The sequence below is a fragment of the Nothobranchius furzeri genome, chromosome 8, assembly GCF_043380555.1.
Source record: "Nothobranchius furzeri strain GRZ-AD chromosome 8, NfurGRZ-RIMD1, whole genome shotgun sequence".
Lineage (NCBI taxonomy): Eukaryota > Metazoa > Chordata > Actinopteri > Cyprinodontiformes > Nothobranchiidae > Nothobranchius > Nothobranchius furzeri.
In genome coordinates, this window is record NC_091748.1 from 75,553,543 (window position 1) to 75,624,211 (window position 70,669).

The 70,669-nt window shown below is 53.2% G+C and overlaps 1 protein-coding gene and 4 long non-coding RNA genes across 5 annotated transcripts; all 5 read right to left on the reverse strand.

The window, feature by feature from the left end:
• Positions 1–2,324: 2,324 nt before the first annotated feature.
• Positions 2,325–5,811, reverse strand: LOC139071476 (uncharacterized). Its single transcript, XR_011521360.1, has 4 exons — positions 5,696–5,811; positions 5,268–5,318; positions 5,128–5,185; positions 2,325–2,527 (listed from the first exon to the last, which is right to left on the reverse strand). It is a non-coding gene; the product is annotated as an uncharacterized lncRNA (long non-coding RNA).
• Positions 5,812–14,885: 9,074 nt separating this feature from the next.
• On the reverse strand, positions 14,886–18,444 carry LOC139071477 (uncharacterized). Its single transcript, XR_011521361.1, has 4 exons — positions 18,234–18,444; positions 17,806–17,856; positions 17,666–17,723; positions 14,886–15,052 (listed from the first exon to the last, which is right to left on the reverse strand). It is a non-coding gene; the product is annotated as an uncharacterized lncRNA (long non-coding RNA).
• Positions 18,445–30,090: 11,646 nt separating this feature from the next.
• On the reverse strand, positions 30,091–33,633 carry LOC139071478 (uncharacterized). The gene is made up of 4 exons (XR_011521362.1): positions 33,423–33,633; positions 32,995–33,045; positions 32,855–32,912; positions 30,091–30,257 (listed from the first exon to the last, which is right to left on the reverse strand). It is a non-coding gene; the product is annotated as an uncharacterized lncRNA (long non-coding RNA).
• Positions 33,634–33,940: 307 nt separating this feature from the next.
• LOC139071422 (proline-rich protein 36-like) lies at positions 33,941–48,063 on the reverse strand. The gene is made up of 15 exons (XM_070553877.1): positions 47,961–48,063; positions 47,655–47,810; positions 47,023–47,128; positions 46,488–46,610; positions 45,967–46,114; positions 43,446–43,622; positions 40,729–40,913; positions 39,695–39,829; positions 38,158–38,282; positions 37,972–38,114; positions 35,839–35,892; positions 35,640–35,762; positions 35,314–35,444; positions 34,276–34,603; positions 33,941–33,973 (listed from the first exon to the last, which is right to left on the reverse strand). The coding sequence occupies exons 1-15, from the start codon at positions 48,061–48,063 to the stop codon at positions 33,941–33,943; spliced, it is 2,070 nt and encodes a 689-aa protein (XP_070409978.1).
• Positions 48,064–57,739: 9,676 nt separating this feature from the next.
• On the reverse strand, positions 57,740–61,312 carry LOC139071479 (uncharacterized). The gene is made up of 4 exons (XR_011521363.1): positions 61,102–61,312; positions 60,671–60,721; positions 60,531–60,588; positions 57,740–57,942 (listed from the first exon to the last, which is right to left on the reverse strand). It is a non-coding gene; the product is annotated as an uncharacterized lncRNA (long non-coding RNA).
• Between the last annotated feature and the right edge of the window lie 9,357 nt (positions 61,313–70,669).

Consider the following 70,669-nt stretch of genomic DNA (forward strand, 5'->3'; position numbering starts at 1 on the left):
TGATTACCGGAGAAGTTCAACCGAACTCCGACCCCGCTAGCTGGATATCACTAACGGAGGTGCAGACATGTGTTGGACCGTTTGACGCCGACTTCTGGACTGGAGGCGCCGCCGACTTCTGGAGTGGAGGTGCCGCAGGAGGGGCCGCCAACTTCTGGAGTGGAGGCGGAGCAGACTGGACTGGTGGCGCGGGACCTGGCGCTGACTGGACTGGTGGCGCGGGACCTGGCGCTGACTGGACTGGTGGCGCAGGACCTGGCTACATCACCTTTAGCTCCATCCATTCACAGTAAATGCTTAGTTCACTTGTCATGTTTTAATTGTTTCTAAAATAAATTCTTACAATTATAAACCTGACTCTTTTCTGAATCAAGACGAGGTGTGTATAATTACTTAATAAAGCAAAAATCCTATAATCTTCTGATATTTACAATAAAGATCAAGTAAGGTAATATTGTATATTTATACAGAATATCAAATAAATAATACACATTTGCCTCCGCTACACAAAGATTTTTTTTTTTGTAAAACAATTTTAAAAATATACACTTAACAGATGCATTTTAGGGCAGAAATTTAAAACTAACTTATAACAAATAAATGTATTTTATTGACACTACAGCTGAGTCAATATTTACGTCCTGAAAAAAAGTTTATTTACCTGATCTCGGCACGTTCACTCATGCCCTCAGTCGGATGCTTTCTTAAGAGGTGCAGCAGCATGGAAGAAGTGCTGTTGTGGTAGCTCCACCTTGCAATGCTTGCATACAATGGCGTTTTCCTTGCTTTTTAATGTAAAGTGATCCCATGCCTTGGAAAACTTCTGTCGCTTACTATATCCTTCGTTTTGGTCTTGCTCGTTTTCATTTATTTCCATGGCGTCTGCCATTGTCGGCTACCCAGCTGAAAAGACGAAAAGACCGCTGCGCGCTGTGCAGTAGAGTACATGGCACGTATAATCTGTGACGTAACCGCGTTGCGCAACACATAAAGAATCCATGCGCAATGCCGGATATTCAGCTATGGTCTATTTAACGAGTCCTCGAGGCAGCGGAAAATTCTCGAATATTTTTTGTCAGCGAATCATTCGAGTTACTCGAGGAATCATTGCAGCCCTAATCAGCATAATCATTTTTAAAGCTAATCAATATAATCTTTTTGAGAATAATCATTTTTACACTTAACCAATATAACCTTTTCTGTTTAAACTAATATAGTCAACTTCAGTCTAATTGCTGTCAGGTTATGAATGTGTTGGTCAATCATTTAATCTTCATATATAAGGAAATAAAACTTTGTCGAAGTGCTGCAGACTAACAGAGATAACGTTCCAGAAAACATTGGTGTTGAAAGTTTCTATAACAATGGCCTGACTCTTACTGCTTGTGGTCAAAAGAAGATCACGAGTTATGTCATGGGGAAGTGTCTGATTGATAAACTTTTGACCTCGTTGCTGAGCCAGAGATCACAAGTTCAATCTTAGAAAAAGTCTTGGATGTTGAGGGTCAGGGAAAGTCAGAAGGTGCTTTAGACTGTGAACTCATGAAGACCGCTCACATGAGGAGGAGTAGTGTATGACTGTGAAGTGGGAACGCCCCAGTCTATTGTGGAACTGTTGTAAAATAAAAAAAAAATTTTCATGCAATTCAATAAAAGGGCTGACGAGAAGAGTCGAAAGTTAGAAGATACATCGGCAGGGAACTGCTTGTGTTCTTCTCACCAGAAGCCAACCAAAGATCTTTGTGTGTGTACATATTATAATGGGCTTAAAGTAGGGCTGGGCAATAAATCGAAAATGTATCGTTATCGAAATTTCTGACTCTTATCAAGATCATTTTTCCCATGTCAATAAATTTGATAATAAAAAAATGAAAAGATGTGTGTAGCTGGGCAACATTCATGTCCCTTTAAGAAGCTGTACCACCTTGAGATGCGTAAAAATGTGACTAAATATAATACATGTGACAGCCCCATCTAGTGGACAACTTACCTGCAGTTATGGTCCATTTAACATTATTGAGGTTAAATCCTCAATATATTGTGATATTAGTTTTAGGCCATATCGCCCAGCCCTAGCTTAAAGTGTGGATCTCTCTTCAGGGTCACCTCCAAAGAACCAGGGAGTGGTTAGATGGAATAATTTCCACCACGACAGCCCCCATAATTCTGGTATGAAAGTGAAGCCAACAAGGAAGAGGCAAAAAAAATTGCATTTCCACCCTCATCCACCAGAAGAGAGCTAATCCTCATCGAATCACATGTCAAAAATGCCAATTTGACAGCAGAGATAAACTGATCAGAAAGCCCTTTAAGGTTTAATAGATCTAGTTAACATTCATGAAAACTCTGAGGGGGCAAATTTTTTTTATAAATTTATAATCATTGCAACCCAAAGTCAGTCCTACCACACTGCTGAATCCTGCCGGTGCTGTTTCCTCAGTGAGGTTCAGTACATCTCGTTCATCACCCTTGGAAAAGGAGATGATGTGTTCTGGTCCGGCTCTCCACTCCCTCGTCGAGGAGACTTCTAACCACAGAATAGAGGCTTTACTATCTAGTACTCAAAATCTATCTTAATGATATTGGCCACAGGCTAAATTCCTTTGAATGGCATGTTTAAAGTATAAAACCTCAATGAAAAATGTTTTTGGATTTTCACGGCTGGAATTTGAAGAAAATCTGATGTTTCTGACTGGCGCGGGAAAAACAGAAACTAGCTTCAGGTCTAAGCCCTGGACAGCTGGTGACGTTTCACAGGAGGTCTGAAGAAAAAGCACCTGACTACGATGTTTCTGTGTTAGAGTTATAGCTGAGAACAATGTGTCATCAGTCAAGATGTAGCTTCTGAAGCCTCTGCTAGTCGGTCAGATTGTTTTTTTCTCTGGGATGATTACCGGAGAAGTTCAACCGAACTCCGACCCCGCTAGCTGGATATCACTACCGGAGGTGCAGACATGTTTTGGACCGTTTGACGCAGAAGACACGCGACCCGATTTGGACACCGGGAAGGATTCTGTTAGTCTTAAGAACCAAAATCGGTACAGTTTGTTTACTTTTGTTAAATATTTAATTTTTGTGCTCGTACCACCGGGAGCTCTCAGCTGACTACAGGTCTTAACTCCATCATACTGTCCTGATGTGTAATTCAGTAATCTACAGAAAAAAAACAAAATTATGTGCTGCCAATTTTACAGCTGCATGTATATATTAGGGGTTTAACGGTTCGGGCCACTTGCGTACCATTTTGGTTCATTTTCCATTAAATAATGAAATTTTGTTTGCATGATTTAAGTGCAGCAGATCAAAGTTCATAGGCGAGTTTCCGCACCGACGCTGTATTGAGTGACGCATGATGGTTGCACGCACCTGATCTCCGATTAAAAAAGGTGATCTGCAAATTCTGATCAACGTCTTTCTGAGCAGATCAAACCAGCTGGCTGTCGCTGCTACTGTGGAGACAGTAGAGACGCTGAACGTAAACAACATGTCTACTGAACTTTTCCCCCACGGCAGTTGATGTAATGTTTTCATTCTACAACAAAAAATACAATGCGGAGAAAGCTCGTTATTTAACAGGGTATCTGCAGGTTTAAGGGAGCCAAATTTAAGGCTTTTTAAGACCTTTTTTAAGGCCACTTTGACCAAATTTAAGCTATTTTTTAATTATATTTAAGCTATAATTTTCAGCTATTGCCTGGCACTGGTGCTAACCACGTCGCAAACGTGGGATTACCCACCCAGTTACCATTAAACTTGCACTTCCCCATGGTGCAAGCTCCCACTAGCTTAACCAGCTAATGTGCTCATCTAAAAATAGCCCCCTTTCACAACCAACTGAATGTGTACAGTTCCACTTATGCCAATATCATAAACAAAAAATGCTGAACACTAACTACAAATTCTTGTTCATTGGGTCTTTGGTAATTTAAGACATTTGGAAACTGTAATTAAGGATTATTTGTCATTTCTAATGATTTTTAAGACCTTAAATTTAAAAAAGCAAATTTAAAACTTTAAGACTTTTTAAGGACCTGCGGATACCCTCTAATATGAGTTTTAAAGAAGAAAGTGGGCAGTCTGAGGTGAGTTTTTAAGGCTCACTGCAGAAATAAAAACAAGGCGCATCAACAGTCAAACACGTATGAGAGTGACACTCATAGCTGCGCAAATAAACTGTGAAATATTTAAAGACATCATACTACATCAGCAGCTTGTGAGGACACCTGGTTCTGCTCACTACAGAAGCCGCTTCAGACAAAAAATAAATAAATATAATAATATACAGAAAACGATTTGAACTGAGCTCTTCAAAACACTGAACCGAATCGAATACGATTTTAGCGTACTGTTATACCCCTAACGATTAGAGACTCATTTATATAGTTTAATAGCAAAAAAGTTGATTTGAGGGTGACTTGCTCTTTAACAAAATGAAAAACTGAACCAAGTTCATATTTATATAATTGGTAGAGTATAGTTACACTGAATTTTTACAATTTTAATGCTGAGTCTGGCCAATACCTTTGATAGTCATATATAGCACATTTACCCTGTATATAGCATGTCAAAGATTACTATTGAGCACAATAAATCTTTACAAAAATCTATTTTTATTACAATGTTTTTCTTTGTAATAATTTCTTCCCAAAAGATAAAAATATAACCTTAAATCATGGCTGTAAATCTGTTTTTAACAAAAGTGTTTTCACAGATGTGAAGTTTTCTTTAAATAATTAAGTACAGAATCATTTAATTTACCCATTCATAAACAAATCAGGTCTCTGGTTTCATCACCATCTTTTAGCAGTATCGCTGTACAAAGTGGAGGTTATTTGGCAAAGAAAAAATGTTACAGCAAATGGAAAACTCCTATTATGGTGCCTGTCTGGTGACATTTGAGGGGGAAAAATAACTTGCGGCCACGACTGCGTGGCAAGGTCCCCCCCCCCCCCCAATGTCACCAGACTAGCTTCATACTAGTGATTAAAACCAATACATTTTCAACATACTGTCAGTGAACTGGTACTTAAACGTTTTAGCACATAAATAAGTTTTTTCCAACTCAGTTTCACTTTAAGATAAGCTTTTGCTGCTAGTCCGTTAGCGGTCTTAAAACTGCCTACTCACCAAAACGTTCAAAAGTCATCCGGTTTTCTCGACACTCCAATTATCCAGAATGCATCATCTGTTACACAAAAACATTTTTAGGTAAGTAATAGGTAGAAAGGTTAACTTCTGAACTGTTTTTCCTCATAACTTTACCGCACCGTTCCCATTTTTCTGTCTCCTCAGATGTTTTGACGACAAGGTCCTCACACCTGCACATCCACAATAACAAGTACGGTTAAGTTAGACTACAACACATAACTTGTTTTCTTTACCAGTCAGGACTTCCATATTAAAGAAGGCGTGTTTCTGAGTTGTCTTGGTAACATCTTTCCTGTCAGCCTCTGATTGACTGTGAAAATCATAACATAAATTCTTTAAAACTAAATCACTTTGAGTGATTTGCCAGTTCTAGAGAAAGCTTCAGACCGGCCATCTTTAGCATATCTCTTTAATAATCAAAGATTTTGACACATCATCAAAACCTTTTTGCACCTACAAAGCTGAGACAGCAAACAGTTCATGCAGAACAAAGCTGATATTGTTCAACTCCTTAAGAGTTATTCCTGAGACGCAAGCTGATTCCAACCTGTGCTGCGTGGTGATATCTTTTGGACCGGAGAAGTCGGTGCTCGCAGTCAATCTACCGGACCTGGGTGCCCAGAGGTCATCCTGCCTCTCTGACCTCCGAATCCGTGACGAAGGTCGTCAAAAGGGTGAGGTAGAACACAGAGATTGCGTCTGAATGTGCTTCTGAAGATAACATCATAGTTTAGAACAAACCAAATTCTTTTTCATCCAGAGACGCCGCTTTCCGAGATTCTGAAGTTCTGACCAACACCGCATTTACACATACACTCAACAAAAATATAAACGCAACACCTTTGTTTCTGCTCCGATTTTCCATGAGATGGACATAAAGATCTAAAATACATTCCAGATACACAATATTACCATTTTTCTCAAACATTGTTCACAAATCAATCTAAATGTGTGATAGTGAGCACTTCTGCATTGCTGAGATAATCTGTCACGGCATGCTGGTGAGTGAAGCGGAGGTGAGGATCCACATGCGGGTGAGGAAGGCAGGCATATAGACACAAACGTTTAGTAAAGTTTAATATAAAAACGCGCTGGACACTGAAACAATAAACCGTCAAAAGACACAGAACTGAGAGGGTTTAAATACATGAGGGCTGGGAGCTTGGGTGATTGGAAAAAGAGAGGTAGGTGGGAGCAATTAACAGAGACACATGACTGAACAGAATGGGGAGACAGGACAGGGTGTGACATAATCCATCGCACCTCACAGGTATGCCACATCAAGATGCTGATCCGACATCATGAGTAGTGCACAGGTGTACCTTATACTGCCCACAATAAAAGCACCCCCTCCCCCACCCCCCCACCCCAACCCACCCCCCAGAGAGCGGATTCCAGACGCCCACAGGAACACAGAGCAGGGCGGGAGGAGGGGGACCAGGAAGGAGGGCCGAGAGGAACCGAGGGACTGGTGGAGAAGAGGCAGGGACCAGTAGAGTCCAGGGGCCTGCGTCTGGGGCAGAGGAGGAGACGGCGACGGGCTCTGAGGGGCCTACGTCTGGGACAGAGGAGGAGACGACAACGGGCTCTGGGGGGCCTGCGTCTGGGGCAGAGGAGGAAACGGTGACAGGCTCTGGGGGGGCCTGCGTCTGGGGCAGAGGAGGAGACGGCGGCGGGCTCTGGGAGGCTCGCGCCTGGCGAGGGCAGGACCGGCGGTGACCGGAGGCAGAGCCGCTGCAGGGGTAGACTCGGCAGGTAGAGACGCTGGAGGAGACGTAGTCGACTTCTGGACTGGAGGAGACGTCGTCGACTTCTGGACTGGAGGAGACGTCGTCGACTTCTGGACTGGAGGAGACGTCGTCGACTTCTGGACTGGAGGAGACTTCGTCAACTTCTGGGCTGGTGGGGACGTCGTCGACGTCTGGGCTGGTGGAGACGTCGTCGACTTCTGGGCTGGAGGAGACGTCGTCGACTTCTGGGCTGGAGGAGACGTCGTCGACCTCTGGGCTGGAGAAGACGTCGTTGACTTCTGGGCTGGAGGAGACGTCGCCGACCTCTGGGCTGGAGGAGGAGGAGTTGAACTCTGAGCTGGAGGAGGAGACGTTGACCCTTGGGCTGGAGGCGACGTCGACGTCTGGGCTGGAGGCATCAACGTCTGGTCTGGAAGCGTCGACCTCTGGGCTGGAGGCGTCGACCTCCAGGCTGGAGGCGTCGACTTCCGGGCTGGAGCCGTCGACTTCTGGACTGGAGGCGTCGACTTCTGGACTGGAGGCGTCGACTTCTGGACTGGAGGCATCGACTTCTGGACTGGAGGCGCCGCCGACTTGTGGAGTGGAGGCGCTGCCGACTTTTGGAGTGGAGGCGCCGCAGGAGGGGCCACCAACTTCTGGAGTGGAGGTGGAGCCGCTGCAGACGGGACCGCTACCCTGGCTGGTTCCGCCGGACTGTGCGCTGACAACTGGACAGGCTGGCCCGGGGGCGGAGACTCTTGGACAGGCTGGCCCTGGGGCGGAGACTCTTGGACCACCGCGGGACCTGGCGCTGACTGGACGGGTGGCGCGGAACCTGGCGCTGACTGGACGGGTGGCGCGGGACCTGGCGCTGACTGGATGGGTGGCGCGGGACCTGGCGCTGACTGGACTGGTGGCGCGGGACCTGGCGCAGACTGGACTGGTGGCGCGGGACCTGGCGCTGACTGGACTGGTGGCGCGGGACCTGGCGCTGACTGGACTGGTGGCGCAGGACCTGGCGGAGCCGGTAACTGGAAAAGCAGGGAGGTTAGATTGTCCACTAGGAGCTCCTGGAGACTGAAAATCTGACGGAGTCGGACCAGCTCAGCTCGGAGACCGGCGAGCTCTGCTGGATGGGCTGTGGGCTCGGTCCTTTGGCCTGGAGACGAGGGAGCTGCTGACTGGACCGGAGGCGGGGCCGCTGGCTGGACAGAAACCTTCTCCTGGACATACGAGGAGGATAGGGTGTCCAGCTGGAACTCCTGGAGGCTGATGAGTTGACGGAGCCGGTCAAGCTACACTTGGAGGCCGGCGAGCTTCGTCTGATGGGCTGTAGGCGTGGTCCCTCCGCACCTGGCGAGGGCAGGACCGGCGGTGACCGGAGGCAGAGCCGCTGCAGGGGTAGACTCGGCAGGTAGAGACGCTGGAGGAGACGTAGTCGACTTCTGGACTGGAAGAGAGTCGACTTCTGGGCTGGAGGAGACGTCGTCGACTTCTGGGCTGGTGGAGACGTCGTCGACTTCAGGGCTGGTGTAGACGTCGTCGACTTCTGGGCTGGAGGAGACGTCGTCGACTTCTGGGCTGGAGGAGACGTAGTCGACTTCTTGGCTGGTGTAGAGGTCGTCGAATTCTGGGCTGGAGGAGACGTCGTCGACTTCTGGGCTGTAGGAGACGTCGTCGACTTCTGGGCTGTAGGAGACGTCGTCGACTTCTGGGCTGGAGGAGACGTCGTCGACTTCTGGGCTGGAGGAGACGTCGTCGACTTCTGGGCTGGAGGAGACGTCGCCGACCTCTGGGCTGGAGGAGGAGGCGCCGACCTCTGGGCTGGAGGAGGAGACGTCGACCCCTGGGCTGGAGGCGACGTCGACGTCTGGGCTGGGGGCGTCGACGTCTGGGCTGGGGGCGTCGACGTCTGGGCTGGAGGCGTTGACCTCTGGGCTGGAGGCGTCGACCTCTGGGCTGGAGGCGTCGACCTCCAGGCTGGAGGCTTCTACTTCTGGACTGAAGGTGTCAACTTCTGGACTGGAAGCGTCGACTTCTGACTGGAGGCGCCGACTTCTGGACTGGAGGCGCCGACTTCTGGACTGGAGGCGCCGACTTCTGGACTGGAGGCGCCGCCGACTTCTGGAGTGGAGGTGCCGCAGGAGGGGCCGCCAACTTCTGGAGTGGAGGCGGAGTTGCTGCAGACGGGACCGCTTCCCTGGCTGGTGCCGCCGGACTATGCGCTGACAACTGGACAGGCTAGCCCGGGGGCAGAGCCTCTTGGACAGGCTGGCCCGGGGACGGAGCCTCTTGGACCAGCGCGGGACCTGGCGCTGACTGGACGGCTGGCGCGGGACCTGGCGCTCACTGGACGGGTGGCGCGGGACCTAGCGCTGACTGGACTGGTGGCGCGGGACCTGGCGCAGACTGGACTGGTGGCGCGGGACCTGGCGCAGACTGGACTGGTGGCACGGGACCTGGCGCAGACTGGACTGGTGGCGCAGGACCTGGTGGAGCCGGTAACTGGAAAAGCAGGGAGGTTAGATTGTCCACCAGGAGCTACGGGAGACTGAAAATCTGACGGAGTCGGACCAGCTCAGCTCGGAGACCGGCGAGCTCTGTTGGATGGGCTGTGGGTTCGGTCCTTTGGCCTGGAGACGAGGGAGCTGCTGACTGGACCGGAGGCGGAGCCGCTGGCTGGACAGAAACCTTCTCCTGGAGATACGAGGAGGATAGGGTGTCCAGGTGGAACTCCTGGAGGCTGATGAGTTGACGGAGCCGGTCAAGCTCCACTTGGAGGCCGGCGAGCTCCGTCTGATGGGCTGTAGGCGTGGCCCCTCCGCACCTGGCGAGGGCAGGACTGGCGGTGACCGGAGGCAGAGCCGCTGCAGGGGTAGACTCGGCAGGTAGAGACGCTGGAGGAGACGTCGTCGACTTCTGGACTGGAGGAGACGTCGTCGACTTCTGGGCTGGTGGAGACGTCGTCGACTTCTGGGCTGGAGAAGACGTCGTCGACGTCTGGGCTGGAGGAGACGTCGTCGACGTCTGGGCTGGAGGAGACGTCGTCGACTTCTGGGCTGGAGGAGACGTCGTCGACTTCTGGGCTGGAGGAGACGTCGTCGACTTCTGGGCTGGAGGAGACGTCGTCGACTTCTGGGCTGGAGGAGACGTCGTCGACTTCTGGGCTGGAGGAGACGTCGTCGACTTCTGGGCTGGAGGAGGAGGCGTCGACTTCTGGGCTGGAGGAGGAGGCGTCGACCTCTGGGCTGGAGGAGGAGACGTCGGCCCCTGGGCTGGAGGCGACGTCGACGTCTGGGCTGGGGGCGTTGACGTCTGGGCTGGAGGCGTCGACCTCCGGGCTGGAGGCGTCGACTTCCGGACTGGAGGCGTCGACTTTTGGACTGGAGGCGTCGACTTTTGGACTGGAGGCGTCGACTTCTGGACTGGAGGCGCCGACTTCCTGACTGGAGGCATCGACTTCTGGACTGGAGGCATCGTTATTTGGACTGGAGGCGCCGCCGATTTCTGGAGTGGAGGCGCCGCAGGAGGGGCCGCCAACTTCTGGAGTCGAGGCGGAACCGCTGCAGACGGGACCGCTTCCTTGGCTGGTGCCGCCGGACTGTGCGCTGACAACTGGACCGGCTGGCCCGGGGGCAGAGCCTCTTGGACAGGCTGGCCCGGGGACGGAGCCTCTTGGACAGGCTGGCTCCGGGGCGGAGACTCTTGGACAGGCTGGCCCGGGGGCGGAGCCTATTGGACCACCGCGGGACCTGGCACTGACTGGAAGGGTGGCGCGGGACCTGGCGCTGACTGGACGGGTGACGCGGGACCTATCGCTGACTGGACTGGTGGCGCGGGACCTGGCGCAGACTGGACTGGTGGCGCGGGACCTGGCGCAGACTGGACTGGTGGCGCGGGACCTGGCGCAGACTGGACTGGTGGCGCGGGACCTGGCGCAGACTGGACTGGTGGCGCAGGACCTGGTGGAGCCGGTAACTGGAAAAGCAGGGAGGTTAGATTGTCCACCAGGAGCTCCTGGAGCCTGAAAATCTGACGGAGTCGGACCAGCTCAGCTCGGAAACCGGCGAGCTCTGTTGGATGGGCTGTGGGTTCGGTCCTTTGGCCTGGAGATGAGGGAGCTGCTGACTGGACCGGAGGTGGGGCCGCTGGCTGGACAGAAACCTTCTCCTGGAGATACGAGGAGGATAGGATGTCCAGCTGGAACTCCTGGAGGCTGATGAGTTGACGGAGCCAGTCAAGCTCCACTTGGAGGCTGGTGAGCTCCGTCTGATGGGCTGTAGGCGTGGGCCCTCCGCCTGTAGATGAAGGAGGTGCTGACTGGACCGGAGATGGGGCCGCTGATCTGACTGGGGTGGGTCCAAGCTGGTGTCCCAAGCCGGGGTAGCGGTGAGCCCGTGGTTCCGTCCTGGGACAGGGGTTGACGCTGGAGCCCGGCATCCTTCCCAACACCGTGGGCTAACTCTGGGGGAGCACACTGCCAGTCTGGTGCCCACATAGCAGGAGCGGTCTAGCTGCGTCTCCCAGTCCAAACCCCAACTGGCTCCGGGAGGGTGGAGAGGATCGCCGAGGCCGGGGTTCGGCAGCGGCGTCTGCGGCGAGGCGACGCCGGAGGAGGAGAAGCCGGCCGGTGGTTTGAGGTGAGGAACTGAAGCAGGTACTCCCAGGGGAGAACCTCCCCGCTGGATCCTTTAGGAGTTTGGTTCATTCTGTCACGGCGTGCAGGTGAGTGAAGCGGAGGTGAGGATCCACATGTGGGTGAGGAAGGCAGGCAGATAGACACGAACGTTTAGTATAGTTTAATATAAAAACACGCTGGACACTGAAACAATGAACCAACAAAAGACAAAGAACTGAGAGGGTTTAAATCAGAAACCGTCTCAGGCAAGCTCAACTGCATGCTCGTCGTCCCCATCGGGGTCTTGACCTGACTCCAGCTCGTCACCGTAACAGACTTGAGTGGGCAAATGCTCACATTGAATGGCGTCTGGCATGTTGGAGAGGTGTTGTCTTCACGGTTGAATCTCGGTTTACATTGTTCAGGGCAGATGGCAGACAGCGTGTGTGGCGTCATGCGGATGAGCAATTTGCTGATGTCAATGTTGTGGATCGAGTGGCCCATGGTGGTGGTGGGGTTATGGTATGGACAGGCATCTGTTATGGATGAAGAACACAGGTGCATTTTATTGATGGCATTTTGAATGCACAGAGATACCGTGATGAGATCCTGAGGCCCATTGTTGTGCCGTACATCCATGAACATTACCTCATGTTTCAGCAAGATAATGCACGGCCCCATGTTGCAAGGATCTGTACACAATTCTTGGAAGCTGAAAATGTCCCAGTTCTTGCATGGCCACGCATACTCACCGAACATGTCACCCATTGAGCATGTTTGGGATGTGCTTGACCGGCGTATACGACAGCGTGTACCAGTTCCCACTAATATCCAACAACTTCGCACAACCATTGAAGAGGAGTGGACCAACATTCCACAGGCCACAATTGACAATCTGATCAACTCTATGCGAAGAAGATGTGTTGCACTGCATAAGGCAAATGGTGGTCACACCAGATACTGACCGGTTCTGAGTCCCCAGACCCCTAATAAAGCAATTAACTGCACATTCCTGGGTGGCCTTTAATTGTGGGCAGTATAAGGTACACCTGTGCACTACTCATGATGTCAGATCAGCATCTTGATGTGGCACACCTGTGAGGTGGGATGGATTATCTTAGCAAAGCACAGGTGCTCACTATCATAAATTTAGACTGATTTGTGATCAATGTTTGAGAGAAATGTAATATTGTGTATCTGGACTGAATTTCAGATCTTTAAGTCCATCTCATGAAAAATCGGAGCAGAAACAAAGGTGTTGCGTTTATATTTTTGTTGAGTGTAGGTTCCTACATCACCTTTAGCTCCATCCATTCACAGTAAATGCTTAGTTCACTTGTCATGTTTTAATTGTTTCTAAAATAAATTCTTACAATTATAAACCTGACTCTTTTCTGAATCAAGACGAGGTGTGTATAATTACTTAATAAAGCAAAAATCCTATAATCTTCTGATATTTACAATAAAGATCAAGTAAGGTAATATTGTATATTTATACAGAATATCAAATAAATAATACACATTTGCCTCCGCTACACAAAGATTTTTTTTTTTGTAAACCAATTTTAAAAATATACACTTAACAGATGTATTTTAGGGCAGAATTTTAAAACTAACTTATAACAAATAAATGTATTTTATTGACACTACAGCTGAGTCAATATTTACAACCTGAAAAAAGTTTATTTACCTGATCTCGGCACGTTCACTCATGCCCTCAGTCGGATGCTTTCTTAAGAGATGCAGCAGCATGGAAGAAGTGCTGTTGTGGTAGCTCCACCTTGCAATGCTTGCATACAATGGCGTTTTCCTTGCTTTTTAATGTAAAGTGATCCCATGCCTTGGAAAACTTCTGTCACTTACTATATCCTTCGTTTTGGTCTTGCTCGTTTTCATTTATTTCCATGGCGTCTGCCATTGTCGGCTGCCCAGCTGAAAAGACGAAAAGACCGCTGCGCGCTGTGCAGTAGAGTACATGGCACGTATAATCAATGACGTAACCGCGTTGCGCAACACATAAAGAATCCATGCGCAATGCCGGATATTCAGCTATGGTCTATTTAACGAGTCCTCGAGGCAGCGGAAAATTCTCGAATATTTTTTGTCAGCGAATCATTCGAGTTACTCGAGGAATCATTGCAGCCCTAATCAGCATAATCATTTTTAAAGCTAATCAATATAATCTTTTTGAGAATAATCATTTTTACACTTAACCAATATAACCTTTTCTGTTTAAACTAATATAGTCAACTTCAGTCTAATTGCTGTCAGGTTATGAATGTGTTGGTCAATCATTTAATCTTCATATATAAGGAAATAAAACTTTGTCGAAGTGCTGCAGACTAACAGAGATAACGTTCCAGAAAACATTGGTGTTGAAAGTTTCTATAACAATGGCCTGACTCTTACTGCTTGTGGTCAAAAGAAGATCACGAGTTATGTCATGGGGAAGTGTCTGATTGATAAACTTTTGACCTCGTTGCTGAGCCAGAGATCACAAGTTCAGTCTTAGAAAAAGTCTTGGATGTTGAGGGTCAGGGAAAGTCAGAAGGTGCTTTAGACTGTGAACTCATGAAGACCGCTCACATGAGGAGGAGTAGTGTATGACTGTGAAGTGGGAACGCCCCAGTCTATTGTGGAACTGTTGTAAAATTTAAAAAAATTTTCATGCAATTCAATAAAAGGGCTGACGAGAAGAGTCGAAAGTTAGAAGATACATCGGCAGGGAACTGCTTGTGTTCTTCTCACCAGAAGCCAACCAAAGATCTTTGTGTGTGTACATATTATAATGGGCTTAAAGTAGGGCTGGGCAATAAATCGAAAATGTATCGTTATCGAAATTTCTGACTCTTATTGAGATCATTTTTCCCATGTCAATAAATTTGATAATAAAAAAATGAAAAGATGTGTGTAGCTGGGCAACATTCATGTCCCTTTAAGAAGCTGTACCACCTTGAGATGCGTAAAAATGTGACTAAATATAATACATGTGACAGCCCCATCTAGTGGACAACTTACCTGCAGTTATGGTCCATTTATCATTATTGAGGTTAAATCCTCAATATATTGTGATATTAGTTTTAGGCCATATTGCCCAGCCCTAGCTTAAAGTGTGGATCTCTCTTCAGGGTCACCTCCAAAGAACCAGGGAGTGGTTAGATGGAATAATTTCCACCACGACAGCCCCCATAATTCTGGTATGAAAGTGAAGCCAACAAGGAAGAGGCACACAAAAAATGCATTTCCACCCTCATCCACCAGAAGAGAGCTAATCCTCATCGAATCACATGTCAAAAATGCCAATTTGACAGCAGAGATAAACTGATCAGAAAGCCCTTTAAGCTTTAATAGATCTAGTTAACATTCATGAAAACTCTGAGGGGGCAAATTTTTTTTATAAATTCATAATCATTGCAACCCAAAGTCAGTCCTACCACACTGCTGAATCCTGCCGGTGCTGTTTCCTCAGTGAGGTTCAGTACATCTCGTTCATCACCCTTGGAAAAGGAGATGATGTGTTCTGGTCCGGCTCTCCACTCCCTCGTCGAGGAGACTTCTAACCACAGAATAGAGGCTTTACTATCTAGTACTCAAAATCTATCTTAATGATATTGGCCACAGGCTAAATTCCTTTGAATGGCATGTTTAAAGTATAAAACCTCAATGAAAAATGTTTTTGGATTTTCACGGCTGGAATTTGAAGAAAATCTGATGTTTCTGACTGGCACGGGAAAAACAGAAACTAGCTTCAGGTCTAAGCCCTGGACAGCTGGTGACGTTTCACAGGAGGTCTGAAGAAAAAGCACCTGACTACGATGTTTCTGTGTTAAGAGTTATAGCTGAGAACAATGTGTCATCAGTCAAGATGTAGCTTCTGAAGCCTCTGCTAGTCGGTCAGATTGTTTTTTTCTCTGGGATGATTACCGGAGAAGTTCAACCGAACTCCGACCCCGCTAGCTGGATATCACTAACGGAGGTGCAGACATGTGTTGGACCATTTGACGCAGAAGACCCGCGACCCGATTTGGACACCGGGAAGGATTCTGTTAGTCTTAAGAACCAAAATCGGTACAGTTTGTTTACTTTTGTTAAATATTTAATTTTTGTGCTTGTACCACCGGGAGCTCTCAGCTGACTACAGGTCTTAACTCCATCATGCTGTCCTGATGTGTAATTCAGTAATCTACAGAAAAAAAACAAAATTATGTGCTGCCAATTTTACAGCTGCATGTATATATTAGGGGTTTAACGGTTCGGGCCACTTGCGTACCATTTTGGTTCATTTTCCATTAAATAATGAAATTTTGTTTGCATGATTTAAGTGCAGCAGATCAAAGTTCATAGGCGAGTTTCCGCACCGACGCTGTATTGAGTGACGCATGATGGTTGCACGCACCTGATCTCCGATTAAAAAAGGTGATCTGCAAATTCTGATCAACGTCTTTCTGAGCAGATCAAACCAGCTGGCTGTCGCTGCTACTGTGGAGACAGTAGAGACGCTGAACGTAAACAACATGTCTACTGAACTTTTCCCCCACGGCAGTTGATGTAATGTTTTCATTCTACAACAAAAAATACGATGCGGAGAAAGCTCGTTATTTAACAGGGTATCTGCAGGTTTAAGGGAGCCAAATTTAAGGCTTTTTAAGACCTTTTTTAAGGCCACTTTGACCAAATTTAAGCTATTTTTTAATTATATTTAAGCTATAATTTTCAGCTATTGCCTGGCACTGGTGCTAACCACGTCGCAAACGTGGGATTACCCACCCAGTTACCATTAAACTTGCACTTCCCCATGGTGCAAGCTCCCACTAGCTTAACCAGCTAATGTGCTCATCTAAAAATAGTCCCCTTTCACAACCAACTGAATGTGTACAGTTCCACTTATGCCAATATCATAAACAAAAAATGCTGAACACTAACTACAAATTCTTGTTCATTGGGTCTTTGGTAATTTAAGACATTTGGAAACTGTAATTAAGGATTATTTGTCATTTCTAATGATTTTTAAGACCTTAAATTTAAAAAAGCAAATTTAAAACTTTAAGACTTTTTAAGGACCTGCGGATACCCTCTAATATGAGTTTTAAAGAAGAAAGTGGGCAGTCTGAGTTGAGTTTTCAAGGCTCACTGCAGAAATAAAAACAAGGCGCATCAACAGTCAAACACGTATGAGAGTGACACTCATAGCTGCGCAAATAAACTGTGAAATATTTAAAGACATCATACTAGATCAGCAGCTTGTGAGGACACCTGGTTCTGCTCACTACAGAAGCCGCTTCAGACAAAAAATAAATAAATATAATAATATACAGAAAACGATTTGAACTGAGCTCTTCAAAACACTGAACCGAATCGGATACGATTTTAGCGTACTGTTATACCTCTAACGATTAGAGACTCATTTATATAGTTTAATAGCAAAAAAGTTGATTTGAGGGTGACTTGCTCTTTAACAAAATGAAAAACTGAACCAAGTTCATATTTATATAATTGGTAAAGTATAGTTACACTGAATTTTTACAATTTTAATGCTGAGTCTGGCCAATACCTTTGATAGTCATATATAGCACATGTACCCTGTATATAGCATGTCAAAGATTACTATTGAGCACAATAAATCTTTACAAAAATCCATTTTTATTACAATGATTTTCTTTGTAATAATTTCTTCCCAAAAGATAAAAATATAACCTTAAATCATGGCTGTAAATCTGTTTTTAACAAAAGTGTTTTCACAGATGTGAAGTTTTCTTTAAATAATTAAGTACAGAATCATTTAATTTACCCATTCATAAAAAAATCAGGTCTCTGGTTTCATCACCATCTTTTAGCAGTATCGCTGTACAAAGTGGAGGTTATTTGGCAAAGAAAAAATGTTACAGCAAATGGAAAACTCCTATAATGGTGCCTGTCTGGTGACATTTGAGGGGGAAAAATAACTTGCGGCCACGACTGCGTGGCAAGGTTCCCCCCCCCCCCCCCCCCCCCCCCCAATGTCACCAGACTAGCTTCATACTAGTGATTAAAACCAATACATTTTCAACATACTGTCAGTGAACTGGTACTTAAACGTTTTAGCACATAAATAAGTTTTTTCCAACTCAGTTTCACTTTAAGATAAGCTTTTGCTGCTAGTCCGTTAGCGGTCTTAAAACTGCCTACTCACCAAAACGTTCAAAAGTCATCCGGTTTTCTCGACACTCCAATTATCCAGAATGCATCATCTGTTACACAAAAACATTTTTAGGTAAGTAATAGGTAGAAAGGTTAACTTCTGAACTGTTTTTCCTCATAACTTTACCGCACCGTTCCCATTTTTCTGTCTCCTCAGATGTTTTGACGACAAGGTCCTCACACCTGCACATCCACAATAACAAGTACGGTTAAGTTAGACTACAACACATAACTTGTTTTCTTTACCAGTCAGGACTTCCATATTAAAGAAGGCGTGTTTCTGAGTTGTCTTGGTAACATCTTTCCTGTCAGCCTCTGATTGACTGTGAAAATCATAACATAAATTCTTTAAAACTAAGTCACTTTGAGTGATTTGCCAGTTCTAGAGAAAGCTTCAGACCGGCCATCTTTAGCATATCTCTTTAATAATCAAAGATTTTGACACATCATCAAAACCTTTTTGCACCTACAAAGCTGAGACAGCAAACAGTTCATGCAGAACAAAGCTGATATTGTTCAACTCCTTAAGAGTTATTCCTGAGACGCAAGCTGATTCCAACCTGTGCTGCGTGGTGATATCTTTTGGACCGGAGAAGTCGGTGCTCGCAGTCAATCTACCGGACCTGGGTGCCCAGAGGTCATCCTGCCTCTCTGACCTCCGAATCCGTGACGAAGGTCATCAAAAGGGTGAGGTAGAACACAGAGATTGCGTCTGAATGTGCTTCTGAAGATAACATCATAGTTTAGAACAAACCAAATTCTTTTTCATCCAGAGACGCCGCTTTCCGAGATTCTGAAGTTCTGACCAACACCGCATTTACACATACACTCAACAAAAATATAAACGCAACACCTTTGTTTCTGCTCCGATTTTCCATGAGATGGACATAAAGATCTAAAATACATTCCAGATACACAATATTACCATTTTTCTCAAACATTGTTCACAAATCAATCTAAATGTGTGATAGTGAGCACTTCTGCATTGCTGAGATAATCTGTCACGGCATGCTGGTGAGTGAAGCGGAGGTGAGGATCCACATGCGGGTGAGGAAGGCAGGCAGATAGACACGAACGTTTAGTAAAGTTTAATATAAAAACGCGCTGGACACTGAAACAATAAACCGTCAAAAGACACAGAACTGAGAGGGTTTAAATACATGAGGGCTGGGAGCTTGGGTGATTGGAAAAAGAGAGGTAGGTGGGAGCAATTAACAGAGACACATGACTGAACAGAATGGGGAAACAGGACAGGGTGTGACATAATCCATCCCACCTCACAGGTATGCCACATCAAGATGCTGATCCGACATCATGAGTAGTGCACAGGTGTACCTTATACTGCCCACAATAAAAGCACCCCCCCCCACCCCACCCCACCCCCCAGAGAGCGGATTCCAGACGCCCACAGGAACACAGAGCAGGGCGGGAGGAGGGGGACCAGGAAGGAGGGCCGAGAAGAACCGAGAGATTGTTGGAGAAGAGGCAGGGACCAGTAGAGTCCAGGGGCCTGCGTCTGGGGCAGAGGAGGAGACGGCGACGGGCTCTGAGGGGCCTACGTCTGGGACAGAGGAGGAGACGACAACGGGCTCTGGGGGGCCTGCGTCTGGGGCAGAGGAGGAGACGGTGACAGGCTCTGGGGGGGCCTGCGTCTGGGGCAGAGGAAGAGACGGCGGCGGGCTCTGGGAGGCTCGCGCCTGGCGAGGGCAGGACCGGCGGTGACCAGAGGCAGAGCCGCTGCAGGGGTAGACTCGGCAGGTAGAGACGCTGGAGGAGACGTAGTCGACTTCTGGACTGGAGGAGACGTTGTCGACTTCTGGACTGGAGGAGACGTCGTCGACTTCTGGACTGGAGGAGACTTCGTCGACTTCTGGGCTGGTGGGGACGTCGTCGACTTCTGGGCTGGTGGAGACGTCAACGACTTCTGGGCTGGTGGAGACGTCGTCGACTTCTGGGCTGGAGGAGACGTCGTCGACTTCTGGGCTGGAGGAGACAACGTCGACTTCTGGGCTGGAGGAGACGTCGTCGACTTCTGGGCTGGAGGAGACGTCGTCGACTTCTGGGCTGGAGGAGACGTCGTCGACCTCTGGGCTGGAGGAGACGTCGTTGACTTCTGGGCTGGAGGAGACGTCGCCGACCTCTGGGCTGGAGGAGGAGGAGTTGAACTCTGAGCTGGAGGAGGAGACGTTGACCCTTGGGCTGGAGGCGACGTCGACGTCTGGGCTGGAGGCGTCGACGTCTGGTCTGGAAGCGTCGACCTCTGGGCTGGAGGCGTCGACCTCCGGGCTGGAGGCGTCGACTTCCGGGCTGGAGGCGTCGACTTCCGGGCTGGAGGCGTCGACTTCTGGACTGGAGGCGTCGACTTCTGGACTGGAGGCGCCGCCGACTTGTGGAGTGGAGGCGCCGCCGACTTCTGGAGTGGAGGCGCCGCAGGAGGGGCCACCAACTTCTGGAGTGGAGGTGGAGCCGCTGCAGACGGGACCGCTCCCCTGGCTGGTTCCGCCGGACTGTGCGCTGACAACTGGACAGGCTGGCCCGGGGGCGGAGACTCTTGGACCACCGCGGGACCTGGCGCTGACTGGACGGGTGGCGCGGAACCTGGCGCTGACTGGACGGGTGGCGCGGAACCTGGCGCTGACTGGACGGGTGGTGCGGGACCTGGCGCAGACTGGACTGGTGGCGCAGGACCTGGTGGAGCCGGTAACTGGAAAAGCAGGGAGGTTAGATTGTCCACCAGGAGCTCCTGGAGACTGAAAATCTGACGGAGTCGGACCAGCTCAGCTCGGAGACCGGCGAGCTCTGTTGGATGGGCTGTGGGCTCGGTCCTTTGGCCTGGAGACGCGGGAGCTACTGACTGGACCGGAGGCGGGGCCGCTGGCTGGACAGAAACCTTCTCCTGGAGATACGAGGAGGATAGGGTGTCCAGCTGGAACTCCTGGAGGCTGATGAGTTGACGGAGCCAGTCAAGCTACACTTGGAGGCCGGCGAGCTTCGTCTGATGGGCTGTAGGCGTGGTCCCTCCGCACCTGGCGAGGGCAGGACCGGCGGTGACCGGAGGCAGAGCCACTGCAGGGGTAGACTCGGCAGGTAGAGACGCTGGAGGAGACGTAGTCGACTTCTGGGCTGGTAGAGACGTCGTCGACTTCTGGGCTGGTGTAGACGTCGTCGACTTCTGGGCTGGAGGAGACGTCGTCGACTTCTGGGCTGGAGGAGACGTCGTCGACTTCTGGGCTGGAGGAGACGTCGTCGACTTCTGGGCTGGAGGAGACGTCGTCGACTTCTGGGCTGGAGGAGACGTCGCCGACCTCTGGGCTGGAGGAGACGTCGTCGACTTCTGGGCTGGAGGAGACGTCGTCGACTTCTGGGCTGGAGGAGACGTCGTCGACTTCTGGGCTGGAGGAGACGTCGTCGACTTCTGGGCTGGAGGAGACGTCGCCGACCTCTGGGCTGGAGGAGGAGACGTCGACCCCTGGGCTGGAGGAGGAGACGTCGACCCCTGGGCTGGAGGCGACGTCGACGTCTGGGCTGGGGGCGTCGACGTCTGGGCTGGAGGCGTCGACGTCTGGGCTGGGGGCGTCGACGTCTGGGCTGGGGGCGTCGACGTCTGGGCTGGAGGCGTCGACCTCTGGGCTGGAGGCGTCGACCTCCGGGCTGGAGGCGTCGACTTCCGGACTGAAGGCGTCAACTTCTCGACTGGAGTTGTCGACTTCTCGACTGGAGGTGTCGACTTCTGGACTGGAGGCATCGACTTCTGGACTGGAGGCGCCGACTTCTGGAGTGGAGGCGCCGACTTCTGGACTGGAGGCGCCGCCGACTTCTGGAGTGGAGGTGCCGCAGGAGGGGCCGCCAACTTCTGGAGTGGAGGCGGAGCCGCTGCAGACGGGACCGCTTCCCTGGCTGGTGCCGGCGGACTGTGCACTGACAACTGGACAGGCTGGCCCGGGGGCAGAGCCTCTTGGACAGGCTGGCCCGGGGACGGAGCCTCTTGGACCACCGCGGGACCTGGCGCTGACTGGACGGCTAGCGCGGGACCTGGCGCTCACTGGTCGGGTGGCGCGGGACCTAGCGCTGACTGGACTGGTGGCGCGGGACCTGGCGCAGACTGGACTGGTGGCGCGGGACCTGGCGCTGACTGGACTGGTGGCGCGGGACCTGGCGCAGACTGGACTGGTGGCGCAGGACCTGGTGGAGCCGGTAACTGGAAAAGCAGGGAGGTTAGATTGTCCACCAGGAGCTCCTGGAGACTGAAAATCTGACGGAGTCGGACCAGCTCAGCTCGGAGACCGGCGAGCTCTGTTGGATGGGCTGTGGGTTCGGTCCTTTGGCCTGGAGATGAGGGAGCTGCTGACTGGACCGGAGGCGGAGCCGCTGGCTGGACAGAAACCTTCTCCTGGAGATACGAGGAGGATAGGGTGTCCAGCTGGAACTCCTGGAGGCTGATGAGTTGACGGAGCCGGTCAAGCTCCACTTGGAGGCCGGCGAGCTCCGTCTGATGGGCTGTAGGCGTGGCCCCTCCGCACCTGGCGAGGGCAGGACCGGCGGTGACCGGAGGCAGAGCCGCTGCAGGGGTAGACTCGGCAGGTAGAGACGCTGGAGGAGACGTCGTCGACTTCTGGAGTGGAGGAGACGTCGTCGACTTCTGGGCTGGTGGAGACGTCGTCGACTTCTGGGCTGGAGGAGACGTCGTCGACTTCTGGGCTGGAGGAGACGTCGTCGACTTCTGGGTTGGAGGAGACGTCGTCGACTTCTGGGCTGGAGGAGACGTCGTCGACTTCTGGGCTGGAGGAAACGTCGCCGACCTCTGGGCTGGAGGAGGAGACGTCGCCGACCTCTGGGCTGGAGGAGGAGACGTCGCCGACCTCTGGGCTGGAGGAGGAGACGTCGACCCCTGGGCTGGAGGCGACGTCGACCCCTGGGCTGGGGGCGTTGACATCTGGGCTGGAGGCGTCGACCTCCGGGCTGGAGGCGTCGACTTTTGGACTGGAGGCGTCGACTTCTGGACTGGAGGCGCCGACTTCCTGACTGGAGGCGCCGACTTCCTGACTGGAGGCATCGACTTCTGGACTGTAGGCATCGACTTCTGGACTGGAGGCGCCGCCGATTTCTGGAGTGGAGGCGCCGCAGGAGGGGCCGCCAACTTCTGGAGTCGAGGCGGAACCGCTGCAGACGGGACCGCTTCCTTGGCTGGTGCCGCCGGACTGTGCGCTGACAACTGGACCGGCTGGCCCGGGGGCAGAGCCTCTTGGACAGGCTGGCCCGGGGACGGAGCCTCTTGGACAGGCTGGCTCCGGGGCGGAGACTCTTGGACAGGCTGGCCTGGGGGCGGGGCCTATTGTACCACCGCGGGACCTGGCACTGACTGGAAAGGTGGCGCGGGACCTGCCGCTGACTGGACGGGTGGCGCGGAACCTGGCGCTGACTGGATGGGTGGCGCGGGACCTGGCGCTGACTGGACGGGTGGCGCGGGACCTGGCGCTGACTGGACGGGTGGCACGGGACCTGGCGCTGACTGGACTGGTGGCGCGGGACCTGGCGCTGACTGGACTGGTGGCGCGGGACCTGGCGCTGACTGGACTGGTGGCGCGGGACCTGGCGCAGACTGGACTGGTGGCGCAGGACCTGGTGGAGCCGGTAACTGGAAAAGCAGGGAGGTCAGATTGTCCACCAGGAGCTCCTGGAGACTGAAAATCTGACGGAGTCGGACCAGCTCAGCTCGGAGACCGGCGAGCTCTGTTGGATGGGCTGTGGGCTCGGTCCTTTGGCCTGGAGACGCGGGAGCTGCTGACTGGACCGGAGGCGGGGCCGCTGGCTGGACAGAAACCTTCTCCTGGAGATACGAGGAGGATAGGGTGTCCAGCTGGAACTCCTGGAGGCTGATGAGTTGACGGAGCCGGTCAAGCTACACTTGGAGGCCGGCGAGCTTCGTCTGATGGGCTGTAGGCGTGGTCCCTCCGCACCTGGCGAGGGCAGGACCGGCGGTGACCGGAGGCAGAGCCACTGCAGGGGTAGACTCGGCAGGTAGAGACGCTGGAGGAGACGTAGTCGACCTCTGGGCTGGAGGAGACGTCGTCGACTTCTGGGCTGGTGGAGACGTCGTCGACTTCTGGGCTGGTGTAGACGTCGTCGACTTCTGGGCTGGAGGAGACAACATCGACTTCTGGGCTGGAGGAAACATCGTCGACTTCTGGGCTGGAGGAGACGTCGCCGACCTCTGGGCTGGAGGAGGAGACGTCGACCCCTGGGCTGGAGGAGGAGACGTCGACCCCTGGGCTGGAGGCGACGTCGACGTCTGGGCTGGAGGCGACGACGTCTGGGCTGGAGGCGTCGACGTCTGGGCTGGGGGCGTCGACGTCTGGGTTGGGGGCGTCGACGTCTGGGCTGGAGGCGTCGACCTCTGGGCTGGAGGCGTCGACCTCCGGGCTGGAGGCGTCGACTTCCGGACTGAAGGCGTCAACTTCTCGACTGGAGGTGTCGACTTCTCGACTGGAGGTGTCGACTTCTGGACTGGAGGCATCGACTTCTGGACTGGAGGCGCCGACTTCTGGAGTGGAGGCGCCGACTTCTGGACTGGAGGCGCCGCCGACTTCTGGAGTGGAGGTGCCGCAGGAGGGGCCGCCAACTTCTGGAGTGGAGGCGGAGCCGCTGCAGACGGGACCGCTTCCCTGGCTGGTGCCGCCGGACTGTGCACTGACAACTGGACAGGCTGGCCCGGGGGCAGAGCCTCTTGGACAGGCTGGCCCGGGGACGGAGCCTCTTGGACCACCGCGGGACCTGGCGCTGACTGGACGGCTAGCGCGGGACCTGGCGCTCACTGGTCGGGTGGCGCGGGACCTAGCGCTGAATGGACTGGTGGCGCGGGACCTGGCGCAGACTGGACTGGTGGCGCGGGACCTGGCGCAGACTGGACTGGTGGCGCGGGACCTGGCGCTGACTGGACTGGTGGCGCGGGACCTGGCGCAGACTGGACTGGTTGCGCAGGACCTGGTGGAGCCGGTAACTGGAAAAGCAGGGAGGTTAGATTGTCCACCAGGAGCTCCTGGAGACTGAAAATCTGACGGAGTCGGACCAGCTCAGCTCGGAGACCGGCGAGCTCTGTTGGATGGGCTGTGGGTTCGGTCCTTTGGCCTGGAGATGAGGGAGCTGCTGACTGGACCGGAGGCGGAGCCGCTGGCTGGACAGAAACCTTCTCCTGGAGATACGAGGAGGATAGGGTGTCCAGCTGGAACTCCTGGAGGCTGATGAGTTGACGGAGCCGGTCAAGCTCCACTTGGAGGCCGGCGAGCTCCGTCTGATGGGCTGTAGGCGTGGCCCCTCCGCACCTGGCGAGGGCAGGACCGGCGGTGACCGGAGGCAGAGCCGCTGCAGGGGTAGACTCGGCAGGTAGAGACGCTGGAGGAGACGTCGTCGACTTCTGGAGTGGAGGAGACGTCGTCGACTTCTGGGCTGGTGGAGACGTCGTCGACTTCTGGGCTGGAGGAGACGTCGTCGACTTCTGGGCTGGAGGAGACGTCGTCGACTTCTGGGTTGGAGGAGACGTCGTCGACTTCTGGGCTGGAGGAGACGTCGTCGACTTCTGGGCTGGAGGAGACGTCGTCGACTTCTGGGCTGGAGGAGACGTCGCCGACCTCTGGGCTGGAGGAGGAGACGTCGCCGACCTCTGGGCTGGAGGAGGAGACGTCGACCCCTGGGCTGGAGGCGACGTCGACCCCTGGGCTGGGGGCATTGACATCTGGGCTGGAGGCGTCGACCTCCGGGCTGGAGGCGTCGACCTTTGGACTGGAGGCGTCGACTTCTGGACTGGAGGCGCCGACTTCTGGACTGGAGGCGCCGACTTCCTGACTGGAGGCGCCGACTTCCTGACTGGAGGCATCGACTTCTGGACTGGAGGCATCGACTTCTGGACTGGAGGCGCCGCCGATTTCTTGAGTGGAGGCGCCGCAGGAGGGGCCGCCAACTTCTGGAGTCGAGGCGGAACCGCTGCAGACGGGACCGCTTCCTTGGCTGGTGCCGCCGGACTGTGCGCTGACAACTGGACCGGCTGGCCCGGGGGCAGAGCCTCTTGGACAGGCTGGCCCGGGGACGGAGCCTCTTGGACAGGCTGGCTCCGGGGCGGAGACTCTTGGACAGGCTGGCCCGGGGGCGGAGCCTATTGGACCACCGCGGGACCTGGCACTGACTGGAAGGGTGGCGCGGGACCTGGCGCTGACTGGACGGGTGACGCGGGACCTATCGCTGACTGGACTGGTGGCGCGGGACCTGGCGCAGACTGGACTGGTGGCGCGGGACCTGGCGCAGACTGGACTGGTGGCGCGGGACCTGGCGCAGACTGGACTGGTGGCGCGGGACCTGGCGCAGACTGGACTGGTGGCGCAGGACCTGGTGGAGCCGGTAACTGGAAAAGCAGGGAGGTTAGATTGTCCACCAGGAGCTCCTGGAGCCTGAAAATCTGACGGAGTCGGACCAGCTCAGCTCGGAAACCGGCGAGCTCTGTTGGATGGGCTGTGGGTTCGGTCCTTTGGCCTGGAGATGAGGGAGCTGCTGACTGGACCGGAGGTGGGGCCGCTGGCTGGACAGAAACCTTCTCCTGGAGATACGAGGAGGATAGGATGTCCAGCTGGAACTCCTGGAGGCTGATGAGTTGACGGAGCCAGTCAAGCTCCACTTGGAGGCTGGTGAGCTCCGTCTGATGGGCTGTAGGCGTGGGCCCTCCGCCTGTAGATGAAGGAGGTGCTGACTGGACCGGAGATGGGGCCGCTGATCTGACTGGGGTGGGTCCAAGCTGGTGTCCCAAGCCGGGGTAGCGGTGAGCCCGTGGTTCCGTCCTGGGACAGGGGTTGACGCTGGAGCCCGGCATCCTTCCCAACACCGTGGGCTAACTCTGGGGGAGCACACTGCCAGTCTGGTGCCCACATAGCAGGAGCGGTCTAGCTGCGTCTCCCAGTCCAAACCCCAACTGGCTCCGGGAGGGTGGAGAGGATCGCCGAGGCCGGGGTTCGGCAGCGGCGTCTGCGGCGAGGCGACGCCGGAGGAGGAGAAGCCGGCCGGTGGTTTGAGGTGAGGAACTGAAGCAGGTACTCCCAGGGGAGAACCTCCCCGCTGGATCCTTTAGGAGTTTGGTTCATTCTGTCACGGCGTGCTGGTGAGTGAAGCGGAGGTGAGGATCCACATGTGGGTGAGGAAGGCAGGCAGATAGACACGAACGTTTAGTATAGTTTAATATAAAAACACGCTGGACACTGAAACAATGAACCAACAAAAGACAAAGAACTGAGAGGGTTTAAATCAGAAACCGTCTCAGGCAAGCTCAACTGCATGCTCGTCGTCCCCATCGGGGTCTTGACCTGACTCCAGCTCGTCACCGTAACAGACTTGAGTGGGCAAATGCTCACATTGAATGGCGTCTGGCATGTTGGAGAGGTGTTGTCTTCACAGTTGAATCTCGGTTTACATTGTTCAGGGCAGATGGCAGACAGCGTGTGTGGCGTCATGCGGATGAGCAATTTGCTGATGTCAATGTTGTGGATCGAGTGGCCCATGGTGGTGGTGGGGTTATGGTATGGACAGGCATCTGTTATGGATGAAGAACACAGGTGCATTTTATTGATGGCATTTTGAATGCACAGAGATACCGTGATGAGATCCTGAGGCCCATTGTTGTGCCGTACATCCATGAACATTACCTCATGTTTCAGCAAGATAATGCACGGCCCCATGTTGCAAGGATCTGTACACAATTCTTGGAAGCTGAAAATGTCCCAGTTCTTGCATGGCCACGCATACTCACCGAACATGTCACCCATTGAGCATGTTTGGGATGTGCTTGACCGGCGTATACGACAGCGTGTACCAGTTCCCACTAATATCCAACAACTTCGCACAACCATTGAAGAGGAGTGGACCAACATTCCACAGGCCACAATTGACAATCTGATCAACTCTATGCGAAGAAGATGTGTTGCACTGCATAAGGCAAATGGTGGTCACACCAGATACTGACCGGTTCTGAGTCCCCAGACCCCTAATAAAGCAATTAACTGCACATTCCTGGGTGGCCTTTAATTGTGGGCAGTATAAGGTACACCTGTGCACTACTCATGATGTCAGATCAGCATCTTGATGTGGCACACCTGTGAGGTGGGATGGATTATCTTAGCAAAGCACAGGTGCTCACTATCATAAATTTAGACTGATTTGTGATCAATGTTTGAGAGAAATGTAATATTGTGTATCTGGACTGAATTTCAGATCTTTAAGTCCATCTCATGAAAAATCGGAGCAGAAACAAAGGTGTTGCGTTTATATTTTTGTTGAGTGTAGGTTCCTACATCACCTTTAGCTCCATCCATTCACAGTAAATGCTTAGTTCACTTGTCATGTTTTAATTGTTTCTAAAATAAATTCTTACAATTATAAACCTGACTCTTTTCTGAATCAAGACGAGGTGTGTATAATTACTTAATAAAGCAAAAATCCTATAATCTTCTGATATTTACAATAAAGATCAAGTAAGGTAATATTGTATATTTATACAGAATATCAAATAATACACATTTGCCTCCGCTACACAAAGATTTTTTTTTTTGTAAACCAATTTTAAAAATATACACTTAACAGATGTATTTTAGGGCAGAATTTTAAAACTAACTTATAACAAATAAATGTATTTTATTGACACTACAGCTGAGTCAATATTTACAACCTGAAAAAAGTTTATTTACCTGATCTCGGCACGTTCACTCATGCCCTCAGTCGGATGCTTTCTTAAGAGATGCAGCAGCATGGAAGAAGTGCTGTTGTGGTAGCTCCACCTTGCAATGCTTGCATACAATGGCGTTTTCCTTGCTTTTTAATGTAAAGTGATCCCATGCCTTGGAAAACTTCTGTCACTTACTATATCCTTCGTTTTGGTCTTGCTCGTTTTCATTTATTTCCATGGCGTCTGCCATTGTCGGCTGCCCAGCTGAAAAGACGAAAAGACCGCTGCGCGCTGTGCAGTAGAGTACATGGCACGTATAATCAATGACGTAACCGCGTTGCGCAACACATAAAGAATCCATGCGCAATGCCGGATATTCAGCTATGGTCTATTTAACGAGTCCTCGAGGCAGCGGAAAATTCTCGAATATTTTTTGTCAGCGAATCATTCGAGTTACTCGAGGAATCATTGCAGCCCTAATCAGCATAATCATTTTTAAAGCTAATCAATATAATCTTTTTGAGAATAATCATTTTTACACTTAACCAATATAACCTTTTCTGTTTAAACTAATATAGTCAACTTCAGTCTAATTGCTGTCAGGTTATGAATGTGTTGGTCAATCATTTAATCTTCATATATAAGGAAATAAAACTTTGTCGAAGTGCTGCAGACTAACAGAGATAACGTTCCAGAAAACATTGGTGTTGAAAGTTTCTATAACAATGGCCTGACTCTTACTGCTTGTGGTCAAAAGAAGATCACGAGTTATGTCATGGGGAAGTGTCTGATTGATAAACTTTTGACCTCGTTGATGAGCCAGAGATCACAAGTTCAGTCTTAGAAAAAGTCTTGGATGTTGAGGGTCAGGGAAAGTCAGAAGGTGCTTTAGACTGTGAACTCATGAAGACCGCTCACATGAGGAGGAGTAGTGTATGACTGTGAAGTGGGAACGCCCCAGTCTATTGTGGAACTGTTGTAAAATTTAAAAAAATTTTCATGCAATTCAATAAAAGGGCTGACGAGAAGAGTCGAAAGTTAGAAGATACATCGGCAGGGAACTGCTTGTGTTCTTCTCACCAGAAGCCAACCAAAGATCTTTGTGTGTGTACATATTATAATGGGCTTAAAGTAGGGCTGGGCAATAAATCGAAAATGTATCGTTATCGAAATTTCTGACTCTTATTGAGATCATTTTTCCCATGTCAATAAATTTGATAATAAAAAAATGAAAAGATGTGTGTAGCTGGGCAACATTCATGTCCCTTTAAGAAGCTGTACCACCTTGAGATGCGTAAAAATGTGACTAAATATAATACATGTGACAGCCCCATCTAGTGGACAACTTACCTGCAGTTATGGTCCATTTATCATTATTGAGGTTAAATCCTCAATATATTGTGATATTAGTTTTAGGCCATATTGCCCAGCCCTAGCTTAAAGTGTGGATCTCTCTTCAGGGTCACCTCCAAAGAACCAGGGAGTGGTTAGATGGAATAATTTCCACCACGACAGCCCCCATAATTCTGGTATGAAAGTGAAGCCAACAAGGAAGAGGCACACAAAAAATGCATTTCCACCCTCATCCACCAGAAGAGAGCTAATCCTCATCGAATCACATGTCAAAAATGCCAATTTGACAGCAGAGATAAACTGATCAGAAAGCCCTTTAAGCTTTAATAGATCTAGTTAACATTCATGAAAACTCTGAGGGGGCAAATTTTTTTTATAAATTCATAATCATTGCAACCCAAAGTCAGTCCTACCACACTGCTGAATCCTGCCGGTGCTGTTTCCTCAGTGAGGTTCAGTACATCTCGTTCATCACCCTTGGAAAAGGAGATGATGTGTTCTGGTCCGGCTCTCCACTCCCTCGTCGAGGAGACTTCTAACCACAGAATAGAGGCTTTACTATCTAGTACTCAAAATCTATCTTAATGATATTGGCCACAGGCTAAATTCCTTTGAATGGCATGTTTAAAGTATAAAACCTCAATGAAAAATGTTTTTGGATTTTCACGGCTGGAATTTGAAGAAAATCTGATGTTTCTGACTGGCACGGGAAAAACAGAAACTAGCTTCAGGTCTAAGCCCTGGACAGCTGGTGACGTTTCACAGGAGGTCTGAAGAAAAAGCACCTGACTACGATGTTTCTGTGTTAAGAGTTATAGCTGAGAACAATGTGTCATCAGTCAAGATGTAGCTTCTGAAGCCTCTGCTAGTCGGTCAGATTGTTTTTTTCTCTGGGATGATTACCGGAGAAGTTCAACCGAACTCCGACCCCGCTAGCTGGATATCACTAACGGAGGTGCAGACATGTGTTGGACCGTTTGACGCAGAAGACCCGCGACCCGATTTGGACACCGGGAAGGATTCTGTTAGTCTTAAGAACCAAAATCGGTACAGTTTGTTTACTTTTGTTAAATATTTAATTTTTGTGCTTGTACCACCGGGAGCTCTCAGCTGACTACAGGTCTTAACTCCATCATGCTGTCCTGATGTGTAATTCAGTAATCTACAGAAAAAAAACAAAATTATGTGCTGCCAATTTTACAGCTGCATGTATATATTAGGGGTTTAACGGTTCGGGCCACTTGCGTACCATTTTGGTTCATTTTCCATTAAATAATGAAATTTTGTTTGCATGATTTAAGTGCAGCAGATCAAAGTTCATAGGCGAGTTTCCGCACCGACGCTGTATTGAGTGACGCATGATGGTTGCACGCACCTGATCTCCGATTAAAAAAGGTGATCTGCAAATTCTGATCAACGTCTTTCTGAGCAGATCAAACCAGCTGGCTGTCGCTGCTACTGTGGAGACAGTAGAGACGCTGAACGTAAACAACATGTCTACTGAACTTTTCCCCCACGGCAGTTGATGTAATGTTTTCATTCTACAACAAAAAATACGATGCGGAGAAAGCTCGTTATTTAACAGGGTATCTGCAGGTTTAAGGGAGCCAAATTTAAGGCTTTTTAAGACCTTTTTTAAGGCCACTTTGACCAAATTTAAGCTATTTTTTAATTATATTTAAGCTATAATTTTCAGCTATTGCCTGGCACTGGTGCTAACCACGTCGCAAACGTGGGATTACCCACCCAGTTACCATTAAACTTGCACTTCCCCATGGTGCAAGCTCCCACTAGCTTAACCAGCTAATGTGCTCATCTAAAAATAGTCCCCTTTCACAACCAACTGAATGTGTACAGTTCCACTTATGCCAATATCATAAACAAAAAATGCTGAACACTAACTACAAATTCTTGTTCATTGGGTCTTTGGTAATTTAAGACATTTGGAAACTGTAATTAAGGATTATTTGTCATTTCTAATGATTTTTAAGACCTTAAATTTAAAAAAGCAAATTTAAAACTTTAAGACTTTTTAAGGACCTGCGGATACCCTCTAATATGAGTTTTAAAGAAGAAAGTGGGCAGTCTGAGTTGAGTTTTCAAGGCTCACTGCAGAAATAAAAACAAGGCGCATCAACAGTCAAACACGTATGAGAGTGACACTCATAGCTGCGCAAATAAACTGTGAAATATTTAAAGACATCATACTAGATCAGCAGCTTGTGAGGACACCTGGTTCTGCTCACTACAGAAGCCGCTTCAGACAAAAAATAAATAAATATAATAATATACAGAAAACGATTTGAACTGAGCTCTTCAAAACACTGAACCGAATCGGATACGATTTTAGCGTACTGTTATACCTCTAACGATTAGAGACTCATTTATATAGTTTAATAGCAAAAAAGTTGATTTGAGGGTGACTTGCTCTTTAACAAAATGAAAAACTGAACCAAGTTCATATTTATATAATTGGTAAAGTATAGTTACACTGAATTTTTACAATTTTAATGCTGAGTCTGGCCAATACCTTTGATAGTCATATATAGCACATGTACCCTGTATATAGCATGTCAAAGATTACTATTGAGCACAATAAATCTTTACAAAAATCCATTTTTATTACAATGATTTTCTTTGTAATAATTTCTTCCCAAAAGATAAAAATATAACCTTAAATCATGGCTGTAAATCTGTTTTTAACAAAAGTGTTTTCACAGATGTGAAGTTTTCTTTAAATAATTAAGTACAGAATCATTTAATTTACCCATTCATAAAAAAATCAGGTCTCTGGTTTCATCACCATCTTTTAGCAGTATCGCTGTACAAAGTGGAGGTTATTTGGCAAAGAAAAAATGTTACAGCAAATGGAAAACTCCTATAATGGTGCCTGTCTGGTGACATTTGAGGGGGAAAAATAACTTGCGGCCACGACTGCGTGGCAAGGTTCCCCCCCCCAATGTCACCAGACTAGCTTCATACTAGTGATTAAAACCAATACATTTTCAACATACTGTCAGTGAACTGGTACTTAAACGTTTTAGCACATAAATAAGTTTTTTCCAACTCAGTTTCACTTTAAGATAAGCTTTTGCTGCTAGTCCGTTAGCGGTCTTAAAACTGCCTACTCACCAAAACGTTCAAAAGTCATCCGGTTTTCTCGACACTCCAATTATCCAGAATGCATCATCTGTTACACAAAAACATTTTTAGGTAAGTAATAGGTAGAAAGGTTAACTTCTGAACTGTTTTTCCTCATAACTTTACCGCACCGTTCCCATTTTTCTGTCTCCTCAGATGTTTTGACGACAAGGTCCTCACACCTGCACATCCACAATAACAAGTACAGTTAAGTTAGACTACAACACATAACTTGTTTTCTTTACCAGTCAGGACTTCCATATTAAAGAAGGCGTGTTTCTGAGTTGTCTTGGTAACATCTTTCCTGTCAGCCTCTGATTGACTGTGAAAATCATAACATAAATTCTTTAAAACTAAGTCACTTTGAGTGATTTGCCAGTTCTAGAGAAAGCTTCAGACCGGCCATCTTTAGCATATCTCTTTAATAATCAAAGATTTTGACACATCATCAAAACCTTTTTGCACCTACAAAGCTGAGACAGCAAACAGTTCATGCAGAACAAAGCTGATATTGTTCAACTCCTTAAGAGTTATTCCTGAGACGCAAGCTGATTCCAACCTGTGCTGCGTGGTGATATCTTTTGGACCGGAGAAGTCGGTGCTCGCAGTCAATCTACCGGACCTGGGTGCCCAGAGGTCATCCTGCCTCTCTGACCTCCGAATCCGTGACGAAGGTCATCAAAAGGGTGAGGTAGAACACAGAGATTGCGTCTGAATGTGCTTCTGAAGATAACATCATAGTTTAGAACAAACCAAATTCTTTTTCATCCAGAGACGCCGCTTTCCGAGATTCTGAAGTTCTGACCAACACCGCATTTACACATACACTCAACAAAAATATAAACGCAACACCTTTGTTTCTGCTCCGATTTTCCATGAGATGGACATAAAGATCTAAAATACATTCCAGATACACAATATTACCATTTTTCTCAAACATTGTTCACAAATCAATCTAAATGTGTGATAGTGAGCACTTCTGCATTGCTGAGATAATCTGTCACGGCATGCTGGTGAGTGAAGCGGAGGTGAGGATCCACATGCGGGTGAGGAAGGCAGGCAGATAGACACGAACGTTTAGTAAAGTTTAATATAAAAACGCGCTGGACACTGAAACAATAAACCGTCAAAAGACACAGAACCGAGAGGGTTTAAATACATGAGGGCTGGGAGCTTGGGTGATTGGAAAAAGAGAGGTAGGTGGGAGCAATTAACAGAGACACATGACTGAACAGAATGGGGAAACAGGACAGGGTGTGACATAATCCATCCCACCTCACAGGTATGCCACATCAAGATGCTGATCCGACATCATGAGTAGTGCACAGGTGTACCTTATACTGCCCACAATAAAAGCACCCCCCCCCCCCCACCCCACCCCACCCCCCAGAGAGCGGATTCCAGACGCCCACAGGAACACAGAGCAGGGCGGGAGGAGGGGGACCAGGAAGGAGGGCCGAGAAGAACCGAGAGATTGTTGGAGAAGAGGCAGGGACCAGTAGAGTCCAGGGGCCTGCGTCTGGGGCAGAGGAGGAGACGGCGACGGGCTCTGAGGGGCCTACGTCTGGGACAGAGGAGGAGACGACAACGGGCTCTGGGGGGCCTGCGTCTGGGGCAGAGGAGGAGACGGTGACAGGCTCTGGGGGGGCCTGCGTCTGGGGCAGAGGAAGAGACGGCGGCGGGCTCTGGGAGGCTCGCGCCTGGCGAGGGCAGGACCGGCGGTGACCAGAGGCAGAGCCGCTGCAGGGGTAGACTCGGCAGGTAGAGACGCTGGAGGAGACGTAGTCGACTTCTGGACTGGAGGAGACGTTGTCGACTTCTGGACTGGAGGAGACGTCGTCGACTTCTGGACTGGAGGAGACTTCGTCGACTTCTGGGCTGGTGGGGACGTCGTCGACTTCTGGGCTGGTGGAGACGTCAACGACTTCTGGGCTGGTGGAGACGTCGTCGACTTCTGGGCTGGAGGAGACGTCGTCGACTTCTGGGCTGGAGGAGACAACGTCGACTTCTGGGCTGGAGGAGACGTCGTCGACTTCTGGGCTGGAGGAGACGTCGTCGACTTCTGGGCTGGAGGAGACGTCGTCGACCTCTGGGCTGGAGGAGACGTCGTTGACTTCTGGGCTGGAGGAGACGTCGCCGACCTCTGGGCTGGAGGAGGAGGAGTTGAACTCTGAGCTGGAGGAGGAGACGTTGACCCTTGGGCTGGAGGCGACGTCGACGTCTGGGCTGGAGGCGTCGACGTCTGGTCTGGAAGCGTCGACCTCTGGGCTGGAGGCGTCGACCTCCGGGCTGGAGGCGTCGACTTCCGGGCTGGAGGCGTCGACTTCCGGGCTGGAGGCGTCGACTTCTGGACTGGAGGCGTCGACTTCTGGACTGGAGGCGCCGCCGACTTGTGGAGTGGAGGCGCCGCCGACTTCTGGAGTGGAGGCGCCGCAGGAGGGGCCACCAACTTCTGGAGTGGAGGTGGAGCCGCTGCAGACGGGACCGCTCCCCTGGCTGGTTCCGCCGGACTGTGCGCTGACAACTGGACAGGCTGGCCCGGGGGCGGAGACTCTTGGACCACCGCGGGACCTGGCGCTGACTGGACGGGTGGCGCGGAACCTGGCGCTGACTGGACGGGTGGCGCGGAACCTGGCGCTGACTGGACGGGTGGTGCGGGACCTGGCGCAGACTGGACTGGTGGCGCAGGACCTGGTGGAGCCGGTAACTGGAAAAGCAGGGAGGTTAGATTGTCCACCAGGAGCTCCTGGAGACTGAAAATCTGACGGAGTCGGACCAGCTCAGCTCGGAGACCGGCGAGCTCTGTTGGATGGGCTGTGGGCTCGGTCCTTTGGCCTGGAGACGCGGGAGCTACTGACTGGACCGGAGGCGGGGCCGCTGGCTGGACAGAAACCTTCTCCTGGAGATACGAGGAGGATAGGGTGTCCAGCTGGAACTCCTGGAGGCTGATGAGTTGACGGAGCCAGTCAAGCTACACTTGGAGGCCGGCGAGCTTCGTCTGATGGGCTGTAGGCGTGGTCCCTCCGCACCTGGCGAGGGCAGGACCGGCGGTGACCGGAGGCAGAGCCACTGCAGGGGTAGACTCGGCAGGTAGAGACGCTGGAGGAGACGTAGTCGACTTCTGGGCTGGTAGAGACGTCGTCGACTTCTGGGCTGGTGTAGACGTCGTCGACTTCTGGGCTGGAGGAGACGTCGTCGACTTCTGGGCTGGAGGAGACGTCGTCGACTTCTGGGCTGGAGGAGACGTCGTCGACTTCTGGGCTGGAGGAGACGTCGTCGACTTCTGGGCTGGAGGAGACGTCGTCGACTTCTGGGCTGGAGGAGACGTCGCCGACCTCTGGGCTGGAGGAGACGTCGTCGACTTCTGGGCTGGAGGAGACGTCGTCGACTTCTGGGCTGGAGGAGACGTCGTCGACTTCTGGGCTGGAGGAGACGTCGTCGACTTCTGGGCTGGAGGAGACGTCGCCGACCTCTGGGCTGGAGGAGGAGACGTCGACCCCTGGGCTGGAGGAGGAGACGTCGACCCCTGGGCTGGAGGCGACGTCGACGTCTGGGCTGGGGGCGTCGACGTCTGGGCTGGAGGCGTCGACGTCTGGGCTGGGGGCGTCGACGTCTGGGCTGGGGGCGTCGACGTCTGGGCTGGAGGCGTCGACCTCTGGGCTGGAGGCGTCGACCTCCGGGCTGGAGGCGTCGACTTCCGGACTGAAGGCGTCAACTTCTCGACTGGAGTTGTCGACTTCTCGACTGGAGGTGTCGACTTCTGGACTGGAGGCATCGACTTCTGGACTGGAGGCGCCGACTTCTGGAGTGGAGGCGCCGACTTCTGGACTGGAGGCGCCGCCGACTTCTGGAGTGGAGGTGCCGCAGGAGGGGCCGCCAACTTCTGGAGTGGAGGCGGAGCCGCTGCAGACGGGACCGCTTCCCTGGCTGGTGCCGCCGGACTGTGCACTGACAACTGGACAGGCTGGCCCGGGGGCAGAGCCTCTTGGACAGGCTGGCCCGGGGACGGAGCCTCTTGGACCACCGCGGGACCTGGCGCTGACTGGACGGCTAGCGCGGGACCTGGCGCTCACTGGTCGGGTGGCGCGGGACCTAGCGCTGACTGGACTGGTGGCGCGGGACCTGGCGCAGACTGGACTGGTGGCGCGGGACCTGGCGCTGACTGGACTGGTGGCGCGGGACCTGGCGCAGACTGGACTGGTGGCGCAGGACCTGGTGGAGCCGGTAACTGGAAAAGCAGGGAGGTTAGATTGTCCACCAGGAGCTCCTGGAGACTGAAAATCTGACGGAGTCGGACCAGCTCAGCTCGGAGACCGGCGAGCTCTGTTGGATGGGCTGTGGGTTCGGTCCTTTGGCCTGGAGATGAGGGAGCTGCTGACTGGACCGGAGGCGGAGCCGCTGGCTGGACAGAAACCTTCTCCTGGAGATACGAGGAGGATAGGGTGTCCAGCTGGAACTCCTGGAGGCTGATGAGTTGACGGAGCCGGTCAAGCTCCACTTGGAGGCCGGCGAGCTCCGTCTGATGGGCTGTAGGCGTGGCCCCTCCGCACCTGGCGAGGGCAGGACCGGCGGTGACCGGAGGCAGAGCCGCTGCAGGGGTAGACTCGGCAGGTAGAGACGCTGGAGGAGACGTCGTCGACTTCTGGAGTGGAGGAGACGTCGTCGACTTCTGGGCTGGTGGAGACGTCGTCGACTTCTGGGCTGGAGGAGACGTCGTCGACTTCTGGGCTGGAGGAGACGTCGTCGACTTCTGGGTTGGAGGAGACGTCGTCGACTTCTGGGCTGGAGGAGACGTCGTCGACTTCTGGGCTGGAGGAAACGTCGCCGACCTCTGGGCTGGAGGAGGAGACGTCGCCGACCTCTGGGCTGGAGGAGGAGACGTCGCCGACCTCTGGGCTGGAGGAGGAGACGTCGACCCCTGGGCTGGAGGCGACGTCGACCCCTGGGCTGGGGGCGTTGACATCTGGGCTGGAGGCGTCGACCTCCGGGCTGGAGGCGTCGACTTTTGGACTGGAGGCGTCGACTTCTGGACTGGAGGCGCCGACTTCCTGACTGGAGGCGCCGACTTCCTGACTGGAGGCATCGACTTCTGGACTGTAGGCATCGACTTCTGGACTGGAGGCGCCGCTGATTTCTGGAGTGGAGGCGCCGCAGGAGGGGCCGCCAACTTCTGGAGTCGAGGCGGAACCGCTGCAGACGGGACCGCTTCCTTGGCTGGTGCCGCCGGACTGTGCGCTGACAACTGGACCGGCTGGCCCGGGGGCAGAGCCTCTTGGACAGGCTGGCCCGGGGACGGAGCCTCTTGGACAGGCTGGCTCCGGGGCGGAGACTCTTGGACAGGCTGGCCTGGGGGCGGAGCCTATTGTACCACCGCGGGACCTGGCACTGACTGGAAAGGTGGCGCGGGACCTGCCGCTGACTGGACGGGTGGCGCGGAACCTGGCGCTGACTGGATGGGTGGCGCGGGACCTGGCGCTGACTGGACGGGTGGCGCGGGACCTGGCGCTGACTGGACGGGTGGCACGGGACCTGGCGCTGACTGGACTGGTGGCGCGGGACCTGGCGCTGACTGGACTGGTGGCGCGGGACCTGGCGCTGACTGGACTGGTGGCGCGGGACCTGGCGCAGACTGGACTGGTGGCGCGGGACCTGGCGCAGACTGGACTGGTGGCGCAGGACCTGGTGGAGCCGGTAACTGGAAAAGCAGGGAGGTCAGATTGTCCACCAGGAGCTCCTGGAGACTGAAAATCTGACGGAGTCGGACCAGCTCAGCTCGGAGACCGGCGAGCTCTGTTGGATGGGCTGTGGGCTCGGTCCTTTGGCCTGGAGACGCGGGAGCTGCTGACTGGACCGGAGGCGGGGCCGCTGGCTGGACAGAAACCTTCTCCTGGAGATACGAGGAGGATAGGGTGTCCAGCTGGAACTCCTGGAGGCTGATGAGTTGACGGAGCCGGTCAAGCTACACTTGGAGGCCGGCGAGCTTCGTCTGATGGGCTGTAGGCGTGGTCCCTCCGCACCTGGCGAGGGCAGGACCGGCGGTGACCGGAGGCAGAGCCACTGCAGGGGTAGACTCGGCAGGTAGAGACGCTGGAGGAGACGTAGTCGACCTCTGGGCTGGAGGAGACGTCGTCGACTTCTGGGCTGGTGGAGACGTCGTCGACTTCTGGGCTGGTGTAGACGTCGTCGACTTCTGGGCTGGAGGAGACAACATCGACTTCTGGGCTGGAGGAAACATCGTCGACTTCTGGGCTGGAGGAGACGTCGCCGACCTCTGGGCTGGAGGAGGAGACGTCGACCCCTGGGCTGGAGGAGGAGACGTCGACCCCTGGGCTGGAGGCGACGTCGACGTCTGGGCTGGGGGTGTCGACGTCTGGGCTGGAGGCGTCGACGTCTGGGCTGGGGGCGTCGACGTCTGGGTTGGGGGCGTCGACGTCTGGGCTGGAGGCGTCGACCTCTGGGCTGGAGGCGTCGACCTCCGGGCTGGAGGCGTCGACTTCCGGACTGAAGGCGTCAACTTCTCGACTGGAGGTGTCGACTTCTCGACTGGAGGTGTCGACTTCTGGACTGGAGGCATCGACTTCTGGACTGGAGGCGCCGACTTCTGGAGTGGAGGCGCCGACTTCTGGACTGGAGGCGCCGCCGACTTCTGGAGTGGAGGTGCCGCAGGAGGGGCCGCCAACTTCTGGAGTGGAGGCGGAGCCGCTGCAGACGGGACCGCTTCCCTGGCTGGTGCCGCCGGACTGTGCACTGACAACTGGACAGGCTGGCCCGGGGGCAGAGCCTCTTGGACAGGCTGGCCCGGGGACGGAGCCTCTTGGACCACCGCGGGACCTGGCGCTGACTGGACGGCTAGCGCGGGACCTGGCGCTCACTGGTCGGGTGGCGCGGGACCTAGCGCTGAATGGACTGGTGGCGCGGGACCTGGCGCAGACTGGACTGGTGGCGCGGGACCTGGCGCAGACTGGACTGGTGGCGCGGGACCTGGCGCTGACTGGACTGGTGGCGCGGGACCTGGCGCAGACTGGACTGGTGGCGCAGGACCTGGTGGAGCCGGTAACTGGAAAAGCAGGGAGGTTAGATTGTCCACCAGGAGCTCCTGGAGACTGAAAATCTGACGGAGTCGGACCAGCTCAGCTCGGAGACCGGCGAGCTCTGTTGGATGGGCTGTGGGTTCGGTCCTTTGGCCTGGAGATGAGGGAGCTGCTGACTGGACCGGAGGCGGAGCCGCTGGCTGGACAGAAACCTTCTCCTGGAGATACGAGGAGGATAGGGTGTCCAGCTGGAACTCCTGGAGGCTGATGAGTTGACGGAGCCGGTCAAGCTCCACTTGGAGGCCGGCAAGCTCCGTCTGATGGGCTGTAGGCGTGGCCCCTCCGCACCTGGCGAGGGCAGGACCGGCGGTGACCGGAGGCAGAGCCGCTGCAGGGGTAGACTCGGCAGGTAGAGACGCTGGAGGAGACGTCGTCGACTTCTGGAGTGGAGGAGACGTCGTCGACTTCTGGGCTGGTGGAGACGTCGTCGACTTCTGGGCTGGAGGAGACGTCGTCGACTTCTGGGCTGGAGGAGACGTCGTCGACTTCTGGGTTGGAGGAGACGTCGTCGACTTCTGGGCTGGAGGAGACGTCGTCGACTTCTGGGCTGGAGGAGACGTCGCCGACCTCTGGGCTGGAGGAGGAGACGTCGCCGACCTCTGGGCTGGAGGAGGAGACGTCGACCCCTGGGCTGGAGGCGACGTCGACCCCTGGGCTGGGGGCGTTGACATCTGGGCTGGAGGCGTCGACCTCCGGGCTGGAGGCGTCGACCTTTGGACTGGAGGCGTCGACTTCTGGACTGGAGGCGCCGACTTCCTGACTGGAGGCGCCGACTTCCTGACTGGAGGCATCGACTTCTGGACTGGAGGCATCGACTTCTGGACTGGAGGCGCCGCCGATTTCTTGAGTGGAGGCGCCGCAGGAGGGGCCGCCAACTTCTGGAGTCGAGGCGGAACCGCTGCAGACGGGACCGCTTCCTTGGCTGGTTCCGCCGGACTGTGCGCTGACAACTGGACCGGCTGGCCCGGGGGCAGAGCCTCTTGGACAGGCTGGCCCGGGGACGGAGCCTCTTGGACAGGCTGGCTCCGGGGCGGAGACTCTTGGACAGGCTGGCCCGGGGGCGGAGCCTATTGGACCACCGCGGGACCTGGCACTGACTGGAAGGGTGGCGCGGGACCTGGCGCTGACTGGACGGGTGGCGCGGAACCTGGCGCTGACTGGACTGGTGGCGCGGGACCTGGCGCAGACTGGACTGGTGGCGCAGGACCTGGTGGAGCCGGTAACTGGAAAAGCAGGGAGGTTAGATTGTCCACCAGGAGCTCCTGGAGACTGAAAATCTGACGGAGTCGGACCAGCTCAGCTCGGAGACCGGCGAGCTCTGTTGGATGGGCTGTGGGCTCGGTCCTTTGGCCTGGAGACGCGGGAGCTGCTGACTGGACCGGAGGCGGGGCCGCTGGCTGGACAGAAACCTTCTCCTGGAGATACGAGGAGGATAGGGTGTCCAGCTGGAACTCCTGGAGGCTGATGAGTTGACGGAGCCGGTCAAGCTACACTTGGAGGCCGGCGAGCTTCGTCTGATGGGCTGTAGGCGTGGTCCCTCCGCACCTGGCGAGGGCAGGACCGGCGGTGACCGGAGGCAGAGCCACTGCAGGGGTAGACTCGGCAGGTAGAGACGCTGGAGGAGACGTAGTCGACTTCTGGGCTGGAGGAGACGTCGTCGACTTCTGGGCTGGTGGAGACGTCGTCGACTTCTGGGCTGGTGTAGACGTCGTCGACTTCTGGGCTGGAGGAGACAACGTCGACTTCTGGGCTGGAGGAAACAACGTCGACTTCTGGGCTGGAGGAGACGTCGCCGACCTCTGGGCTGGAGGAGGAGACGTCGACCCCTGGGCTGGAGGAGGAGACGTCGACCCCTGGGCTGGAGGCGACGTCGACGTCTGGGCTGGGGGCGTCGACGTCTGGGCTGGAGGCGTCGACGTCTGGGCTGGGGGCGTCGACGTCTGGGCTGGGGGCGTCGACGTCTGGGTTGGGGGCGTCGACGTCTGGGTTGGGGGCGTCGACGTCTGGGCTGGAGGCGTCGACCTCTGGGCTGGAGGCGTCGACCTCTGGGCTGGAGGCGTCGACTTCCGGACTGAAGGCGTCAACTTCTCGACTGGAGGTGTCGACTTCTCGACTGGAGGTGTCGACTTCTGGACTGGAGGCATCGACTTCTGGACTGGAGGCGCCGACTTCTGGAGTGGAGGCGCCGACTTCTGGACTGGAGGCGCCGCCGACTTCTGGAGTGGAGGTGCCGCAGGAGGGGCCGCCAACTTCTGGAGTGGAGGCGGAGCCGCTGCAGACGGGACCGCTTCCCTGGCTGGTGCCGCCGGACTGTGCACTGACAACTGGACAGGCTGGCCCGGGGGCAGAGCCTCTTGGACAGGCTGGCCCGGGGACGGAGCCTCTTGGACCACCGCGGGACCTGGCGCTGACTGGACGGCTAGCGCGGGACCTGGCGCTCACTGGTCGGGTGGCGCGGGACCTAGCGCTGACTGGACTGGTGGCGCGGGACCTGGCGCAGACTGGACTGGTGGCGCGGGACCTGGCGCAGACTGGACTGGTGGCGCGGGACCTGGCGCTGACTGGACTGGTGGCGCGGGACCTGGCGCAGACTGGACTGGTGGCGCAGGACCTGGTGGAGCCGGTAACTGGAAAAGCAGGGAGGTTAGATTGTCCACCAGGAGCTCCTGGAGACTGAAAATCTGACGGAGTCGGACCAGCTCAGCTCGGAGACCGGCGAGCTCTGTTGGATGGGCTGTGGGTTCGGTCCTTTGGCCTGGAGATGAGGGAGCTGCTGACTGGACCGGAGGCGGAGCCGCTGGCTGGACAGAAACCTTCTCCTGGAGATACGAGGAGGATAGGGTGTCCAGCTGGAACTCCTGGAGGCTGATGAGTTGACGGAGCCGGTCAAGCTCCACTTGGAGGCCGGCGAGCTCCGTCTGATGGGCTGTAGGCGTGGCCCCTCCGCACCTGGCGAGGGCAGGACCGGCGGTGACCGGAGGCAGAGCCGCTGCAGGGGTAGACTCGGCAGGTAGAGACGCTGGAGGAGACGTCGTCGACTTCTGGAGTGGAGGAGACGTCGTCGACTTCTGGGCTGGTGGAGACGTCGTCGACTTCTGGGCTGGAGGAGACGTCGTCGACTTCTGGGCTGGAGGAGACGTCGTCGACTTCTGGGTTGGAGGAGACGTCGTCGACTTCTGGGCTGGAGGAGACGTCGTCTACTTCTGGGCTGGAGGAGACGTCGTCGACTTCTGGGCTGGAGGAGACGTCGCCGACCTCTGGGCTGGAGGAGGAGACGTCGCCGACCTCTGGGCTGGAGGAGGAGACGTCGACCCCTGGGCTGGAGGCGACGTCGACCCCTGGGCTGGGGGCATTGACATCTGGGCTGGAGGCGTCGACCTCCGGGCTGGAGGCGTCGACCTTTGGACTGGAGGCGTCGACTTCTGGACTGGAGGCGCCGACTTCTGGACTGGAGGCGCCGACTTCCTGACTGGAGGCGCCGACTTCCTGACTGGAGGCATCGACTTCTGGACTGGAGGCATCGACTTCTGGACTGGAGGCGCCGCCGATTTCTTGAGTGGAGGCGCCGCAGGAGGGGCCGCCAACTTCTGGAGTCGAGGCGGAACCGCTGCAGACGGGACCGCTTCCTTGGCTGGTGCCGCCGGACTGTGCGCTGACAACTGGACCGGCTGGCCCGGGGGCAGAGCCTCTTGGACAGGCTGGCCCGGGGACGGAGCCTCTTGGACAGGCTGGCTCCGGGGCGGAGACTCTTGGACAGGCTGGCCCGGGGGCGGAGCCTATTGGACCACCGCGGGACCTGGCACTGACTGGAAGGGTGGCGCGGGACCTGGCGCTGACTGGACGGGTGGCGCGGAACCTGGCGCTGACTGGACGGGTGGCGCGGGACCTGGCGCTGACTGGACGGGTGGCGCGGGAACTGGCGCTGACTGGACGGGTGGCACGGGACCTGGCGCTGACTGGACTGGTGGCGCGGGACCTGGCGCTGACTGAACTGGTGGCGCGGGACCTGGCGCAGACTGGACTGGTGGCGCAGGACCTGGTGGAGCCGGTAACTGGAAAAGCAGGGAGGTTAGATTGTCCACCAGGAGCTCCTGGAGACTGAAAATCTGACGGAGTCGGACCAGCTCAGCTCGGAGACCGGCGAGCTCTGTTGGATGGGCTGTGGGCTCGGTCCTTTGGCCTGGAGACGCGGGAGCTGCTGACTGGACCGGAGGCAGGGCCGCTGGCTGGACAGAAACCTTCTCCTGGAGATACGAGGAGGATAGGGTGTCCAGCTGGAACTCCTGGAGGCTGATGAGTTGACGGAGCCGGTCAAGCTACACTTGGAGGCCGGCGAGCTTCGTCTGATGGGCTGTAGGCGTGGTCCCTCCGCACCTGGCGAGGGCAGGACCGGCGGTGACCGGAGGCAGAGCCACTGCAGGGGTAGACTCGGCAGGTAGAGACGCTGGAGGAGACGTAGTCGACTTCTGGGCTGGAGGAGACGTCGTCGACTTCTGGGCTGGTGGAGACGTCGTCGACTTCTGGGCTGGTGTAGACGTCGTCGACTTCTGGGCTGGAGGAGACAACGTCGACTTCTGGGCTGGAGGAGACAACGTCGACTTCTGGGCTGGAGGAGACGTCGCCGACCTCTGGGCTGGAGGAGGAGACGTCGACCCCTGGGCTGGAGGAGGAGACGTCGACCCCTGGGCTGGAGGCGACGTCGACGTCTGGGCTGGGGGCGTCGACGTCTGGGCTGGAGGCGTCGACGTCTGGGCTGGGGGCGTCGACGTCTGGGCTGGGGGCGTCGACATCTGGGCTGGAGGCGTCGACCTCTGGGCTGGAGGCGTCGACCTCCGGGCTGGAGGCGTCGACTTCCGGACTGAAGGCGTCAACTTCTCGACTGGAGGTGTCGACTTCTCGACTGGAGGTGTCGACTTCTGGACTGGAGGCATCGACTTCTGGACTGGAGGCGCCGACTTCTGGAGTGGAGGCGCCGACTTCTGGACTGGAGGCGCCGCCGACTTCTGGAGTGGAGGTGCCGCAGGAGGGGCCGCCAACTTCTGGAGTGGAGGCGGAGCCGCTGCAGACGGGACCGCTTCCCTGGCTGGTGCCGCCGGACTGTGCACTGACAACTGGACAGGATGGCCCGGGGGCGGAGCCTCTTGGACAGGCTGGCCCGGGGACGGAGCCTCTTGGACCACCGCGGGACCTGGCGCTGACTGGACGGCTAGCGCGGGACCTGGCGCTCACTGGTCGGGTGGCGCGGGACCTAGCGCTGACTGGACTGGTGGCGCGGGACCTGGCGCAGACTGGACTGGTGGCGCGGGACCTGGCGCTGACTGGACTGGTGGCGCGAGACCTGGCGCAGACTGGACTGGTGGCGCAGGACCTGGTGGAGCCGGTAACTGGAAAAGCAGGGAGGTTAGATTGTCCACCAGGAGCTCCTGGAGACTGAAAATCTGACGGAGTCGGACCAGCTCAGCTCGGAGACCGGCGAGCTCTGTTGGATGGGCTGTGGGTTCGGTCCTTTGGCCTGGAGATGAGGGAGCTGCTGACTGGACCGGAGGCGGAGCCGCTGGCTGGACAGAAACCTTCTCCTGGAGATACGAGGAGGATAGGGTGTCCAGCTGGAACTCCTGGAGGCTGATGAGTTGACGGAGCCGGTCAAGCTCCACTTGGAGGCCGGCGAGCTCCGTCTGATGGGCTGTAGGCGTGGCCCCTCCGCACCTGGCGAGGGCAGGACCGGCGGTGACCGGAGGCAGAGCCGCTGCAGGGGTAGACTCGGCAGGTAGAGACGCTGGAGGAGACGTCGTCGACTTCTGGAGTTGAGGAGACGTCGTCGACTTCTGGGCTGGAGGAGACGTCGTCGACTTCTGGGCTTGAGGAGACGTCGTCGACTTCTGGGCTGGAGGAGACGTCGTCGACTTCTGGGTTGGAGGAGACGTCGTCGACTTCTGGGCTGGAGGAGACGTCGTCGACTTCTGGGCTGGAAAAGACGTCGTCGACTTCTGGGCTGGAGGAGACGTCGCCGACCTCTGGGCTGGAGGAGGAGACGTCGACCCCTGGGCTGGAGGAGGAGACGTCGACCCCTGGGCTGGAGGCGATGTCGACATCTGGGCTGGGGGCGTCGACGTCTGGGCTGGGGGCGTCGACGTCTGGGCTGGAGGCGTCGACGTCTGGGCTGGGGGCGTCGACGTCTGGGCTGGAGGCGTCGACTTCTGGGCTGGAGGCGTCGACCTCTGGGCTGGAGGCGTCGACCTCCGGGCTGGAGGCGTCGACTTCCGGACTGAAGGCGTCAACTTCTGGACTGGAGGCGTCGACTTCTCGACTGGAGGTGTCGACTTCTGGACTGGAGGCGTCGACTTCTGGACTGGAGGCGCCGACTTCTGGAGTGGAGGCGCCGACTTCTGGACTGGAGGCGCCGACTTCTGGACTGGAGGCGACGCCGACTTCTGGAGTGGAGGTGCCGCAGGAGGGGCCGCCAACTTCTGGAGTGGAGGCGGAGCCGCTGCAGACGGGACCGCTTCCCTGGCTGGTGCCGCCGGACTGTGCACTGACAACTGGACAGGCTGGCCCGGGGGCAGAGCCTCTTGGACAGGCTGGCCCGGGGACTTAGCTTCTTGGACCACCGCGGGACCTGGCGCTGACTGGACGGCTGGCGCGGGACCTGGCGCTCACTGGACGGGTGGCGCGGGACCTAGCGCTGACTGGACTGGTGGCGCGGGACCTGGCGCAGACTGGACTGGTGGTGCGGGACCTGGCGCTGACTGGACTGGTGGCGCGGGACCTGGCGCAGACTGGACTGGTGGCGCAGGACCTGGTGGAGCCGGTAACTGGAAAAGCAGGGAGGTTAGATTGTCCACCAGGAGCTCCTGGAGACTGAAAATCTGACGGAGTCGGACCAGCTCAGCTCGGAGACCGGCGAGCTCTGTTGGATGGGCTGTGGGTTCGGTCCTTTGGCCTGGAGACGAGGGAGCTGCTGACTGGACCGGAGGCGGAGCCGCTGGCTGGACAGAAACCTTCTCCTGGAGATACGAGGAGGATAGGGTGTCCAGCTGGAACTCCTGGAGGCTGATGAGTTGACGGAGCCGGTCAAGCTCCACTTGGAGGCCGGCGAGCTCCGTGTGATGGGCTGTAGGCGTGGCCCCTCCACACCTGGCGAGGGCAGGACCGGCGGTGACCGGAGGCAGAGCCGCTGCAGGGGTAGACTCGGCAGGTAGAGACGCTGGAGGACATGTCGTCGACTTCTGGACTGGAGGAGACGTCGTCGACTTCTGGGCTGGTGGAGACGTCATCGACTTCTGGGCTGGAGGAGACGTCGTCGACTTCTGGGCTGGAGGAGACGTCGTCGACTTCTGGGCTGGAGGAGACGTCGTCGACTTCTGGGCTGGAGGAGACGTCGTCGACTTCTGGGCTGGAGGAGACGTCGTCGACTTCTGGGCTGGAGGAGACGTCGTCGACTTCTGTGCTGGAGGAGACGTCGCCGACCTCTGGGCTGGAGGAGGAGACGTCGCCGACCCCTGGGCTGGAGGCGACGTCGACCCCTGGGCTGGAGGCGACGTCGACCCCTGGGCTGGGGGCGTTGACATCTGGGCTGGAGGCGTCGACCTCCGGGCTGGAGGCGTCGACTTTTTGACTGGAGGCGTCGACTTCTGGACTGGAGGCGCCGACTTCCTGACTGGAGGCGCCGACTTCCTGACTGGAGGCATCGACTTCTGGACTGGAGGCATCGACTTCTGGACTGGAGGCGCCGCCGATTTCTGGAGTGGAGGCGCCGCAGGAGGGGCCGCCAACTTCTGGAGTCGAGGCGGAACCGCTGCAGACGGGACCGCTTCCTTGGCTGGTGCCGCCGGACTGTGCGCTGACAACTGGACCGGCTGGCCCGGGGGCAGAGCCTCTTGGACAGGCTGGCCCGGGGACGGAGCCTCTTGGACAGGCTGGCTCCGGGGCGGAGACTCTTGGACAGGCTGGCCCGGGGGCGGAGACTCTTGGACAGGCTGGCCCGGGGGCGGAGCCTATTGGACCACCGCGGGACCTGGCACTGACTGGAAGGGTGGCGCGGGACCTGGCGCTGACTGGACAGTAGAGACGCTGAACGTAAACAACATGTCTACTGAACTTTTCCCCCATGGCAGTTGATGTAATGTTTTCATTCTACAACAAAAAATACGATGCGGAGGAAGCTCGTTATTTAACAGGGTATCTGCAGGTTTAAGGGAGCCAAATTTAAGGCTTTTTAAGACCTTTTTTAAGGCCACTTTGACCAAATTTAAGCTATTTTTTAATTATATTTAAGCTATAATTTTCAGCTATTGCCTGGCACTGGTGCTAACCACGTCGCAAACGTGGGATTACCCACCCAGTTACCATTAAACTTTCACTTCCCCATGGTGCAAGCTCCCACTAGCTTAACCAGCTAATGTGCTCATCTAAAAATAGCCCCCTTTCACAACCAACTGAATGTGTACAGTTCCACTTATGCCAATATCATAAACAAAAAATGCTGAACACTAACTACAAATTCTTGTTCATTGGGTCTTTGGTAATTTAAGACATTTGGAAACTGTAATTAAGGATTATTTGTCATTTCTAATGATTTTTAAGACCTTAAATTTAAAAAAGCAAATTTAAAACTTTAAGACTTTTTAAGGACCTGCAGATACCCTCTAATATGAGTTTTAAAGAAGAAAGTGGGCAGTCTGAGGTGAGTTTTTAAGGCTCACTGCAGAAATAAAAACAAGGCGCATCAACAGTCAAACACGTATGAGAGTGACACTCATAGCTGCGCAAACAAACTGTGAAATATTTAAAGACATCATACTAGATCAGCAGCTTGTGAGGACACCTGGTTCTGCTCACTACAGAAGCCGCTTCAGACAAAAAATAAATAAATATAATAATATACAGAAAACGATTTGAACTGAGCTCTTCAAAACACTGAACCGAATCGAATACGATTTTAGCGTACTGTTATACCCCTAACGATTAGAGACTCATTTATATAGTTTAATAGCAAAAAAGTTGATTTGAGGGTGACTTGCTCTTTAACAAAATGAAAAACTGAACCAAGTTCATATTTATATAATTGGTAAAGTATAGTTACACTGAATTTTTACAATTTTAATGCTGAGTCTGGCCAATACCTTTGATAGTCATATATAGCACATGTACCCTGTATATAGCATGTCAAAGATTACTATTGAGCACAAAAAATCTTTACAAAAATCCATTTTTATTACAATGTTTTTCTTTGTAATAATTTCTTCCCAAAAGATAAAAATATAACCTTAAATCATGGCTGTAAATCTGTTTTTAACAAAAGTGTTTTCACAGATGTGAAGTTTTCTTTAAATAATTAAGTACAGAATCATTTAATTTACCCATTCATAAACAAATCAGGTCTCTGGTTTCATCACCATCTTTTAGCAGTATCGCTGTACAAAGTGGAGGTTATTTGGCAAAGAAAAAATGTTACAGCAAATGGAAAACTCCTATTATGGTGCCTGTCTGGTGACATTTAAGGGGGAAAAATAACTTGCGGCCACGACTGCGTGGCAAGGTCCCCCCCCCCCCCCCCTCAATGTCACCAGACTAGCTTCATACTAGTGATTAAAACCAATACATTTTCAACATACTGTCAGTGAACTGGTACTTAAACGTTTTAGCACATAAATAAGTTTTTTCCAACTCAGTTTCACTTTAAGATAAGCTTTTGCTGCTAGTCCGTTAGCGGTCTTAAAACTGCCTACTCACCAAAACGTTCAAAAGTCATCCGGTTTTCTCGACACTCCAATTATCCAGAATGCATCATCTGTTACACAAAAACATTTTTAGGTAAGTAATAGGTAGAAAGGTTAACTTCTGAACTGTTTTTCCTCATAACTTTACCGCACCGTTCCCATTTTTCTGTCTCCTCAGATGTTTTGACGACAAGGTCCTCACACCTGCACATCCACAATAACGGTGCTCGCAGTCAATCTACCGGACCTGGGTGCCCAGAGGTCATCCTGCCTCTCTGACCTCCGAATCCGTGACGAAGGTCATCAAAAGGGTGAGGTAGAACACAGAGATTGCGTCTGAATGTGCTTCTGAAGATAACATCATAGTTTAGAACAAACCAAATTCTTTTTCATCCAGAGACGCCGCTTTCCGAGATTCTGAAGTTCTGACCAACACCGCATTTACACATACACTCAACAAAAATATAAACGCAACACCTTTGTTTCTGCTCCGATTTTCCATGAGATGGACATAAAGATCTAAAATACATTCCAGATACACAATATTACCATTTTTCTCAAACATTGTTCACAAATCAATCTAAATGTGTGATAGTGAGCACTTCTGCATTGCTGAGATAATCTGTCACGGCATGCTGGTGAGTGAAGCGGAGGTGAGGATCCACATGCGGGTGAGGAAGGCAGGCAGATAGACACGAACGTTTAGTAAAGTTTAATATAAAAACACGCTGGACACTGAAACAATAAACCGTCAAAAGACACAGAACTGAGAGGGTTTAAATACATGAGGGCTGGGAGCTTGGGTGATTGGAAAAAGAGAGGTAGGTGGGAGCAATTAACAGAGACACATGACTGAACAGAATGGGGAGACAGGACAGGGTGTGACATAATCCATCCCACCTCACAGGTATGCCACATCAAGATGCTGATCCGACATCATGAGTAGTGCACAGGTGTACCTTATACTGCCCACAATAAAAGCACCCCCCCACCCCCCCCACCCCAACCCACCCCCCAGAGAGCGGATTCCAGACGCCCACAGGAACACAGAGCAGGGCGGGAGGAGGGGGACCAGGAAGGAGGGCCGAGAGGAACCGAGGGACTGGTGGAGAAGAGGCAGGGACCAGTAGAGTCCAGAGGCCTGCGTCTGGGGCAGAGGAGGAGACGGCGACAGGCTCTGAGGGGCCTACGTCTGGGACAGAGGAGGAGACGACAACGGGCTCTGGGGGGCCTGCGTCTGGGGCAGAGGAGGAGACGGTGACAGGCTCTGGGGGGGCCTGCGTCTGGGGCAGAGGAGGAGACGGCGGCGGGCTCTGGGAGGCTCGCGCCTGGCGAGGGCAGGACCAGCGGGGACCGGAGGCAGAGCCGCTGCAGGGGTAGACTCGGCAGGTAGAGACGCTGGAGGAGACGTAGTCGACTTCTGGACTGGAGGAGACGTCGTCGACTTCTGGACTGGAGGAGACGTCGTCGACTTCTGGACTGGAGGAGACTTCGTCGACTTCTGGGCTGGTGGGGACGTCGTCGACTTCTGGGCTGGTGGAGACGTCGTCGACTTCTGGGCTGGTGGAGACGTCGTCGACTTCTGGGCTAGAGGAGACGTCGTCGACTTCTGGGCTGGAGGAGACAACGTCGACTTCTGGGCTGGAGGAGACGTCGTCGACTTCTGGGCTGGAGGAGACGTCGTCGACTTCTGGGCTGGAGGAGACGTCGCCGACCTGTGGGCTGGAGGAGGAGGAGTTGAACTCTGAGCTGGAGGAGGAGACGTTGACCCTTGGGCTGGAGGCGACGTCGACGTCTGGGCTGGAGGCATCGACGTCTGGTCTGGAAGCGTCGACCTCCGGGCTGGAGGCGTCGACCTCCGGGCTGGAGGCGTCCACTTCCGGACTGGAGGCGTCCACTTCCGGGCTGGAGGCATCGACTTCTGGACTGGAGGCGTCGACTTCTGGACTGGAGGCGTCGACTTCTGGACTGGAGGCGCCGCCGACTTGTGGAGTGAAGGCGCCGCCGATTTCTGGAGTGGAGGCGCCGCAGGAGGGGCCACCAACTTCTGGAGTGGAGGTGGAGCCGCTGCAGACGGGACCGCTCCCCTGGCTGGTTCCGCCGGACTGTGCGCTGACAACTGGACAGGCTGGCCCGGGGGCGGAGACTCTTGGACAGGCTGGCCCGGGGGCGGAGACTCTTGGACCACCGCGGGACCTGGCGCTGACTGGACGGGTGGCGCGGAACCTGGCGCTGACTGGACGGGTGGCGCGGAACCTGGCGCTGACTGGACGGGTGGCGCGGGACCTGGCGCTGACTGGACGGGTGGCGCGGGACCTGGCGCTGACTGGACGGGTGGCACGGGACCTAGCGCTGACTGGACTGGTGGCGCGGGACCTGGCGCTGACTGGACTGGTGGCGCGGGACCTGGCGCTGACTGGATTGGTGGCGCGGGACCTGGCGCAGACTGGACTGGTGGCGCAGGACCTGGTGGAGCCGGTAACTGGAAAAGCAGGGAGGTTAGATTGTCCACCAGGAGCTCCTGGAGACTGAAAATCTGACGGAGTCGGACCAGCTCAGCTCGGAGACCGGCGAGCTCTGTTGGATGGGCTGTGGGCTCGGTCCTTTGGCCTGGAGACGAGGGAGCTGCTGACTGGACCGGAGGCGGGGCCGCTGGCTGGACAGAAACCTTCTCCTGGAGATACGAGGAGGATAGGGTGTCCAGCTGGAACTCCTGGAGGCTGATGAGTTGACGGAGCCGGTCAAGCTACACTTGGAGGCCGGCGAGCTTCGTCTGATGGGCTGTAGGCGTGGTCCCTCCGCACCTGGCGAGGGCAGGACCGGCGGTGACCAGAGGCAGAGCCACTGCAGGGGTAGACTCGGCAGGTAGAGACGCTGGAGGAGACGTAGTCGACTTCTGGACTGGAGGAGACGTCATCGACTTCTGGGCTGGAGGAGACGTCGTCGACTTCTGGGCTGGTGGAGACGTCGTCGACTTCTGGGCTGGTGTAGACAACGTCGACTTCTGGGCTGGAGGAGATGTCGTCGACTTCTGGGCTGGAGGAGACGACGTCGACTTCTGGGCTGGAGGAGACGTCGTCGACTTCTGGGCTGGAGGAGACGTCGTCGACTTCTGGGCTGGTGTAGAGGTCGTCGAATTCTGGGCTGGAGGAGACGTCGTCGACTTCTGGGCTGTAGGAGACGTCGTCGACTTCTGGGCTGGAGGAGACGTCGTCGACTTCTGGGCTGGAGGAGACGTCGTCGACTTCTGGGCTGGAGGAGACGTCGTCGACTTCTGGGCTGGAGGAGACGTCGCCGACCTCTGGGCTGGAGGAGGAGGCGTCGACCTCTGGGCTGGAGGAGGAGACGTCGACCCCTGGGCTGGAGGCGACGTCGACCCCTGGGCTGGAGGCGACGTCGACCCCTGGGCTGGAGGCGACGTCGACCCCTGGGCTGGAGGCGACGTCGACGTCTGGGCTGGAGGCGTCGACCTCTGGGCTGGAGGCGTCGACCTCTGGGCTGGAGGCGTCGACCTCTGGGCTGGAGGCGTCGACCTCCGGGCTGGAGGCGTCGACCTCCGGGCTGGAGACGTCGACTTCTGGACTGGAGGCGCCGACTTCTGGACTGGAGGCGCCGACTTCTGGACTGGAGGCGCCGCCGACTTCTGGAGTGGAGGTGCCGCAGGAGGGGCCGCCAACTTCTGGAGTGGAGGGGGAGCCGCTGCAGACGGGACCGCTTCCCTGGCTGGTGCCGCCGGACTGTGCACTGACAACTGGACAGGCTGGCCCGGGGGCAGAGCCTCTTGGACAGGCTGGCCCGGGGACGGAGCCTCTTGGACAGGCTGGCTCCGGGGCGGAGACTCTTGGACAGGCTGGCCCGGGGGCGGAGCCTATTGGACCACCACGGGACCTGGCACTGACTGGAAGGGTGGCGCGGGACCTGGCGCTGACTGGACGGGTGACGCGGGACCTATCGCTGACTGGACTGGTGGCGCGGGACCTGGCGCTGACTCGACTGGTGGAGCGGGACCTGGCGCAGACTGGACTGGTGGCGCGGGACCTGGCGCAGACTGGACTGGTGGCGCAGGACCTGGTGGAGCCGGTAACTGGAAAAGCAGGGAGGTTAGATTGTCAACCAGGAGCTCCTGGAGCCTGAAAATCTGAAGGAGTCGGACCAGCTCAGCTCGGAGACCGGCGAGCTCTGTTGGATGGGCTGTGGGTTCGGTCCTTTGGCCTGGAGACGAGGGAGCTGCTGACTGGACCGGAGGTGGGGCCGCCGGCTGGACAGAAACCTTCTCCTGGAGATACGAGGAGGATAGGATGTCCAGCTGGAACTCCTGGAGGCTGATGAGTTGACGGAGCCAGTCAAGCTCCACTTGGAGGCTGGTGAGCTCCGTCTGATGGGCTGTAGGCGTGGGCCCTCCGCCTGTAGATGAAGGAGGTGCTGACTGGACCGGAGATGGGGCCGCTGATCTGACTGGGGTGGGTCCAAGCTGGTGTCCCAAGCCGGGGTAGCGGTGAGCCCGTGGTTCCGTCCTGGGACAGGGGTTGACGCTGGAGCCCGGCATCCTTCCCAACACCGTGGGCTAACTCTGGGGGAGCACACTGCCAGTCTGGTGCCCACATAGCAGGAGCGGTCTAGCTGCGTCTCCCAGTCCAACCCCCCAACTGGCTCCGGGAGGGTGGAGAGGATCGCCGAGGCCGGGGTTCGGCAGCGGCGTCTGCGGCGAGGCGACGCCGGAGGAGGAGAAGCCGGCCGGTGGTTTGAGGTGAGGAACTGAAGCAGGTACTCCCAGGGGAGAACCTCCCCGCTGGATCCTTTAGGAGTTTGGTTCATTCTGTCACGGCGTGCTGGTGAGTGAAGCGGAGGTGAGGATCCACATGTGGGTGAGGAAGGCAGGCAGATAGACACGAACGTTTAGTATAGTTTAATATAAAAACACGCTGGACACTGAAACAATGAACCAACAAAAGACAAAGAACTGAGAGGGTTTAAATCAGAAACCGTCTCAGGCAAGCTCAACTGCATGCTCGTCGTCCCCATCAGGGTCTTGACCTGACTCCAGCACGTCACCGTAACAGACTTGAGTGGGCAAATGCTCACATTGAATGGCGTCTGGCATGTTGGAGAGGTGTTGTCTTCACGGTTGAATCTCGGTTTACATTGTTCAGGGCAGATGGCAGACAGCGTGTGTGGCGTCATGCGGATGAGCAATTTGCTGATGTCAATGTTGTGGATCGAGTGGCCAATGGTGGTGGTGGGGTTATGGTATGGACAGGCATCTGTTATGGACGAAGAACACAGGTGCATTTTATTGATGGCATTTTGAATGCACAGAGATACCGTGATGAGATCCTGAGGCCCATTGTTGTGCCGTACATCCATGAACATTACCTCATGTTTCAGCAAGATAATGCACGGCCCCATGTTGCAAGGGTCTGTACACAATTCTTGGAAGCTGAAAATGTCCCAGTTCTTGCATGGCCACGCATACTCACCGAACATGTCACCCACTGAGCATGTTTGGGATGTGCTTGACCGGCGTATACGACAGCGTGTACCAGTTCCCACTAATATCCAACAACTTCGCACAACCATTGAAGAGGAGTGGACCAACATTCCACAGGCCAAAATTGACAATCTGATCAACTCTATGCGAAGAAGATGCGTTGCACTGCATAAGGCAAATGGTGGTCACACCAGATACTGACCGGTTCTGAGTCCCCAGACCCCCAATAAAGCAATTAACTGCACATTCCTGGGTGGCCTTTAATTGTGGGCAGTATAAGGTACACCTGTGCACTACTCATGATGTCAGATCAGCATCTTGATGTGGCACACCTGTGAGGTGGGATGGATTATCTTAGCAAAGCACAGGTGCTCACTATCATACATTTAGACTGATTTGTGATCAATGTTTGAGAGAAATGGTAATATTGTGTATCTGGACTGAATTTCAGATCTTTAAGTCCATCTCATGAAAAATCGGAGCAGAAACAAAGGTGTTGCGTTTATATTTTTGTTGAGTGTAGGTTCCTACATCACCTTTAGCTCCATCCATTCACAGTAAATGCTTAGTTCACTTGTCATGTTTTAATTGTTTCTAAAATAAATTCTTACAATTATAAACCTGACTCTTTTCTGAATCAAGACGAGGTGTGTATAATTACTTAATAAAGCAAAAATCCTATAATCTTCTGATATTTACAATAAAGATCAAGTAAGGTAATATTGTATATTTATACAGAAATACACATTTGCCTCCGCTACACAAAGATTTTTTTTTGTAAACCAATTTTAAAAATATACACTTAACAGATGCATTTTAGGGCAGAAATTTAAAACTAACTTATAACAAATAAATGTATTTTATTGACACTACAGCTGAGTCAATATTTACGTCCTGAAAAAAAGTTTATTTACCTGATCTCGGCACGTTCACTCATGCCCTCAGTCGGATGCTTTCTTAAGAGGTGCAGCAGCATGGAAGAAGTGCTGTTGTGGTAGCTCCACCTTGCAATGCTTGCATACAATGGCGTTTTCCTTGCTTTTTAATGTAAAGTGATCCCATGCCTTGGAAAACTTCTGTCGCTTACTATATCCTTCGTTTTGGTCTTGCTCGTTTCCATTTATTTCCATGGCGTCTGCCATTGTCGGCTACCCAGCTGAAAAGACGAAAAGACCGCTGCGCGCTGTGCAGTAGAGTACATGGCACGTATAATCTGTGACGTAACCGCGTTGCGCAACACATAAAGAATCCATGCGCAATGCCGGATATTCAGCTATGGTCTATTTAACGAGTCCTCGAGGCAGCGGAAAATTCTCGAATATTTTTTGTCAGCGAATCATTCGAGTTACTCGAGGAATCATTGCAGCCCTAATCAGCATAATCATTTTTAAAGCTAATCAATATAATCTTTTTGAGAATAATCATTTTTACACTTAACCAATATAACCTTTTCTGTTTAAACTAATATAGTCAACTTCAGTCTAATTGCTGTCAGGTTATGAATGTGTTGGTCAATCATTTAATCTTCATATATAAGGAAATAAAACTTTGTCGAAGTGCTGCAGACTAACAGAGATAACGTTCCAGAAAACATTGGTGTTGAAAGTTTCTATAACAATGGCCTGACTCTTACTGCTTGTGGTCAAAAGAAGATCACGAGTTATGTCATGGGGAAGTGTCTGATTGATAAACTTTTGACCTCGTTGCTGAGCCAGAGATCACAAGTTCAGTCTTAGAAAAAGTCTTGGATGTTGAGGGTCAGGGAAAGTCAGAAGGTGCTTTAGACTGTGAACTCATGAAGACCGCTCCCATGAGGAGGAGTAGTGTATGACTGTGAAGTGGGAACGCCCCAGTCTATTGTGGAACTGTTGTAAAATTAAAAAAAATTTTCATGCAATTCAATAAAAGGGCTGACGAGAAGAGTCGAAAGTTAGAAGATACATCGGCAGGGAACTGCTTGTGTTCTTCTCACCAGAAGCCAACCAAAGATCTTTGTGTGTGTACATATTATAATGGGCCTAAAGTAGGGCTGGGCAATAAATCGAAAATGTATCGTTATCGAAATTTCTGACTCTTATCGAGATCATTTTTCCCATGTCAATAAATTTGATAATAAAAAAATGAAAAGATGTGTGTAGCTGGGCAACATTCATGTCCCTTTAAGAAGCTGTACCACCTTGAGATGCGTAAAAATTTGACTAAATATAATACATGTGACAGCCCCATCTAGTGGACAACTTACCTGCAGTTATGGTCCATTTATCATTATTGAGGTTAAATCCTCAATATATTGTGATATTAGTTTTAGGCCATATCGCCCAGCCCTAGCTTAAAGTGTGGATCTCTCTTCAGGGTCACCTCCAAAGAACCAGGGAGTGGTTAGATGGAATAATTTCCACCACGACAGCCCCCATAATTCTGGTATGAAAGTGAAGCCAACAAGGAAGAGGCAAAAAAAAAAATGCATTTCCACCCTCATCCACCAGAAGAGAGCTAATCCTCATCGAATCACATGTCAAAAATGCCAATTTGACAGCAGAGATAAACTGATCAGAAAGCCCTTTAAGGTTTAATAGATCTAGTTAACATTCATGAAAACTCTGAGGGGGCAAATTTTTTTTATAAATTTATAATCATTGCAACCCAAAGTCAGTCCTACCACACTGCTGAATCCTGCCGGTGCTGTTTCCTCAGTGAGGTTCAGTACATCTCGTTCATCACCCTTGGAAAAGGAGATGATGTGTTCTGGTCCGGCTCTCCACTCCCTCGTCGAGGAGACTTCTAACCACAGAATAGAGGCTTTACTATCTAGTACTCAAAATCTATCTTAATGATATTGGCCACAGGCTAAATTCCTTTGAATGGCATGTTTAAAGTATAAAACCTCAATGAAAAATGTTTTTGGATTTTCACGGCTGGAATTTGAAGAAAATCTGATGTTTCTGACTGGCGCGGGAAAAACAGAAACTAGCTTCAGGTCTAAGCCCTGGACAGCTGGTGACGTTTCACAGGAGGTCTGAAGAAAAAGCACCTGACTACGATGTTTCTGTGTTAGAGTTATAGCTGAGAACAAGTCAAGATGTAGCTTCTGAAGCCTCTGCTAGTCGGTCAGATTGTTTTTTTCTCTGGGATGATTACCGGAGAAGTTCAACCGAACTCCGACCCCGCTAGCTGGATATCACTACCGGAGGTGCAGACATGTTTTGGACCGTTTGAGGCAGAAGACCCGCGACCCGATTTGGACACCGGGAAGGATTCTGTTAGTCTTAAGAACCAAAATCGGTACAGTTTGTTTACTTTTGTTAAATATTTAATTTTTGTGCTCGTACCACCGGGAGCTCTCAGCTGACTACAGGTCTTAACTCCATCATACTGTCCTGATGTGTAATTCAGTAATCTACAGAAAAAAAACAAAATTATATGCTGCCAATTTTACAGCTGCATGTATATATTAGGGGTTTAACGGTTCGGGCCACTTGCGTACCATTTTGGTTCATTTTCCATTAAATAATGAAATTTTGTTTGCATGATTTAAGTGCAGCAGATCAAAGTTCATAGGCGAGTTTCCGCACCGACGCTGTATTGAGTGACGCATGATGGTTGCACGCACCTGATCTCCGATTAAAAAAGGTGATCTGCAAATTCTGATCAATGTCTTTCTGAGCAGATCAAACCAGCTGGCTGTCGCTGCTACTGTGGAGACAGTAGAGACGCTGAACGTAAACAACATGTCTACTGAACTTTTCCCCCACGGCAGTTGATGTAATGTTTTCATTCTACAACAAAAAATACGATGCGGAGAAAGCTCGTTATTTAACAGGGTATCTGCAGGTTTAAGGGAGCCAAATTTAAGGCTTTTTAAGACCTTTTTTAAGGCCACTTTGACCAAATTTAAGCTATTTTTTAATTATATTTAAGCTATAATTTTCAGCTATTGCCTGGCACTGGTGCTAACCACGTCGCAAACGTGGGATTACCCACCCAGTTACCATTAAACTTGCACTTCCCCATGGTGCAAGCTCCCACTAGCTTAACCAGCTAATGTGCTCATCTAAAAATAGCCCCCTTTCACAACCAACTGAATGTGTACAGTTCCACTTATGCCAATATCATAAACAAAAAATGCTGAACACTAACTACAAATTCTTGTTCATTGGGTCTTTGGTAATTTAAGACATTTGGAAACTGTAATTAAGGATTATTTGTCATTTCTAATGATTTTTAAGACCTTAAATTTAAAAAAGCAAATTTAAAACTTTAAGACTTTTTAAGGACCTGCGGATACCCTCTAATATGAGTTTTAAAGAAGAAAGTGGGCAGTCTGAGGTGAGTTTTTAAGGCTCACTGCAGAAATAAAAACAAGGCGCATCAACAGTCAAACACGTATGAGAGTGACACTCATAGCTGCGCAAATAAACTGTGAAATATTTAAAGACATCATACTAGATCAGCAGCTTGTGAGGACACCTGGTTCTGCTCACTACAGAAGCCGCTTCAGACAATAAATAAATAAATATAATAATATACAGAAAACGATTTGAACTGAGCTCTTCAAAACACTGAACCGAATCGAATACGATTTTAGCGTACTGTTATACCCCTAACGATTAGAGACTCATTTATATAGTTTAATAGCAAAAAAGTTGATTTGAGGGTGACTTGCTCTTTAACAAAATGAAAAACTGAACCAAGTTCATATTTATATAATTGGTAAAGTATAGTTACACTGAATTTTTACAATTTTAATGCTGAGTCTGGCCAATACCTTTGATAGTCATATATAGCACATGTACCCTGTATATAGCATGTCAAAGATTACTATTGAGCACAATAAATCTTTACAAAAATCCATTTTTATTACAATGATTTTCTTTGTAATAATTTCTTCCCAAAAGATAAAAATATAACCTTAAATCATGGCTGTAAATCTGTTTTTAACAAAAGTGTTTTCACAGATGTGAAGTTTTCTTTAAATAATTAAGTACAGAATCATTTAATTTACCCATTCATAAACAAATCAGGTCTCTGGTTTCATCACCATCTTTTAGCAGTATCGCTGTACAAAGTGGAGGTTATTTGGCAAAGAAAAAATGTTACAGCAAATGGAAAACTCCTATTATGGTGCCTGTCTGGTGACATTTGAGGGGGAAAAATAACTTGCGGCCACGACTGCGTGGCAAGGTCCCTCCCCCCCCCCTCAATGTCACCAGACTAGCTTCATACTAGTGATTAAAACCAATACATTTTCAACATACTGTCAGTGAACTGGTACTTAAACGTTTTAGCACATAAGTTTTTTCCAACTCAGTTTCACTTTAAGATAAGCTTTTGCTGCTAGTCCGTTAGCGGTCTTAAAACTGCCTACTCACCAAAACGTTCAAAAGTCATCCGGTTTTCTCGACACTCCAATTATCCAGAATGCATCATCTGTTACACAAAAACATTTTTAGGTAAGTAATAGGTAGAAAGGTTAACTTCTGAACTGTTTTTCCTCATAACTTTACCGCACCGTTCCCATTTTTCTGTCTCCTCAGATGTTTTGACGACAAGGTCCTCACACCTGCACATCCACAATAACAAGTACGGTTAAGTTAGGCTACAACACATAACTTGTTTTCTTTACCAGTCAGGACTTCCATATTAAAGAAGTCGTGTTTCTGAGTTGTCTTGGTAACATCTTCTTTCCTGTCAGCCTCTGATTGACTGTGAAAATCATAACGTAAATTCTTTAAAACTAAATCACTTTGAGTGATTTGCCAGTTCTAGAGAAAGCTTCAGACCGGCCATCTTTAGCATATCTCTTTAATAATCAAAGATTTTGACACATCATCAAAACCTTTTTGCACCTACAAAGCTGAGACAGCAAACAGTTCATGCAGAACAAAGCTGATATTGTTCAACTCCTTAAGAGTTATTCCTGAGACGCAAGCTGATTCCAACCTGTGCTGCGTGGTGATATCTTTTGGACCGGAGAAGTCGGTGCTCGCAGTCAATCTACCGGACCTGGGTGCCCAGAGGTCATCCTGCCTCTCTGACCTCCGAATCCGTGACGAAGGTCATCAAAAGGGTGAGGTAGAACACAGAGATTGCGTCTGAATGTGCTTCTGAAGATAACATCATAGTTTAGAACAAACCAAATTCTTTTTCATCCAGAGACGCCGCTTTCCAAGATTCTGAAGTTCTGACCAACACCGCATTTACACATACACTCAACAAAAATATAAACGCAACACCTTTGTTTCTGCTCCGATTTTCCATGAGATGGACATAAAGATCTAAAATACATTCCAGATACACAATATTACCATTTTTCTCAAACATTGTTCACAAATCAATCTAAATGTGTGATAGTGAGCACTTCTGCATTGCTGAGATAATCTGTCACGGCATGCTGGTGAGTGAAGCGGAGGTGAGGATCCACATGCGGGTGAGGAAGGCAGGCAGATAGACACGAACGTTTAGTAAAGTTTAATATAAAAACACGCTGGACACTGAAACAATAAACCGTCAAAAGACACAGAACTGAGAGGGTTTAAATACATGAGGGCTGGGAGCTTGGGTGATTGGAAAAAGAGAGGTAGGTGGGAGCAATTAACAGAGACACATGACTGAACAGAATGGGGAGACAGAACAGGGTGTGACATAATCCATCCCACCTCACAGGTATGCCACATCAAGATGCTGATCCGACATCATGAGTAGTGCACAGGTGTGCCTTATACTGCCCACAATAAAAGCACCCCCACCCCCCCAGAGAGCGGATTCCAGACGCCCACAGGAACACAGAGCAGGGCGGGAGGAGGGGGACCAGGAAGGAGGGTCGAGAGGAACCGAGGGACTGGTGGAGAAGAGGCAGGGACCAGTAGAGTCCAGGGGCCTGCGTCTGGGGCAGAGGAGGAGACGGCGGCGGGCTCTGGGAGGCTCGCGCCTGGCGAGGGCAGGACTGGCGGTGACCGGAGGCAGAGCCGCTGCAGGGGTAGACTCGGCAGGTAGAGACGCTGGAGGAGACGTCGTCGACTTCTGGACTGGAGGAGACGTCGTCGACTTCTGGACTGGAGGAGACGTCGTCGACTTCTGGACTGGAGGAGACGTCGTCGACTTCTGGACTGGAGGAGACTTCGTCGACTTCTGGGCTGGTGGGGACGTCGTCGACTTCTGGGCTGGTGGAGATGTCGTCGACTTCTGGGCTGGTGGAGACGTCGTCGACTTCTGGGCTGGAGGAGACGTCGTCGACTTCTGGGCTGGAGGAGACGACGTCGACTTCTGGGCTGGAGGAGACGTCGTCGACTTCTGGGCTGGAGGAGACGTCGTCGACTTCTGGGCTGGAGGAGACGTCGTCGACCTCTGGGCTGGAGGAGACGTCGTCGACTTCTGGGCTGGAGGAGACGTCGCCGACCTCTGGGCTGGAGGAGGAGGAGTTGAACTCTGAGCTGGAGGAGGAGACGTTGACCCTTGGGCAGGAGGCGACGTCGACATCTGGGCTGGAGGCATCGACGTCTGGTCTGGAAGCGTCGACCTCTGGGCTGGAGGCGTCGACTTCCGGGCTGGAGGCGTCGACTTCCGGGCTGGAGGCGTCGACCTCCGGGCTGGAGGCGTCGACTTCTGGACTGGAGGCGTCGACTTCTGGACTGGAGGCGTCGATTTCTGGACTGGAGGCATCGACTTCTGGACTGGAGGCACCGCCGACTTGTGGAGTGGAGGCGCCGCCGACTTCTGGAGTGGAGGCGCCGCAGGAGGGGCCACCAACTTCTGGAGTGGAGGTGGAGCCGCTGCAGACGGGACCGCTCCCCTGGCTGGTTCCGCCGGACTGTGCGCTGACAACTGGACAGGCTGGCACGGGGGCGGAGACCCTTGGACAGGCTGGCCCGGGGGCGGAGACTCTTGGACCACCGCGGGACCTGGCGCTGACTGGACGGGTGGCGCGGAACCTGGCGCTGGCTGGACGGGTGGCGCGGAACCTGGCGCTGACTGGACGGGTGGCGCGAGACCTGGCGCTGACTGGACGGGTGGCGCGGGACCTGGCGCTGACTGGACGGGTGGCGCGGGACCTGGCGCTGACTGGACTGGTGGCGCGGGACCTGGCGCTGACTGGACTGGTGGCGCGGGACCTGGCGCAGACTGGACTGGTGGCGCGGGACCTGGCGCTGACTGGACTGGTGGCGCGGGACCTGGCGCAGACTGGACTGGTGGCGCAGGACCTGGTGGAGCCGGTAACTGGAAAAGCAGGGAGGTTAGATTGTCCACCAGGAGCTCCTGGAGACTGAAAATCTGACGGAGTCGGACCAGCTCAGCTCGGAGACCGGCAAGCTCTGTTGGATGGGCTGTGGGCTCGGTCCTTTGGCCTGGAGACGAGGGAGCTGCTGACTGGACCGGAGGCGGGGCCGCTGGCTGGACAGAAACCTTCTCCTGGAGATACGAGGAGGATAGGAGGTCCAGCTGGAACTCCTGGAGGCTGATGAGTTGACGGAGCCGGTCAAGCTACACTTGGAGGCCGGCGAGCTTCGTCTGATGGGCTGTAGGCGTGGTCCCTCCGCACCTGGCGAGGGCAGGACCGTCGGTGACCGGAGGCAGAGCCACTGCAGGGGTAGACTCGGCAGGTAGAGACGCTGGAGGAGACGTAGTCGACTTCTGGACTGGAGGAGACGTCGTCGACTTCTGGGCGGGAGGAGACGTCGTCGACTTCTGGGCTGGTGGAGACGTCGTCGACTTCTGGGCTGGTGTATACGTCGTCGACTTCTGGGCTGGAGGAGACGACGTCGACTTCTGGGCTGGAGGAGACGTCGTCGACTTCTGGGCTGGAGGAGACGTCGTCGACTTCTGGGCTGGAGGAGACGTCGTCGACTTCTGGGCTGGAGGAGACGTCGACCCCTGGGCTGGAGGAGGAGACGTCGACCCCTGGGCTGGAGGAGGAGACGTCGACCCCTGGGCTGGAGGCGACGTCTGGGCTGGAGGCGTCAACGTCTGGGCTGGGGGCGTCGACCTCTGGGCTGGAGGCGTCGACCTCTGGGCTGGAGGCGTCGACCTCCGGGCTGGAGGCGTCGACTTCCGGACTGAAGGCGACAACTTCCGGACTGAAGGCGTCAACTTCTGGACTGGAGGCGTCGACTTCTCGACTGGAGGCGTCGAATTCTGGACTGGAGGCGCAGACTTCTGGACTGGAGGCGCCGACTTCTGGACTGGAGGCGCCGCCGACTTCTGGAGTGGAGGTGCCGCAGGAGGGGCCGCCAACTTCTGGAGTGGAGGCGGAGCCGCTGCAGACGGGACCGCTTCCCTGGCTGGTGCCGCCAGACTGTGCACTGACAACTGGACAGGCTGGCCCGGGGGCAGAGCCTCTTGGACAGGCTGGCCCGGGGACGGTGCCTCTTGGACCACCGCGGGACCTGGCGCTGACTGGACGGCTGGCGCGGGACCTGGCGCTCACTGGACGGGTGGCGCGGGACCTAGCGCTGACTGGACTGGTGGCGCGGGACCTGGCGCAGAATGGACTGGTGGCGCGGGACCTGGCGCAGACTGGACTGGTGGCGCGGGACCTGGCGCAGACTGGACTGGTGGCGCAGGACCTGGTGGAGCCGGTAACTGGAAAAGCAGGGAGGTTAGATTGTCCACCAGGAGCTCCTGGAGACTGAAAATCTGACGGAGTCGGACCAGCTCAGCTCGGAGACCGGCGAGCTCTGTTGGATGGGCTGTGGGTTCGGTCCTTTGGCCTGGAGACGAGGGAGCTGCTGACTGGACCGGAGGCGGAGCCGCTGGCTGGATAGAAACCTTCTCCTGGAGATACGAGGAGGATAGGGTGTCCAGCTGGAACTCCTGGAGGCTGATGAGTTGACGGAGCCGGTCAAGCTCCACTTGGAGGCCGGCGAGCTCCGTCTGATGGGCTGTAGGCGTGGCCCCTCCGCACCTGGCGAGGGCAGGACCGGCGGTGACCGGAGGCAGAGCCGCTGCAGGGGTAGACTCGGCAGGTAGAGACGCTGGAGGAGACGTCGTCGACTTCTGGACTGGAGGAGACGTCGTCGACTTCTGGGCTTGAGGAGACGTCGTCGACTTCTGGGCTGGAGGAGACGTCGTCGACTTCTGGGCTGGAGGAGACGTCGTCGACTTCTGGGCTGGAGGAGACGTCGTCGACTTCTGGGCTGGAGGAGACGTCGTCGACTTCTGGGCTGGAGGAGACGTCGTCGACTTCTGGGCTGGAGGAGACGTCGCCGACCTCTGGGCTGGAGGAGGAGACGTCGCCGACCTATGGGCTGGAGGAGGAGACGTCGACCCCTGGGCTGGAGGCGACGTCGACCCCTGGGCTGGGGGCGTTGACATCTGGGCTGGAGGCGTCGACCTCCGGGCTGGAGCCGTCGACTTCTGGACTGGAGGCGTCGACTTCTGGACTGGAGGCGCCGACTTCCTGACTGGAGGCATCGACTTCTGGACTGGAGGCGCCGCCGATTTCTGGAGTGGAGGCGCCGCAGGAGGGGCCGCCAACTTCTGGAGTCGAGGCGGAACCGCTGCAGACGGGACCGCTTCCTTGGCTGGTGCCGCCGGACTGTGCGCTGACAACTGGACCGGCTGGACCGGGGGCAGAGCCTCTCTGACAGGCTGACCTGGGGACGGAGCCTCTTGGACAGGCTGGCTCCGGGGCGGAGACTCTTGGACAGGCTGGCCCGGGGGCGGAGCCTATTGGACCACCGCGGGACCTGGCACTGACTGGAAGGGTGGCGCGGGACCTGGCGCTGACTGGACGGGTGACGCGGGACCTATCACTGACTGGACTGTTGGCGCGGGACCTGGCGCTGACTCGACTGGTGGCGCGGGATCTGGCGCAGACTGGACTGGTGGCGCGGGACCTGGCGCAGACTGGACTGGTGGCGCAGGACCTGGTGGAGCTGGTAACTGGAAAAGCAGGGAGGTTAGATTGTCCACCAGGAGCTCCTGAGCCTGAAAATCTGAAGGAGTCGGACCAGCTCAGCTCGGAGACCGGCGAGCTCTGTTGGATGGGCTGTGGGTTCGGTCCTTTGGCCTGGAGACGAGGGAGCTGCTGACTGGACCGGAGGTGGGGCAGCTGGCTGGACAGAAACCTTCTCCTGGAGATACGAGGAGGATAGGATGTCCAGCTGGAACTCCTGGAGGCTGATGAGTTGACGGAGCCAGTCAAGCTCCACTTGGAGGCTGGTGAGCTCCGTCTGATGGGCTGTAGGCGTGGGCCCTCCGCCTGTAGATGAAGGAGGTGCTGACTGGACCGGAGATGGGGCCGCTGATCTGACTGGGGTGGGTCCAAGCTGGTGTCCCAAGCCGGGGTAGCGGTGAGCCCGTGGTTCCGTCCTGGGACAGGGGTTGACGCTGGAGCCCGGCATCCTTCCCAACACCGTGGGCTAACTCTGGGGGAGCACACTGCCAGTCTGGTGCCCACATAGCAGGAGCGGTCTAGCTGCGTCTCCCAGTCCAAACCCCCAACTGGCTCCGGGAGGGTGGAGAGGATCGCCGAGGCCGGGGTCCGGCAGCGGCGTCTGCGGCGAGGCGACGCCGGAGGAGGAGAAGCCGGCCGGTGGTTTGAGGTGAGGAACTGAAGCAGGTACTCCCAGGGGAGAACCTCCCCGCTGGATCCTTTAGGAGTTTGGTTCATTCTGTCACGGCGTGCTGGTGAGTGAAGCGGAGGTGAGGATCCACATGTGGGTGAGGAAGGCAGGCAGATAGACACGAACGTTTAGTATAGTTTAATATAAAAACACGCTGGACACTGAAACAATGAACCAACAAAAGACAAAGAACTGAGAGGGTTTAAATCAGTAACCGTCTCAGGCAAGCTCAACTGCATGCTCGTCGTCCCCATCAGGGTCTTGACCTGACTCCAGCACGTCACCGTAACAGACTTGAGTGGGCAAATGCTCACATTGAATGGCGTCTGGCATGTTGGAGAGGTGTTGTCTTCACGGTTGAATCTCGGTTTACATTGTTCAGGGCAGATGGCAGACAGCGTGTGTGGCGTCATGCGGATGAGCAATTTGCTGATGTCAATGTTGTGGATCGAGTGGCCAATGGTGGTGGTGGGGTTATGGTATGGACAGGCATCTGTTATGGACGAAGAACACAGGTGCATTTTATTGATGGCATTTTGAATGCACAGAGATACCGTGATGAGATCCTGAGGCCCATTGTTGTGCCGTACATCCATGAACATTACCTCATGTTTCAGCAAGATAATGCACGGCCCCATGTTGCAAGGATCTGTACACAATTCTTGGAAGCTGAAAATGTCCCAGTTCTTGCATGGCCACGCATACTCACCGAACATGTCACCCATTGAGCATGTTTGGGATGTGCTTGACCGGCGTATACGACAGCGTGTACCAGTTCCCACTAATATCCAACGACTTCGCACAACCATTGAAGAGGAGTGGACCAACATTCCACAGGCCACAATTGACAATCTGATCAACTCTATGCGAAGAAGATGTGTTGCACTGCATAAGGCAAATGGTGGTCACACCAGATACTGACCGGTTCTGAGTCCCCAGACCCCCAATAAAGCAATTAACTGCACATTCCTGGGTGGCCTTTAATTGTGGGCAGTATAAGGTACACCTGTGCACTACTCATGATGTCAGATCAGCATCTTGATGTGGCACACCTGTGAGGTGGGATGGATTATCTTAGCAAAGCACAGGTGCTCACTATCATACATTTAGACTGATTTGTTATCAATGTTTGAGAGAAATGGTAATATTGTGTATCTGGACTGAATTTCAGATCTTTAAGTCCATCTCATGAAAAATCGGAGCAGAAACAAAGGTGTTGCGTTTATATTTTTGTTGAGTGTAGGTTCCTACATCACCTTTAGCTCCATCCATTCACAGTAAATGCTTAGTTCACTTGTCATGTTTTAATTGTTTCTAAAATAAATTCTTACAATTATAAACCTGACTCTTTTCTGAATCAAGACGAGGTGTGTATAATTACTTAATAAAGCAAAAATCCTATAATCTTCTGATATTTACAATAAAGATCAAGTAAGGTAATGTTGTATATTTATACAGAATATCAAATAAATAATACACATTTGCCTCCGCTACACAAAGATTTTTTTTTTGTAAACCAATTTTAAAAATATACACTTAACAGATGCATTTTAGGGCAGAAATTTAAAACTAACTTATAACAAATAAATGTATTTTATTGACACTACAGCTGAGTCAATATTTACGTCCTGAAAAAAAGTTTATTTACCTGATCTCGGCACGTTCACTCATGCCCTCAGTCGGATGCTTTCTTAAGAGGTGCAGCAGCATGGAAGAAGTGCCGTTGTGGTAGCTCCACCTTGCAATGCTTGCATACAATGGCGTTTTCCTTGCTTTTTAATGTAAAGTGATCCCATGCCTTGGAAAACTTCTGTCGCTTACTATATCCTTCGTTTTGGTCTTGCTCGTTTTCATTTATTTCCATGGCGTCTGCCATTGTCGGCTACCCAGCTGAAAAGACGAAAAGACCGCTGCGCGCTGTGCAGTAGAGTACATGGCACGTATAATCTGTGACGTAACCGCGTTGCGCAACACATAAATAATCCATGCGCAATGCCGGATATTCAGCTATGGTCTATTTAACGAGTCCTCGAGGCAGCGGAAAATTCTCGAATATTTTTTGTCAGCGAATCATTCGAGTTACTCGAGGAATCATTGCAGCCCTAATCAGCATAATCATTTTTAAAGCTAATCAATATAATCTTTTTGAGAATAATCATTTTTACACTTAACCAATATAACCTTTTCTGTTTAAACTAATATAGTCAACTTCAGTCTAATTGCTGTCAGGTTATGAATGTGTTGGTCAATCATTTAATCTTCATATATAAGGAAATAAAACTTTGTCGAAGTGCTGCAGACTAACAGAGATAACGTTCCAGAAAACATCGGTGTTGAAAGTTTCTATAACAATGGCCTGACTCTTACTGCTTGTGGTCAAAAGAAGATCACGAGTTATGTCATGGGGAAGTGTCTGATTGATAAACTTTTGACCTCGTTGCTGAGCCAGAGATCACAAGTTCAGTCTTAGAAAAAGTCTTGGATGTTGAGGGTCAGGGAAAGTCAGAAGGTGCTTTAGACTGTGAACTCATGAAGACCGCTCACATGAGGAGGAGTAGTGTATGACTGTGAAGTGGGAACGCCCCAGTCTATTGTGGAACTGTTGTAAAATTAAAAAAAATTTTCATGCAATTCAATAAAAGGGCTGACGAGAAGAGTCGAAAGTTAGAAGATACATCGGCAGGGAACTGCTTGTGTTCTTCTCACCAGAAGCCAACCAAAGATCTTTGTGTGTACATATTATAATGGGCTTAAAGTAGGGCTGGGCAATAAATCGAAAATGTATCGTTATCGAAATTTCTGACTCTTATCGAGATCATTTTTCCCATGTCAATAAATTTGATAATAAAAAAATGAAAAGATGTGTGTAGCTGGGCAACATTTATGTCCCTTTAAGAAGCTGTACCACCTTGAGATGCGTAAAAATGTGACTAAATATAATACATGTGACAGCCCCATCTAGTGGACAACTTACCTGCAGTTATGGTCCATTTATCATTATTGAGGTTAAATCCTCAATATATTGTGATATTAGTTTTAGGCCATATTGCCCAGCCCTAGCTTAAAGTGTGGATCTCTCTTCAGGGTCACCTCCAAAGAACCAGGGAGTGGTTAGATGGAATAATTTCCACCACGACAGCCCCCATAATTCTGGTATGAAAGTGAAGCCAACAAGGAAGAGGCAAAAAAAAATGCATTTCCACCCTCATCCACCAGAAGAGAGCTAATCCTCATCGAATCACATGTCAAAAATGCCAATTTGACAGCAGAGATAAACTGATCAGAAAGCCCTTTAAGGTTTAATAGATCTAGTTAACATTCATGAAAACTCTGAGGGGGCAAATTTTTTTTATAAATTTATAATCATTGCAACCCAAAGTCAGTCCTACCACACTGCTGAATCCTGCCGGTGCTGTTTCCTCAGTGAGGTTCAGTACATCTCGTTCATCACCCTTGGAAAAGGAGATGATGTGTTCTGGTCCGGCTCTCCACTCCCTCGTCGAGGAGACTTCTAACCACAGAATAGAGGCTTTACTATCTAGTACTCAAAATCTATCTTAATGATATTGGCCACAGGCTAAATTCCTTTGAATGGCATGTTTAAAGTATAAAACCTCAATGAAAAATGTTTTTGGATTTTCACGGCTGGAATTTGAAGAAAATCTGATGTTTCTGACTGGCGCGGGAAAAACAGAAACTAGCTTCAGGTCTAAGCCCTGGACAGCTGGTGACGTTTCACAGGAGGTCTGAAGAAAAAGCACCTGACTACGATGTTTCTGTGTTAGAGTTATAGCTGAGAACAATGTGTCATCAGTCAAGATGTAGCTTCTGAAGCCTCTGCTAGTCGGTCAGATTGTTTTTTTCTCTGGGATGACTACCGGAGAAGTTCAACCGAACTCCGACCCCGCTAGCTGGATATCACTACCGGAGGTGCAGACATGTTTTGG

Coding starts and splice junctions, on each gene's coding strand:
- LOC139071422 (XM_070553877.1), bottom strand. CDS start 48,063: ATGGGGGAAAAGTTCAGTAGACATGTTGTTTACGTTCAGCGTCTCTAC. Junction 47,129..47,654: donor TCCAGAAGTCGATGCCTCCA/GTCCAGAAGTCG, acceptor CTACCCCTGCAG/CGGCTCTGCCTCCGGTCACC. Junction 34,604..35,313: donor GCTCCACCTCCACTCCAGAA/GTTGGTGGCCCC, acceptor CTACCCCTGCAG/CGGCTCTGCCTCTGGTCACC.